General features: G+C 32.7%; 1 protein-coding gene and 2 pseudogenes across 1 annotated transcript in view; 1 reads left to right on the top strand and 2 right to left on the bottom strand.

The window, feature by feature from the left end:
* The window catches only part of LOC111623167 (solute carrier family 15 member 1-like), a 14,583-nt gene extending 10,465 nt beyond the window's left edge, over nt 1-4,118 (top strand). Inside the window, exons 9-12 of the mRNA XM_023365638.1 lie at nt 1,256-1,334; nt 1,430-1,558; nt 2,344-2,451; nt 3,597-4,118. Coding sequence (XP_023221406.1) covers nt 1,256-1,334; nt 1,430-1,558; nt 2,344-2,451; nt 3,597-3,761 — 481 coding nt within the window. The 3' untranslated portion in view covers nt 3,762-4,118. The remainder of the gene's footprint in view (nt 1-1,255; nt 1,335-1,429; nt 1,559-2,343; nt 2,452-3,596) is intronic.
* Nucleotides 4,119-24,544: 20,426 nt separating this feature from the next.
* LOC111623225 lies at nt 24,545-26,255 on the bottom strand (annotated as a pseudogene).
* A 63-nt stretch (nt 26,256-26,318) lies between these two features.
* LOC111623224 lies at nt 26,319-41,191 on the bottom strand (annotated as a pseudogene).
* Between the last annotated feature and the right edge of the window lie 19,683 nt (nt 41,192-60,874).

Raw genomic sequence — 60,874 nt, 5'->3', positions numbered from 1 at the left:
CAAGACCGTCTCTGATTCCATCCACGAGCCACTGGTAGGGAGCAATTTTAACTAGGTGGATTGTTTTAATATTTAAAAAGTAAAGACTATTTTATGTTATTTTTATGTACGTTTCTTCACAAAACTATATTCATACAATCGAATATTTTGTACCAGGTATGTATAATTGTATACCCATCACACATTTTATTTGAACAAATAAGTTTTTATAATTTTATTTTTAATTTTAGCCCTTATATTATGGCTAGCGATTTAGAATATAATTATGATATTCAAAATTTATTTCAAAAAAGTTTTGGCTCAAGACCATAGAATGAAAAAATTATTAAAAGAGAATGACCAATGCCTAAATTAAATATAAATATGTCAACAAAAAAATTTATTTGACATTTTCACGATAAAATTTATGAAGATGTAAAATGGCTTTGTGGTGCATAAAAATACAAAAATTGTTTTGTTGGCCTTGCCTACTATTTTCGAATGAAATTAGTGTGTGGAATAAGAATGACTTTGACGATTTAAATAATTTGAGTATAACTGGCAAAAGACACGAAAATCGTAAATCTCGCATCGATTCTTTCTTAAAATTGAAGCAATTTGAAAATCAAAGCGGAATAGAATTTAACATTAGTAAACAATATAAAATAAGTATTAAAAATTATAATGAAGTTACGGCTAATAGATATAATATATCTAAATTAGTAGATGTTATCGAAAAAAGAATTGGTATTTAGAGCGCGTAGGCAATGTATTGAATCTAATATAACAGAAGTAATTAATTATATTGAACTTGCTTATTTATTAAGTGCGTTAGATAATCCATTAATTAAAAATACATTTAGAGAAGTCTACGGTTTTTATTGGCTTATCGAATAAACGAATACGAATGGACCTTAGACAATCACTGACTGATTGCCCCTGGAAGTCGGCTTCTTACAGAAACACAGCTTCCCTATCATCAAATGTCACGGCACGCCACTGATAATTATATACGAACTTTCGGTCTGGATTCCGAGCTCCTGTCTCTAGCTTTCCATGTCTGGTTTGCCTATCATTTATTTAACTCTGATTTTGAGATTAAAGAAGAACAGATAGGCAGACAGACAGGCGACAGTGGGAATTTATACGTGTACAGTTGTTTTCAAATTGCATCCCAATAAATACATAAAGCAAAAACAGCATATTTTTAACGCACTGCATAAAAAATATTTTCCTGACGCTTTGAAATGCTTCAGTTATGACAATTTTTTCGCAGTCTTAGAAACATCAAGTTCATAACCGAAAATGGAATAAATTACGAAGTTGAAATTACTATTCATTCCAATAGTAACTTGGTAATGTTATTTTTCTATAACGTATTAAAATGTTTACTTCCGCATTTAAAGGATAAGTAAATAATATCAATATAAGAAATTATTTTATGTTTCAGAGCCTTTCATTTACGAAAGTGAATAGTCAAATTTCATTTTCTATTTTGTTACAAGTACCCCAGTATTTTCTTATGTCCATTGGGGAAATTATGTTTTCCGTTACAGGAGCATCGTATTTCTATTGTCAGGTAAAGTGAATAATTCGACTGCTAATACGTGAGTTAAAGAAAATACAGGATGTCACAAATTAAACTTGACGTTCCCCAGCTGGCTACAGAAAAAGACTTTGAAGATTTAAATAATTTGAGTAAAGCTGGCAAAAGACACGAAAATCGTACATCTCGCATCGATTCTTTCTTAAAATTTAAGCAATTTGGAAATCAAAGCGGAATAGAATTTAACATTATTAATCAGAAAGTCATGAAAGTTTGTGATTGCCTTAATGAAATGATGGGAAATTTTGTAAAGCAAAAATAGTAAGTTCAAGAAATCACCACTAGACAGCGCTTTTTAAGCTGAAATAGTGGCATATTGGCCTGCAATATCCCCAGACTTGAATACATGCGATTTTTTGCTCTGAGGCTATCTCGAAGACTTGGTCTACCGTAGAATAACTTCTCTGTCAGACCTTAAAGACAGCATAGTACGTCATGTGCGTAACATTTGAAGGCATACACTGCATGCAACAGTTCAACATGCTGTTTTACGTTTTCAGATGGTAGCAGAAAAGAGTGACATCCTCTTTTGAACATTCACATTAGTCAGGTAACTTGTGGAGCTCATTGTTATGTTCTGTATAAAGCTATAATACGCAGCATAGTGGTAGTTTTTGGAACTTACTTTTTTGCTGTAGGAAAAGTTTCCATCATCTCACCACGGCATTCTCAAGATTTCAAGACTTTCTGATAAATAGATTTTGCTATAGTCAGCTGGGAAATGAGACACCCTGTACATCAAAGTAATCTTTCTGTAGGCACCAAAGTCTATGAAATCTGTAATTCAAGCGTTATGGATGCTGACACCTACGTGTGGAAATTTGTTGGTTATGATTATTACTGAGATCAAAATATTTGGAAAGCAAGTAAGATAAATATTTTTACTTTTTAAATTTAAAAAAAACTATAGATTTTTAAACGTTTTCTGTAAAATTAAGTAATCTTTAAATATTCAAAAAGACTTATTGTATAATTAAATGTTAAAATTTAGCATGAAGTAATAACGCTTTAAACAGTGTTACGTAGTTAACGAACACTTAACCTAAACGAATCGCAATCCTCTTCCGATCTTTTTTTTTTTTTTTTTTTTTTTTTTTTTTTTTTTTNCGTGACGTCACAGTTCGACCAATGGATCGCTTGATCCTAACCCATTTTATAGTTCTGAACGCATCATAAGTTGGCAGTTGTCAGCGGTGAGAACAGGGTACCCAATGCCCTAGGGGTTGCAATAAACAATTAACTTATATATACTAATAAAGCACTCTTTCCCTAAAACTGATTGAAATGCGGTTTAGTCTGGTTTGACACAACAGTCAACTTAGGGTTGGAAGGACTATATCTATCTCAATTGATTTATGTTCTATGTTAATGAACAATATTAATTCTATGAAAGGAAAAATACCCCCTTCCCAAAGATCTCTGAATTTTTGGATTCGGAAATTCGAAACTTGGTAAAATGCAAAAATTCAGGGGTTTTCTCTGCATGTATATATGGATTTCTGTTTATATAGATATGTTATATAGATTTGTGTGTGGGGACACGATTTTATTTACCCACTTTAAAGCTTCATAACTCATGGACTTTTTGGTCGAAAATTTCTGAAATTTTGCAGGGAGTTTTGGGTATTAGGGGAATTGATGCTATTAAATTTTGGTGGCTGAAGGTCGAGGAAATGGAAAGATTGAGGGTCACTTGTCATATCTAGATTAGGGTCGGACTTACGGAAGATGTTATTAGTTATTAGCTTTTACAATTTGTTTTTACAAAACTGATTTTTATCCTTAAAATAAGGTCTTTTGCCATTTTATAATAATTAATAATATAAAAAATTTTTAAATAAAATCTCATAACAGATGACGCCCCAACACAATTTTAACTTTTTTCCTGGGAAAGTTAGCTGGAATTTTTTATGTAAACATTTAATCTTATATAAGTTATTTATGTAAAATATATATATATTACAAGACTACAGAATAACTCCAATTAATTCTTATATTTTTGTTATTTCAGTCTTACGAATTCTTTTTGTACGCAGTTCTAATGGCAATAGCTATGTTGATTTTCTTCATAATGATGTATTGCTCTAAAGGTACAAAACACGTTCGAAGAAATTCCGAATTCCAAAGGGTGAAATCGGAAATAGTCAAATTATCATTGAAAACAACAGAATCCTGATTTACATGTGAATTTGAACCTGTACAGAATGTTTCATGTTGCAACATCTTCATTCCGTATTTTCATAATGCCGTGTAATCAGTTATTGGGCCGAAATTTGAAAAATTGTAGACCTATAAATTCCCACTTTCATCTCTCTGTCTGCCTTTCGGTAATCTCGGGAACGACGATAGATAAAATAGATGAAAGTCAATACCAGATATGGAAAGTTAATGGCAAGAGGCTCTGATTAATTAACTGCATATGAACTTTCGGTCTGAACCGGAAGTCACGTGATTTCAATTCAAAAATTTTCCTCGGAACAGAATTATATAGATAACCGGCACGACTCTGTTGTTATCAGGAAAAGTATCATGTACAAGGGCAAGCCACTACTAATTTGAGATGGAAAGCATATATTTTAAATTAAATGAATTAAAAATGGCCCACCAGTTGCCAAGCGGTTCCGTTCCCTGAACACTGGGAGTTCGGTCGTGGGTTTGCGCCGCGCTAGGATAGACTGGCTACTTGGAGTTTTCCGGGTTTTCTCCATATCTGTAACACCTGAATAGGGACCAGTTTTTCTTAAAAGACCTCCCGGAAGTCATTATTTCCCTTGCGTAACACTACCATCCAAAGCAGGCAACGGGAAACCACTCTGGTACTAACTTTTCCAAGCTTTCCGAAGAATCACTTGGCTCAACACTGATCACTAATTAACTCTGCGCCAGGTGCTCACTGACGTCAAAATCATCTGATATGGCATGAAGAAGAAAAAATTAAAAATATGATTAAAAATTGCAGCCCGGCGTTGTGACGATGTCATAATAATTTTTGTTCGTTTATAATGATAATTAATTACGAATAAAGTGCGAGTATGTACAGTATTCATAGTTACATTAGAATGAATTTCACAGATTGCTCATATGTGAGTTCATTAACCATAAATTGATTTAACTTAAATTTTAGGAAAATTTGAATAAATGAATTTTAGTAAAATTATATTTTCAAAAAATAAATTTGTTATAACTAATGTCTACTGATACAACTGTTTTCCTCTATTTTTTATAAACAAAGAATAATTTTTATAAATTATTTATTGAAACTTAAAGTGTAACTACTTGTATATATTCATCACAAGGAGAAATATAAGAATCATTAGCAACTGAATTCACTGTATTTAATGTTAATGATAAAAGCATGTTGTATATTTAACAATAAACTTTAAATAGTTTACTATATTTCTATGATATATATAATTTAATTTCGTGTTTAGGATAAATATTACCTGTGATTTCTTGGGTGATTTATACTTTCAATTTTGTGAATCTTTTTGTAGTTTAATTAAACATTTAATTTTAATACATCTTAATAAAATTTTAATTTATTTTAAATGCTCATGCAATTTTATTTTATTAATTAGTAAACAAATATATAAATTAATTTTTTTATATATTCATATATTAAATAACTAACTTATTACTTCCGAAATTCATAAACAGTAAAATGCAACCAAAAAATTAAATTATTAAATATGTTTTAATTGTACACTATTTATACAAAAACTTCATAATAATTTCATCAGAATAATTTTAATTTTTTACTAAAGCCTAGTGTCCTATATATATAGGACGGTCCATTTCTCAAAATGTCTGAACCGAATGTGACCGAACAAAGTACAATTAAATCCATGAATATTCTTGTCTCGTTTTAGACGTACCATTTTTTAAAATATTTATTAAGCTTAATTTTTCGTTTTCTCTCATATTACTTCATATTATCAACGTTTTTACGCAGAGTCAGGGTGGCGATACTTCGAGCCTTAGGCAAAACTCGTGACCCGGTCATTGCCAATGAGAAAATAAATTTATTTAGTGTATTCATATAAAAGCATAAGAGTTATTACACTACAACTATATTCACTTTGTTCGCTAACCATTTAAATTTAATTAAATATAAAGGAAAAACATTAAAAATATTATTATGAGCTCCTTCGGTATCCGGCCATAAACAAATATAATTGTATTGTTTAGCTAGGCCTGTTTTAGGTACAATTTTGAACACAACCTGAATAAATTTAAAACAGTACAGAAAAATGGACAGGGTGAAAAAGTTGTCAATTTGTGTGTCTGTTAAATTATGAAAAATACACAAATTATGTACGGTTCAAACCTTTAAATATACAGTAAAATTTCACTTCACTTATGTACACAATTTTTGGTCACAGGTGCGGTTATAGAAAACTACACATAGAGAATTGTAATTTGAGTGCAACACTTAACTATACTAATTCAACTAAAAGTTTACTACACGTTTAGGTAAACAAAATATAAAATAAAACGAAAAATTTTAATAATACGGTACGTCCTTTGCAATATACACTAGTTTACACTTTTATACACAGTAATGTACTGATAATACAGAGTAATATAATGAGTAGTACAGTAGAATATTGAAATACAGAGTACAGTCAATGCAACTTGCTTGTTGTAGAGTTCATGTAGCTTCTGTATAGTACAGCAATATACAGATTACTTAGAGGGAATATGTTTATGATACAGTAGTAAGGATTTATTGAAATATTGTATATTAACAGGAAAATTGAAAAGTTACTAAACAGACGTCAGTAAATATACAGAAATGCGCAAGTGTCAGAAAAAAGTTTCAATAATTAAATTGACTTTTACATCAAACTAGTCCATAATTGTTTTGTTGCAAAACATGTATCAGTGACTTAAATAGTTAAACTTTTAAAAATACAAACACATTTTGTATCCAATAATTTAAGTATCTGCAATTGTCATTTTTTTTACTAAATTCTAAGATATATTTAATTTGTGTAATATACATAAAAATTATTTTATTTGATGGTCATGTATGAGTGGGAACTTGGAAAACGGCTCCGAAACTAAAGTGTGAGAATTCTAGTGTAGCGATAAATTTTATTTAAAGTTTGTAGAATTTATAATTTAATGTAATATTTTAACGCTAAAAGTGACACATTTGTCACCTTTTGTGGAAAAGGGTAAAAGTAAAACTTCCCTTTAAACAGATGTTATCACACATCTCCGACAATCATCTGTTCATCTGAGTTAGGACAAATATCCTGTTAGACAATAGAATATCCCGTCAGGTGTTATAAATCCAGAAACCCGATAGGAGGGAATCTGAGATAAAAAGAAGTCAAATTTACGATATCAGGAAGACGGCTCTAGAGGAGAGAAGACCCTGTATCCGAGAGACGGCCATAGAAGTAGAAAAGGCATAACTCCGGCAAAATACATGTCCAACTCCCCTCCTCCAGGCGATTCCCGTCTCCATATCCAAAGGCCGAATCAACCAGATTAGAGGTATCGTTATTAAACTCTCTTATATTTAGAGGTGTAGTTAGTTCATTTAGTCGTTAGCTTATTTTCTTTATACTTCTTATATATATATTAAATTCTGTGTTTTGTAGCTGCTCCTGTCGAATCATTCAATTTATAAGGACTCCGATCGAACTTAACTGCAACTTCCCTCCTCACTCGAATAATAGCCCTCCTAAACGCCATCCAGTGACATCGTGAGCGGATCCTAACGACTCGACGATTAGAGGGATAACCCTCGCAAGTATTCTCACAAAAGCAACAAAGCTCAGTTCTGCTTAAACAGGTTTAAACAATACGTTTAGTTTAGAAACACGAGGTTTTCCGATTTTGTTGCTCACGTAAACGAAAATAAAAAGTTACTTCAAGACACTCCTATTTTGGCCACTTAACCAAATAGTGACAGGGCCATCAAGATGAAGTTTAATTCGTAATAAAAATGGTGTAAAATTCTGGAAATTTTAGAGGTCTCCACATAAGCCAGATGACCACAAAGCCAGGTTTTATCGTAATTGTCTTTTGGTTCATGCTATGTCAGTAATGATTTTCTTTTATTTCAATGAAATTTGACTAGCAGCCTGTAACATACTGTTAAAGATGCATATACGTATAAATATAGAAAAGTTAACAGGTTTTTTGACGTTTCATTTGTTGTAATTCTTTCAAATTAGAAAACACGGTATTCACAGTCTCGAACATCTGAAAAAGTTCATTTGTAAATTAAAATATATAACTCGAAGTAAATGTTGTAATAGAAAGACAATAGATTACCTGAAAAACTGTCGTTTTACTAATGACAAAATCCAGACATTCCAGTCCTTTTCGAGGACCATCAAGTAGTTTTAACATACAAATCAGCTAAATATATACGATTAAATAAATACGCAGATACTAATTAATTTATATTTATATTATTTTCAATATATTAGTTGACGAAAGTTTAGTTACCTTCAATCTGTCGTTTGTAGTCAGTCGGAAAAAACAAAATCTTTTTAATTCTATTAAAGGAGACATTGCCTGAAATGAAATAACTTTAAATCAGAATCATTAAACGATAAATTAACGCCTAAGAGAAAAAATAATGCATTCTAACCATAACAGAAATTTTCGAAAAAATCTGCATACCAATTTTTATAATAATAATGATAATTATCAAAACAATTATCACATGAACATCTTTATAAATGTATGAAATTATGTAAAGAGTGAAGCTGAATAAAAAAGTCGCCGCATAATACAAAATTGTGGAAACTTTACTAAACATATTATTGAATTCATCAAGCTGGATACAAACTTCTTTGTAATTGTCGCGAATGCTTTGAAGAAATTTACTGATATTTCCATTTCGTGGATGAAATTCGGAAATATCTCTTGCCAAATCTTCAAACTTCTGACTTATGATTATTAGCAAAATCAGCAACAAAGCTGCAAAAATGTCACAACCATGAACCAAGAAGTAATATACATTAATAAAAAAGTAACAGAAAGCAGCCGTCATCTGATTCGTAGATTTCGCTATAAACCAAAAGGAACGAAATGCGTGAATGATATTCATATAGATTATTAATCCAATATAAACTGTAACCGCACAGTTTATGTTAAATAACTGTACTTTTTGGATTCTCTTAATTTCTCTCGAATTGAAGAGGCCGAAATTAATGCCTCGTTTCTTCCTTTCGTTTAATACAATGAGAAGAAATATAAGAAACATGGCGTTTTGGTAAATAATGTGCAAACCCAGAGTGATTAATCGATTCTTTCCAAATATATCCAAGTGATTGATACATAAATGAACCGAAATTGATTCGGGTAAGAAAACCATCAGATACAAAATAATGGTACCCAAGAAAATAATCAAAAGTATTATTGTTTGATGGAATTTATGCCAAAAAGATTGTCGATTCTGTCGATGATTACATCTGATTACGTTATTTATACCGATTAATTTGAGGAAATTAATCGTTGGAGACAGAACTTTGCAAGCGCATCTATCGATATCCGAGAGTATTTCCACCGTCGTGTCCATGTCTATCTTTGCCAAAGCCTTTCCTCTGAATGTTACTGATGATAATATCACCTGCAGAATTTCTCTTGAATAAAAATACATTAACATGAATAAGAGCTACGTTTAACCAGGCTAAGTAAAAATAAATAATAATACAATATTTTCCATTTACTATATGCAATAGCAAACACTTACTCTTTTGTTGGAAGTTTCTTAATTTAACTTAATGCTTTCTTATCTTACATAATATAATTGTAAATTAAGTATAGTTATTAATCTTTCTTAAAATGACATATTGAGCATTTGTTTCCTAAAGTATATCCATTAGTGTTTCGTGTAGCGTCCTTTAAATTAGTAACTGTACTTAATATCGTCTTTTCATTTATAATAAAATAAAACTATTGTAAATTTTATTTTATTTTCTATAGCAAAAATATATGGGCTGCAATTTTTAACCATATTTTTAATTTATTTAATTTAAAATATATGCTCTCCACCTTAGATAAGGAGTGACTTGCTCCTGTACGTCATACTTTTTCTTTAACAATAGAGTCGCGCCGGGCATCTATTAACTCTTTTCTATGGAAAAGTTTTGAACTGAAATCACGTTATAGTTCGTATATAGTTAATTGGGGTTCCAGCTCCAAAGATTTCCACACCTGGTTATTTTTCATGTATCTAACTGAGTTCTCGAGATTAAAGAAAGACAGACAACGGACAGACATATAACAGTGGAAATTTATAGGTCTACAATTTGTTTCAAATTAAAGTCCAAAAATTCGGTAATTAATTTTGAACTGTTCTCTCTATTTTTAATTATTTATAATTAACGTTTCCTTTTTAGTTATACACCAGGAGTAAACGACTCAATATATCGTATTTAAATTTAAATTAATAAAATAATTAACATTTTAATGAATTAATTAAAATTTTATTTATTTTTAGAAATCAATTATATTTAACAGAATTACAAGCTTATGCTTTGGCCTTAATCAATTCTTTAACAGAAGAAATGTTATAGCACGGTTTTGGCCTTCTAAGATTTTGCAACTGCCTCAAAGTCGAAAAGAAGGAAATTCCGTTTTCTGTCAACTGAAATAAATTTAAAAAATCAAACAAAAATTTAAAAAATATTAACATTAACATTATATTATCAATATATACAAAAGCTTACTTGGAGAAAAGTGACTTTGGAAAATGTAAAATCTAAACATTCCGGACCTTTTCTTGGCCCACTTAATAACTTTAATGAAGAAATCAACTGAAAATAAAGTTAATTATTAAAAAAGACGTTATTTTATACAAAAGCAGGACGTTTACTTACTTCTAATCTTTCCTTCATACTGATATTGAAGAAACAAAACCGTTTCAGTTCTATCAAAGGTGCTATTGCCTACAATTAAATTTAAAGAGTAAATATTGTAATTTATAATAATATAAATAAGCAGAATTAATATATACATACCTTTTCGGAAATTTCAGCCATTATCAAATTAATTATACATGCAGCCAAAACAGCGCATAGTAATATAAGTAATGAATTAATCATAGAGTACACATCATCGCAAAAATAAATAATTATGTATAAAATTAAAGATATAATGGAAATCTCACCGCAGTAAATGATATTAAATATATGTTTGGTAAAATTATTTACTTCTTCTAAACAAACACAACAATCTTTATATTTTTTTCGTACATAGTTAAGAAAGTTGCTAACGTTTTTCGTAAGGGGACGAAATTGGGAAATTTCTAATGCCAAATCTTCAAATCTCTCAAAGACAGTCGTCATGACGATAATAATAAAAAACATAAATATTCTAGTTTCATCTAACAGCAAGTAGTTAATATTTATGAAAAAATAACATACAGCAGCAGTTAATTCATTGGTGGATTTGGCAATTAAACGATAAGAAAATAATCCAATCTGAATATTAAGAAACACAAAAACTGCAATGCAGGCTGAAGAAGAAACGTTTATTAATGTTAATTGCAATTTTTTAATTTTTCTTATTTCTTTATTGTTAAAATAACCGATGAAAACTCCATTGTTTTTCCTTGAATTGTATACGGCAGACAAATATGCCAAACTTAAACAATGCTGATAAACGATTAACAAGACTAGAGTCGTGAGTTTGTCTTTTCCGTATATTTCTAAGTGATTATAACATATATAAATGGCTTGAGATTCGGGAAGAATCAGCATCATATACAGGAGAATGGTAAATAACAGAAATACAGTTAACACGAAATTTTGATGTAGTTTACACGAAAATGGTACTGTAAAAGAATGGTGATCGCATTTGATAAAATTTCTTATTCCTATAAGTTTAAAAAAATTTATTGTTGGTAGTAAAATAGTACAACAGCAATTGTCAATTAGAAGCTCCGTTTGCATAGTTAGTCCTCTTTTTTGCTAAAGTTTAAATATTTTAAAAATAGCTGATTGGGCTGCAATTTGAAAAAGTTGTAAACCTATAAATTCCTACTGTCTTTCCTTAATCTCGAGAATAGAATTAGATGGATGAAAGACAAGACAGGATGTGGAAACCTTAGTGGCAGACAGTCCTGATTATCTGTATACGAACTTCCGATTTGTACCGGAACTTACATTATTTCAATTCAAAATTCTTCCCTGAAAGGTGTTAAATAGATGACCGGCACGAATCTATTTAACACCTTAAACGAAAAGTATAATGCGCAGGGGCAAGTCACTACTAACACTACTAATTTTAGATGGAGGGAATATATTTTAAATTAAATAAATTAAAAATATTATTAGAAATTGCAGCCCAACATAACTAATTGCTCGTTCTCATTAATAATTTTCGAAAATGCACTTACTACACATTAACATAATTCGAGATGTAATTCTGCTTATAAAGCTTAGAATAAACAATGAAAATTACTTCAGATACAGTACATTATGTATATTATACGTGATTGCTAAATCTTTATGAAGTTAATGAGCATAGAGATGAATAATGGGCACGTGTCTTTCTGAGGTAGCTAATTAAATTTAAAAGTTTAATAATATTTACTTTCAGTGTCCTTCGTCTTTTTAGTGCTTTTATTATCATCATTATATTAATTCCTTAATGTACTTTGCACGTAAATATTTTTATTAATATTAAACTGTTACATGTAGCCATTATAATAATGGATATAAAGAGACATTTTATACTTAATGAATTTATATTTTTCGCTTTAAATTTTAGTGTCTTCTTCCTGTTAGAGAAAATTAATAAAATTTCAAATTTATAATTGCAGTATTATTTTTTAAAATTCGAATTAATTTGAGTTTTAATATATTTAAAATTTTCCACATACAATTATTCTCTAAGCATCTAATTGTTCGAATAATTCTCGACCATTTCCAAAAAGCCACTAACTGTTAATGATAATACGTTTCAATGGTATTACGAATATATGCAATTTATTAAACATTAATAAAGGAATAGGTGTATATTATAATACTTAACATAAGCTAATACTTCATAATAACATTAATATTATTGGGCTGCAATTTTAAATAATTGTAGACCCTATAAACGCCCACTTTTATCTGTCCGTCTGGCAGCCTATCTTTCCCTGATCTCGAGAACGGAGCTAGATAGATAAAAGTCGAGAACAGATATTAAAGGCGTAGGGATAGCAAACCACAATTAACTATATAAGAACGTCTGGTTTTAAATGGAAATCACGTGATTTCAATTTAAAATTTCCTCCAAAACAGAGTTAAATAGACGACCAGTAGACACTGTTGTTATCAGGAAAAGTATGAGTGGAAAATCGAGAGCATATACTTTATTTTAAATCGAATAATTTTAAAATATAATTAAGAATTGCTGCCCGACGTTGTCACAATTATTTTTGCTCTTTTCAATACACATTCACTATTAATGCTCAAACGCTTCAATGATCCAATACTATTTTCCATCATTTTCAATATTAGAAAATTCCTTATTTATTTAAAAATCGATACACGAAACACTATTGGAAGTACATTAGACAAAAATTGATCAATATAACATTTTATCGAAGATTAACAATTATATTTTATTTATAATTGCATTATGTAAGGTAAGAAGGCATTAAGTAAAATTAAGAACACTTCCAATAAACGAGTACATGTTTATATTAGTATCAATGTACAATATTCTACTACATAATTCATTTGTACTTAATCATGTCAAACGTAGCCAATATTCATATGCCTGTTCAATAGTGTTTACATTAGCATACCATAAATAAATTATACTTTTACTTAGCATTTTTACTTAGCCATTGCAGACCTAATTTATATATATAATCGAGAAGAGTTGGTAATAATAATAATAATAATAATCAGCGCAGAGCCCAAACGGTTAGGAGTTGAAAGTTGACATTTGGTACACAGTTAGAATACGTCACGAGAACGCACACTAAGAAGGAATTTTTCGAAATTCCTCCCCACGGGGGAGAGGGACAGGATTAAGGCTTAACACTTCCATAAAATGGAAGTGTCAACAATGGACATGTTACGTAACAATAGAATTGTTAAGAGAAAGCGACGTGCAAAACGCAGATGCAGTTTCTTCGTTTTTGCGGGAAATCGAACTATTTTTAGATCCATCTAAAAATTCTTTAATTAGTCTGGAAACAGGGGGGACCCTATTCTTGCATTCTGTGAAAACGGGTAAGGTTGTCTATAACGTAAAAATCTTAATCTTCGCTATCGTTACTTTTGTCCGAGCGATGCCGAGCCTACCTGCTAGTTATTTATATTCGTGTACTTTATTAACGAAATAATACTAAGTAGCTATTATCATCAGAGCATTCAGAGCAAAGATTTTATATAAAGATAGACATGGACACAACGGTGGAAATACAATCCGATGTTGAAAAATGCGCTTGCAAGGTTCTGTCTCCAACGATTAATTTCCTCAAATTAATCGGTATAAATAACGTAATCAGATGTAATCATCGGCAGAATCTATATTCGTTCTGGTACAAATTCTATCAAACAATAATACTTTTGATTATTTTCTTGGGTACAATTATTTTGTATCTGATGGTTTTCTTACCCGAATCAATTTCGATTTATTTATGCATGAATCATTTGGATATATTCGGAAAGAATCGGTTGATCACTCTGGGTTTGCACATTATTTTCCAAACTTCGACACTTCTTGTGTTCATTTTTCTTTTACTGAACGAAAAAAAGAAACGTGGAATTAATTTCGGCCTTTTCAATTTTAGAGAAATTAAGAGAATCCAAAAAGTACAATTATTTCTAATAAATTTTACAGCTACAATATTCATTGGGGCAATAATCCAAGTAAACATCACTCATGCATTTCGTTCCTTTTGGTTAATAGCGAAATCTACGAATCAGATGACGGCTGCTTTCTGTTACTTTTTCATTAATGTAAATTTCTTTTTCCTAAATGCTTGTATAATTTTTGTTATTTTGTTTCTAATTTTGCTAATAATCATACGTCAGAAATTTGAAGACTTGGCAAAAAATATTTCCCAATTTCATCCGCGAAATAGAAATATCAGTAAATTTCTTCAAAGTATTCGCGGAAATTACAAAGAAATTTGTATTCACCTCGACGAATTTAATAATATATTTAGCAAAATTGTTGCAACTTTCTATTATGGAGCGATCTTTTCATTCAGTTTTACTCTTTACATAATTTCATACATTTTGAATCCTTCTGACATTTCATATCCTGTAATATGGGTTCTGTTGATTATCATTATTATAGCATTCATTTGTATTCGAAACATTTCTGAAATTTCTGTTGTGGTTAGTATGCATTATTTTTTGTATGATGCAATAAATTATCCCTTCTAATGTATATTTATTTAAAATTGTTTAATTTCAGGCAATGTCTCCTTTATTAGAATTGAAAAGATTTTGTATTTTCCGGCTGAATACAGCCGATAGATTACAGGTAAGTTAAACTTTTTTCACCGAATTTTTCAGAATAATATACTGATTAAATAATTAATTTTCATACGTCTATTTAATTTTATTTATTTAGGTGATTTGTTCGTTAAAACTACTCGATGGTCCTTTAAAAGGATTGGAATGTCTGGATTTTGTCTTCGGTAAAACGACAGTTTTTCAGGTAGTCTAATATCTATGTTTTACATTTATTTAAGATTATATATTTTAATTTATAAATTAACATTTTTCAGATGTTTGAAGTTGTAAATACCGTATTTTCTAATCTGAAAGAACTACAACAAGTGAAACGTCAGAAAACTTGTTAATTTCTCTCTAACATTATTACTAACATGACATGAAACAGAAGCAAAGTACAGTATAATTTCGCTTTGTGGCTATTTCGTTTATGTGGAAACACCTGAAATCCCCATATAAAATTACAAACTGCTTCATATATCAAATTCTACGAAGATGGCCAATTCACTTCAGCTTCTTTTGTGGTTATATGGCCAAATAGGAGTGTTTTAAGGTGACATTTTATCCTGTTTACGTGACCAATAAAATAGGAAAACTCATCGTTTCTAAACCTAATTTATTGTTTACACCAGCGGCATGCCATGACATTTGATGATAGGGAAGCTGTGTTTCTGTAAGAAGCCGACTTCCAGGGGCAATCAGTCAGTGATGGTCTAGGCCCTAGAGTCTAGGGCCTAGACCATCACTGACTCTAACTGACTGACCCTAGACTCTAGGGTCCATTCGTATTCGTTTGTTCGATAAGCCAGTAAAAACCGCAGACTTCTCTAAATGTATTTTTAATTAATAGATTATCTAACGCACTTAATAAAAAAACCAAGTTCAATATAATTACCTCTGTTATATTAGATTCAATAAATTCCTTATGTTTCCTAAATGCCAATTCTTGCTTTAATTACATTTACTAATTTAGATATAATATATCTATTAGCCGTAACTTTATAAAATAAATATTGAAAATTACAACGTTGTTTACTAATGTTAAATTCTATTCTATTTTGATTTCCAAATTGCTTCAATTTTACGAAAGAATCGATGCGAGATTTACGATTTTCGTGTCTTTAATCGTCAAATCCATTCTTATTACATAAACTAATTTTATTTGAAAATAGTAGGCAAGACCAGCAAAACAATTTTTAAATTTTTATGCATCCACAAAACCATTTTATGTCTTCATAAATTTTATCATGAAAATGTCGAACAAATTTTTTGTTGACATATTTATATTTAATTTAGGCATTGGTCTTTCTCTTTTAATAATGTTTTCTTTTTCATTATAAGGTCTCAAGCCAAAACTTTTTGAAATAAATTTTCAATATCACAATTACATTCTAAATTGCTAGCCATAATATAAGGGCTAAAATTAAAAATAAAATTATAAAAACTTACTTGTTAAAATAAAATATGTGATGGATATACAATTATACATACCTGGTACAAAATATTCAATTGTATGAATATACTTTTAAAGAAAATTATAATTAAATATAGTTTTGTGAATTAACGTACATAAAAATAACATAAAATACTCTTTACTTTTTAAATATTAAAGTAATCCACTTAGTTATAAAATTCCTCCCTACCAGTGGCTCATGGTTGGAATCAGAGACGATCTTGGTAGGTGTGCAATGCGTGCATGCGTGCCAAATCCCGAGAATGCCGATACCGGTTAATGTCAAATGCCTCTTTTGTCGCATCACTAGTGTATCTCAAAATACACGACAGGATTGTTGTAATTTTTAAACGTTTCTCACCATAGCTGTAAAAATCTAAATTTGTTAAACTTAATAATCATTTGTTTCTTAACTAATTCGTTTTAGGACCAGGTGTTGTCCACGGAAATTTGCAAAATTTACAACTTTTCGGTCACTCTCATTTAACTGGAAAAACGTCTGTCTTTATTACGTCTAATATTACGAAGAAATCTGTCCCCACTGTACTCGGCTAGAGATTCGTTCGGTTAAGGTTTTGTTTAAGTAAAATTCCGGCTCTTTCGTCAGGGTTTTTTTTGTGTCCCCAATTTTCTAATCGCTTAATTATTTAACTACTTCTTAAGTAGAAATAAGTCGAAACCAGTTACTTTGTACTCGAATATTTTAGTCTTGGGAAAAACGTGAAAAGACAAATTTTTATGACAACCGATACATAAATCGCAAATTTAAGGAAAATAAATTCTAGAGCTTTTTCTGTACCTCTTGCATCTCTCTCATTGATTAAACTTAGTTGTAAATGATGCTACCAAAGTAACGGTTAATTTTTTAACATTGTACAAGAATTGTACACGTTTTCTTCTACATCCCCTTAAAGATGGAACATACGAAATCGTAATATTACTGTTTAACATTGAAATCCCGTAAGTAATAAAAATATCAAATATTTTAATGGGTGTTTTTTAAACTCCTGTTAACTATACAGAACTATCATAAAACATATCAGTAAATTTTTATCGGTTGGGTTAAGTTATAAATCTACTCGCGATTCGCGTAATCGGGCAAGGGCGGCCAAATATCTAGCGGGCGGGCGGCTAACAGCCCGGAACCGGTCCTGGATAGAATTGGAAGCGTTATACGTGTAGCAGCCATCCGAGGTCGTAGGCTTCCACCGGCTAAACCGGGTGAGGTTGGTGCTCTGTAAAGTGCAGGCGCGAATCTGGCTTTTTGAATGCTGACAATACAGCGTTTCCACTCCGCTACTCCGCCACTAATATTCGAATATACAATAGCAATCTTATCTTTATTTTCACGTGTAGTATAGAAATTTGTAATAAGTTACATAATGCGGTTATAATAAAATATTGTGCGATTATTTTCATATAATTAAAATTAATATGTATTTATTTTTTAGAAAATACAAGGGAAGCGGCGCATCCACCGCTTCTCATGTCGGCACGCCACTGAAATTTAATGAATGAGAGAGATGCACGAGGTACAGAAAAAGCTCTAGAATTTATTTTCCTTAAATTTACGATTTATGTATTCATTGTCATAAAAATTTGTCATAAAAAAGAGGACAAAGAGGCATGCGCATTAAGTGACCCAATATATAGGCGCTCCTGGTACAGAAGTTATTTTTTTTTAATTTTTTTATTTCTCAAAAAGACACTATGGCCACGTTGGCGTTTTACAAGTATCTTAAATTAAAATCAACAAAAATTAAACTTCAGAATGGGCGAAAAATCACGCTTTTCACTTACTCATATTAACATTCATCCATACAGAAAAAATACCAACTTTTTTACATTTCTCAATGTCGCGAGTCTCCTAAAACCAAAAATTTTGTAAGATCATTTTTGAATCGATTGTCGCACTTTCCCTCTGTTATATAACAGTTAGTAAAGTAAAACTCCACGATATCAGAATAAATCGGAAGAATTGCGTCAGGAAAGAGTTAATACCCTATATAAAGTATTAATAATTTCGTTAAACGTCAAATAACAAAATATGGCTTTATTTTTTTAAGAAATGACGATTCAAACGCAACAAATATAAAATAAAGTTTATTATCATTTTGTTTTAAAAATTTATAATTAGATTANCTGTACCTTGTGCATCTCTCTCATTCATTAAACTTAGTTGTAAATGATGCTACCAAAGTAACGGTTAATTTTTTAACATTGTACAAGAATTGTACACGTTTTCTTCTACATCCCCTTAAAGATGGAACATACGAAATCGTAATATTACTGTTTAACATTGAAATCCCGTAAGTAATAAAAATATCAAATATTTTAATGGGTGTTTTTTAAACTCCTGTTAACTATACAGAACTATCATAAAACATATCAGTAAATTTTTATCGGTTGGGTTAAGTTATAAATCTACTCGCGATTCGCGTAATCGGGCAAGGGCGGCCAAATATCTAGCGGGCGGGCGGCTAACAGCCCGGAACCGGTCCTGGATAGAATTGGAAGCGTTATACGTGTAGCAGCCATCCGAGGTCGTAGGCTTCCACCGGCTAAACCGGGTGAGGTTGGTGCTCTGTAAAGTGCAGGCGCGAATCTGGCTTTTTGAATGCTGACAATACAGCGTTTCCACTCCGCTACTCCGCCACTAATATTCGAATATACAATAGCAATCTTATCTTTATTTTCACGTGTAGTATAGAAATTTGTAATAAGTTACATAATGCGGTTATAATAAAATATTGTGCGATTATTTTCATATAATTAAAATTAATATGTATTTATTTTTTAGAAAATACAAGGGAAGCGGCGCATCCACCGCTTCTCATGTCGGCACGCCACTGAAATTTAATGAATGAGAGAGATGCACGAGGTACAGAAAAAGCTCTAGAATTTATTTTCCTTAAATTTACGATTTATGTATTCATTGTCATAAAAATTTGTCATAAAAAAGAGGACAAAGAGGCATGCGCATTAAGTGACCCAATATATAGGCGCTCCTGGTACAGAAGTTATTTTTTTTTAATTTTTTTATTTCTCAAAAAGACACTATGGCCACGTTGGCGTTTTACAAGTATCTTAAATTAAAATCAACAAAAATTAAACTTCAGAATGGGCGAAAAATCACGCTTTTCACTTACTCATATTAACATTCATCCATACAGAAAAAATACCAACTTTTTTACATTTCTCAATGTCGCGAGTCTCCTAAAACCAAAAATTTTGTAAGATCATTTTTGAATCGATTGTCGCACTTTCCCTCTGTTATATAACAGTTAGTAAAGTAAAACTCCACGATATCAGAATAAATCGGAAGAATTGCGTCAGGAAAGAGTTAATACCCTATATAAAGTATTAATAATTTCGTTAAACGTCGAATAACAAAATATGGCTTTATTTTTTTAAGAAATGACGATTCAAACGCAACAAATATAAAATAAAGTTTATTATCATTTTGTTTTAAAAATTTATAATTAGATTATCAGTAAAGAAACATTATTTAATACAAATGTTAATAATAATAATAATACAATATTCGAATTCAAGTGGATCAAAAAAACATATCATAGACTTTTATGTTCGTTTCTTCGTACGTAATAAAAATAATCGCATTCCATCCACATTCATCTTTCAAAATATAGAGTAACTCTGACATTTTCTATAAAAAAAACCGAGCAATTATTTATTCTGACATCGTCACAATGCCAAGCTGCAATTTTTAATCATATAATTTGTTTAATTTAAAATATATGCTCTCCATCTCAAATTAGTAGTGGCTTGTCCCTGTACGTCATACTTTTCCTTTAACAATTGTCCTGCCGGTCATCTATGTAATACCTTTTGGGGGAAAACTTTTGAATTGAAATAACGTGACTTCCGGTTTATATCGGAAGTTTGTACATAGTTAATCGGACCCTCTTGCCCCTAAGGTTTCCATATTTTGAATGTAGATTACGCCAAGATATCTTGGCGTAATCTACATTCGTCAGCTCTAATCCTCAGCAGATAAAAGGAGCCAGAAACCCAAATGGACAAGGATGAACTAACAAGATGATGTAAGGTTTACCATTCCAATTTTAAAGAAGAATTTTTTTAATATTTATTGGTTTTTCGTGTTTTTTAAGGAACTTTTTTAAATGTAGGCCAGTTGTGTAGCCTAAAAAGGAAGGTCCAGCTGTCTGTAATTTGTTCTAGAACACTATGTAAAAATGGTAATCGTCTGTAATATATATTTTTAGAGCGACTTTGTCTTTAATTTGTGAAAAAAATAGGAATATATTCAATCACTTAAAAATTTTTAATATAAATAACTGCTAAAAATAAAAATTTTTTAGCTAAAAACAAGTAAAACTATACTCTTTTTATTTCCGACTTCTTGGATTCTATGAGCCAAAACACGACAAATGGCAAGGAACAATCATTATTTTATTAATACTATTCAAGTGCATTTCGCCATTAAGGCCTCCTAGGAAATGCATTTGGATAGTATTAATAAAATAATGATTGTTCCTTGCCATTTGTTTGTCGTGTTTTGGCTCATAGAATCCTCGAAGTCGGAAATAAAAAGAGTATAATTTTACTTGTTTTTAGCTAACAATTTTTTATTTTTTATATTTAGTGTGTTAATATTCATACCGATCCCATTGATTTTAATAATTGAATAAATAACTGCGCAAATTTTAATATCAATAGTATGTGTGCAGAATTGACAAAAAACAAAATCACACTATTATTCCAAACAATTTTAGATAACTTTTTAAAATACTGTTTATTTTTAAACGATATTTCATACAGATTCATTGCTGGAATCAAACTGCAAATCTTCCGACTTTGATTCCAGCAATGGTTCAGTTGTTTCATCTTCATCTTTAAGTAAATACCTACGCACAGGAATTCGAACTGTATCCAGTCTAAATTTATCAGAACTTTTGTCACACTTCGCGTTCCTTAAAGTTTCATCCACATGCCTTCCTATTACGCTCTCCTTGAATAAAACTTTGTAAAGTTCGTCCATATACGACGTGCTGTCTTTAGTACGTGCTCTTATCGACTGCTTTAGCTTCATCATATTCCGGTAAGAGTCTGTCAAATTCGACTCATCCACAAGATTCTCTTCAAAACAATAGGTGAAAGACGATGGTGACTCGTCTGTGTACTCCTTCTTCTCGTAATCACAAGTTGAAATACACTTATACTTCTTCTTGTTTCTGAACAAAGATAAACGTTCAGATTGTCTCAAATTCGGTATCGATGGTTTTTTTAAAGAGGATAGTAAATTGACCATTTTCGATTTGACTACTCCCTTTTTCTTCCTATTATCTGAATAAACATTTGAGTTGGTAGGATAGTCCGAAGTGGGAGTATCTTTCGTATCCACTTTATCGTCAAGTTTTCCTTTGCTATCGTATTCATGTTCTGTCTTGTCATTTGTTAAGTAAATTACTCGAGCGTCATCTTTATTGCGAATGGGAAATTTGTCTTCGTTCATCAAGAGAGGTTTGTATGTGTCGAAAATATTTTCAAGTTGTGACCTCTTCAATTTTTCTCGATTGATGAGTGCCGAAGTTAACATTGCACACCCACATCTCCAGACGCCGTTGGCAGAATCCGATAAATTTTGTTATTAGGTAGACGAGGGAGCACATTGTTAAAATTACCCCTTCGATTGCAACGACGTATAACAATACAGGAAGATAGATCTTTCCCCAGTCCTGTAATTGGAACTGGTCTTTGGGCTTATTCGATTCTGAATTCTTAGTACTATTTCATTACACGAAAAATGCCATTAACTTGTTTTTCATCTGTTGCTTTCTTTCTACTTCTTATTAACGAGTCCTGTGGCGAGTATAATTTCCGTGGATGATTTAAAAATTTCATGTGTGGGTTATCTATTTCATAATCATCCCATCGAACATCTTTACTTAAATGATATTTTCTGACGCTTTCGTCATCCATGATTTTCACGTTACGTTCATTCTTTATTTGCTCAGGAAAGATTTTCTTCCTTCTCAAATAAAATTTGGATAAGATTGCGTTTTTCCGATCAGGTTCTCTTTCAAGACTTAGTTCGGGAGTGGAAACTTGACTCCTTTTACTGGAGTTTTCATTTTCTGAAAGCTTCTCGGATCGAATCGGCATTTTGCCACCGTCTGATTCGTCCGCTGGGTGAGACTTGTCGTTTCCGGTCCAAAATATGCCTCTGGCATCAATTCCAATTTGAGAAAATAGGAATAAAGTCATAAAAACAAAGAAATTCTTCATGTTAATCATCACCAATAAATAATTCGCAGCGAAAATTGTACCAACAAATATACTCTCAACAATTACGTAAATTGTATTATTAACATTACAAATCGAGCGAATATTTTAATTGTATCAAATACAGATTTGATTTTTCAATATAAATGAAATTCTATTTAAATAATAGTGAAAATTGATATAAAGACTAAACCAGACTTCGTCTTTTACAATTGATACAGCAAAGAAGAAAAATTCAGCAATATCGTTTCTTCCTACTTCAGAAAATGGCTAAATTGATGTAAAAGGAACGTTTATAATAATAAACTTTATTGACTTAGCTTTCGCCTTTACCAGGGAAAAGGAATGGAACATTAGAAACATAACTAAGGTCTAAATAGGGTCTAAAGCATTTAAATTTATTAATATTACAGTAATACCTCGACTTACGCTACCCCGACTTACGCGATTTTCAAATCTCGTCGATTCGTCTTTTGTTTGAGCGCCACGCAACTCTTGATTACTCACTCCCCCCACACTATTGTTCAGCTTACATGTTCGGACGTGTCGCGCTACAATTTATTTTGTGTTATTTATTTCTGTGTTTGTTATATCTACGGAGACTCGAGAGACTCTATGTGGCGATTTCTTGTAACCGTGAACGAATCAAAAGACGAGATAAGATTAACGAGAACATTTATTAGCTTACATATATCCGACTTGGATTTTACACAAATTGCGAAATTATATACCGACTTACGCGGTTATCGCTCGGTCCCACCTATCGCGTAAGTTCGGGGTATCACTGTACATTACATCCGGCTATTTTGGGGGTATATTTTTCTTTATTGTAGGGGTTTAAATATTATGAAGCTGCTTTTGATATTTATGATTCTGTTTATGGTTCTACTTTTTTTATGGCCACTAGTTTTCATGGTTTTCATGTTTTGATTGGCAGAACTTTTTTAGGCGTTTGTCTTTATCTTTCCTGTCGTTTTCATTTATCTGGTTGGCATCATTTTGGGTTTGAAGCTGCTGCTTGCATTTTGTTGATGTGGTTTGGTTGTTTTTGTTTGTTTCTATTTATTGATGAGGTAAGTGTCATATTAGTATAATAGTATAACTGATTTCCAATTAGTAGGTTTATATATGATTATTTTTATTTTAGGTCTTATATTTTGTTTTTTGTTGGGGGTTAGTTTGGGGTGTTAGAGCAGTGTTATCTAGGAGGGGGGAAATAGATAAGGAGAAGGGGCCGCTTATGAATGTGGTTTTGAGTCTTTTCATATGGCACGGGTTCCTTTTTCTTTGTAGCTTTTTTTTTATTTGTGTAATTTTTTTAATTTTTGATGTGGAGATTGTGCTAATGTTGCCTTTAATTCTTGTTTTGATTATGATTTATTCTTGTTTTTTGTTTGTCTGTTTTGTCTGTATTAATTTTGTTGTTGGGGTATATTTTGAAGGGAAGGAAGGTTCTCTTGACTGAGTGAGGTAGATGGGTATTTAAATTTATAATATTTGGTTTGCAATCAAAAGGTGTTTTTCTCCATCTTTAGTGAGAAACAAAGTTTATGTTTAGTTTCGGCCTAAATGAGTGCATGTATCCCATACTATTAACAGAAGCTTTTGTAGTGGCCTACTGTTGATGAGAAGGAGGGGAACCCTGTTATAAGGAGGGATGTTGGGCTGCTAACTCGACTTGTAGCATTGTTGTTAACCTCTTGATGTCTTTGAAGTAGATTTATGTTAGATTTTCGATCTTAAGATGCTTTGGCCTTAGATACTTAAAGATTTTCACCTAATCTTATTCAAAGATTTGCTCTATTTTAAGCTATTTAAGTATAGGGTGATTATTATAGAAATTATAAGGAGGGATGTGGAGATTATTGTGAGGGTATTGAATTTTTGAGTACTTGAAACGGTAAGGGAGAGAGAGAGCTTTGATGGTTTGGTGAGTTCCTTGTGGTCTTGTTAGTTCGCTTCATCTGGACTCAGAGATTTTGATTGTTGTTAGGGGATGAAGAAGGCTTAGAGTAGGATGAGGGGTAATAATTGGGAGAAATCATGTTTCCTGAAAAGTTTTTGTGAATTTTTGGGTTAAGTGTTCTTAGGGGTTTTGTAATTCGTAGGGTGATTGAAAGTAGACTTCCCAAGGCAATTAGAAGTAATTTTTATGATTGTTGGTATTGGTAGGGAAGCTGGTATATCTAAGGAGGGTTCAATTTATTATTGTTCCAATGAAGATTGATGTTGTGGTTAGTGTGATGATGTGGGTTGTTATTTTTTTGGTTTCTGAGATTGTTGTTGTTTTTGGTCCTAGATTGTTAAATCAAAGTGTTATTAAAGTTAATCGAAAAGAATATATTGTTGTAAGTCCAAAGAAAATTAATGTTATAATTAAAATTGTTTGGTTAATTTGTGATGAGATTAGCGTTTCTAGAATTAAGTCTTTTGAGTAGAAGGCTGAGGAGAAAGGGAGACCTATTAATGTAATGGATAAGATTATTATGCAGGTGCTAATGGTAGGGGAGGATGAAATTAGAAGGAATATCTTTTGTATGTCTTGGTTGTTTTTTATATTGTAAATGGCAAATCCTGCGCAAAGAAATATTAGGGCCTTGAAGAGGGCGTGGGTAATTATGTGAAAATAAGCTAATTTTCACAGGTTTAAGGATAAGGCTAATATTATAATGGCTACTTGGCATAAGGTTGATAGAGCGATGATTTTTTTTATGTCTATTTCTATTGTAGCGGATAAACCGGCCATAAATGTGGCAGATAGACCGGCTATGAATATTGTTAAGGTTGATGAGATGAGAAGAATTAAGATTTTATAGTTTATTATGTTATTAAATCGAATTAAAAGAAATACTCCTGCAGCGACTAAGGTTGAAGAGTGTACTAATGCTGATACGGGAGTTGAGGCTGCCATGGCAGCCGGGAGTCAAGCGGAGAAGGGAATTTGTGCTCTTTTGGTTATTGCTGCGATTATGATTAAGGTTAGGAGGATGGAATTGTTTAGTAAAATGTTTATATATAGGATGTCTCAAGAGCCAAAGGAGAGGGAAAGAAAGATTGCTATTAAGATTATGACATCTCCAATTCGGTTTGATAGGATGGTAATTGTTCCTGCGTTTATTGAGCGAGAGTTTTGATAGTAAATTATTAAACAATAGGATACTAGTCCTAGGCCGTCTCAACCTAATAGAATTCTTATAAGAATTGGTCTTACGATTAGCATGATTATGGACAGAATAAATAAAAGTTCTGGATAGTTAAAGCGTAGGGGATATCTTTCTTCGGCTATATACTCCTCTGAAAATGATAATACTATTCTTGAAATGACTAGAACTGTGGTAATTACTACTGAAATGTAATCTATAATTAAAATTATTTCTAGATTAGTGGAGGTTAGTGAAATGAAACAAAAAGAAAAGAGGATTGCAAAGCTTTTGTAGAGCATAAATCCTTTTATGATTAGAGGAAAAGTGCTAATGCTTAGGATCATTTTTCTTTAGAGTTTGAAAGTGATTAATATCTTAGATTATTTTTTAGCTCCACAGACTAAGGTTTTATATAAACTACTAAGATAGATTCAAAATATTATTAAGTCCATTTTAATGATTATGTTTAGGGGAAGTCAGTGAAGGAAAATGGAAAGGAAATGTCGAGTAGAGGGATTGGGTTGTGGGAAGTTTTCTCAGGGGTGGCCGTGGCTGGGAGTGGAGAATAGAAGAATGCAGTATGTTGCAGATAGGAAGATTAGGCTGATTTGAATTAAGGATAGAGTTGTTCAGGCTAAGATTCTAATTATTAGGGAAATTTCGCTGAAAAGATTTATAGAGGGGGTGCTGCTATGTTGTTGGCTCTTATTATAAATCAACATAGGATTATGCTAGGAAAGAGGGAGAGTATTCCTCGTGTTAATAATATACTTCGTGTGTGTGTTCGATCATAAAATAAAGTATCCAAGCAGAAGAGGGCAGAAGAACATACACCGTGGGAGATTATTATGCTAAGGGACCACAGAATCCCTCAGCATGAAAAGGTTATAGCTCCTCTTAACATTAGACTTATATGACATACAGAAGAATAAGCTAGTAGGGATTTTATGTCTGTTTGTAGGATGCAAATTAAGCTTGTAAGAATTCCTCCTAGGAGGGAGATGCTTATGAGGATGGGGGATAGGTGTTTTATTGATATGTATAGGAAGGAAGATTTACGGAGAATTCCGTAGCTTCCTAGTTTTACAACTACTGCTGCGAGGATTATGGAGCCAGCTACGGGGGCTTCTACGTGGGTTTTTTGGAAGTCATAAATGTGTTAGGAATATGGAAAGTTTTACTAAGAAGGCTAATAAAAATAAAAGAGCTCAGAAAATGTTAGTCTTTGGGGATTTCGGAGAAATTCTGTTATATTATGATAAAAAAAATTTTCCATTCAAAAATATATTTAATTTAAAAAAAAAAGTATAACACTAGCTCAAAGATAAAATAATTGCGTGTGGCGCCAGCTGTTATGAAATGTTACTAAAAATTAAATCTAATATTATTAATTAATATAAAGAGGAAAAATTACTTAGAGATGAGTTTCTAAAATATCATAGTTATTAAAAACGAGTAAAATTTTCGTTAAGTGCGACTTCACTTGAGATATGATGTATGACTTCTCTACATCTTCAATCCCTTGAGTCCGTATTTCAAAATTAAATAGAAGCAATTTCCCTAATATACCGGTTATCACTCCAAATTTAGCTCATTAATCTTTACCCCTCTTAAGATCTTAATTTAAGATTAAATCGAATTTATAGATCTACAATTTGAAAAAATTATAGATCTATAAATTCCCACTATCGTCTGTCCGCCCGTCCGTATATTCGTCAGACTGTCCTTCCTTAATCTCGAGGAAGTAGTAGGATTTACGAAAGGCAAAAGCAAATATAGAAAAAATAAGGACTAAAGGCAGAAGGTCCAGAATAACTATAGCAAACGAATGACGTTTGCTGCAAACGAATGACGTTTGCTGCAAACGGGAAATGATGTTATTTCAATTCAAAAGTTTTCTCCCAGAAACGTGTTAGATAATTGACGGACATAACTACTGTCAAAGAAAAATTATAATATTCAGGAGCAAGCCACTACTAGTTTGAAGTGGAGAGCATATATTTTAAATAAAATAAACTGAAAATATGACTAAAATTGCAGCCCGGAATTGTGACAATGTCACAATAAATAATTGCTCGTTCCATTCAATAATTTCATTTATTATGCTTTAAATGAAATTACATTCTGCCTTCTTTAAATGAAATTATATTCTGCTAACTCTCAAGACTTTTATTACACCAATACAAAAACTACAAAATATTTGAAAATAATTTACAGTTCGATTATAAATTAAATCGTATTTTCAAACGTATTTTTTTATCTAACATTAAATCGCTTAATTATATTTAATTGAATCAAATGTAACAATAAACTATGAAGCACAAATATTAACCTTTTACAAATGTTCTATTACAACGTATAATTGTAATATTATTTTATTTTTCTCTCTTCGAGAAGAAACACTGGTGCAGTGTGAACATCAAATAGAATAATAAGTATTGTTCTCCTGCAGTGTTTAATTAACAAGTTTTCCGACGTTTCATTTGTTGTAATTGTTTCAAATTAGAAAACATGGTGTATGCAGTCTCGAACATCTGAAAATATGTTGTAAAATTAAATACGTAATATTAACCGCAATATTGTAACAAATATACAATACCTGAAAAAATGACATTCTACTAAATACGATATCCAGACATTCTAATCCTTTGCGAGGTCCATCCAGTAGTTTTAATGCACAAATCAGCTAAAAAGATATAAATTAAATAAAACTAATTGATGATTAATTATTACATTACTTTTAATATAGACTGTCCTGCAAATTAAAGGGAATTAATAAATAAATATGCAAAAATGTGTTCCATTTTAACTTGAATTGCTTTAAGTTGAAGTTAAAAAACTTAATCACAGAAATTTGGAACAAAAATAATATGAAAACGTGAGAGACATAAATAAATAATAAAATAAACACTTAGTGGATAAAAATAGTCCAGATAAATTAACAAAATAAGTTAAGCAAAATAAAGAAATCACACGCAGAAATGGATTTTTCTCTTTCGACATGCGAATAACTTTATGGTTATAGGATATTCACTCTTATAACAATAGAGGTATTCGCATGCTGAAAGAGAAAGATCTTTAGTGTTTTTCTAAATCTAATTTGATGTCCTGTGGTGGTGTAATAAGTCTAGCGGTAAAATAAAACCAATCTTAGCGCTCACAAGCCATTCAGAAAGATTTTTTTCTATAGAAATTTAAGTGTTATAAAAACTAATGTTTATAATAACTTCCGACTATGATGCAATCCTCCAACAGTGTGTCATTCCGCGACTCAATGACCAAAGAATTGTCGGTACTAGTCTTAGTTCATGTGTGCAAGGTAATGCTCAATTCCTGTATTGTGCATAGAAGAGACGAAAGACATTGCATGTGCAATGTACGCAAGCTGAACCCTTTGTAAACCCCTCTGCGTTTTATGAATTAAAACTAACTATATATTCGGGAATCCAGAAATACTATAAATTTACTTTAACTTGCAAAGTAGTATATTCAGTGGAAAAACTTGAATTTACCTTTAATCTGTCGGTTGTAGTAAGCCGGAAAAAGCAAAATCTTTTTAATTCTTTTAAAGGAGACAACGCCTGAAATTAAACAATTACAAATCAGAATATTACAAGCGATAATTTAATAGGTAATAATAAAACATAATGAACACTAACCACAACAGAAATTTCAGAAAAGACCTGAATAGAAATAAATGCTATAATAACGATAATTATCAAAATTATTATCACATTAAAATCTTTGGAAAGGTATGCAATTATGTAAAGAATGAAGCTGAATGAAAATATCGTTGCATTATAGAAAGTTGCAATGGTTTTGCTAAATATATTATTGAATTCTTCAAGCTGAATACAAAGTTCTTTGTAATCTTCGCGAATACTTTGAAGAAACTTACTGATATTTCCATTTCGTGGAAGAAATTCGGCAATATCTCTTGCCAAATCTTCAAATTTCTGACTTACGATTATTAACAAAGTTAGCAACAAAATTATAGAGAGAGTACAACCATCTACAAAGAAGAAATTTAGGTTAATGAAAAAGTAACAGAAAGCAGCAGTCATCTGATTCGTAGATTTCGCTATTAACCAGAAGGAACGAAATGCGTGAATGATATTCATATAGATTATTACACCAATATAAACTGTAGCCGCAAAGTTTATGACAAATAACTGTACTTTTTGAATTCTCTTAATTTCTCTCAAAGTGAAGAGGCCAAAATTAATTCCTCGTTTATTCCTTTCGTTCAATGCAATGAAAATAAATCCAAGAAATGTGGCATTTTGGAAAATTATGTGCAAACCCAGAGCGATTAACCGATTCTTTCCGAATGTATCCAAGTGATTGATACATAAATAAACCGAAATTGATTCGGGTAGGAAAACTATCAGATACAAAATAATGTTTCCCAAGAATATAATCAATAGTATTATTATTTGATAGAATCTATTGCTGAACGATCTTCCATACTGTCGATGACTACAGCTGATTAGATTATTCACACCGATTAATTTTAGAAAATTAATTGTTGGAGACAGAATTTTGCAAGCGCATCTATCAATGTCGGGTTGTATTTCCATTGCTGTGTCCATAATTTACACAGAGACTTTTCTCTAGATTCTCGATGTAAATATCTTCTGAATATTATTACTTTAACAAAGGTGCATGAATATAAATATGGACTACATTTAAGTGGCTAAGTATATTTGAATTATATAGGACCAATGGAACATTTTCCATTTACAGTATGCTAATGTAAACACGTATTAATGCATTGGAAGTGTTTTAAAATTAACTTAATGTTTCCTTGCTTTACATATTGTGACCATAGAGTAGATATGCTTATAAATTTCCCATGCAACACTCGACCTGCTTGGTTTAAAAATCGATATACCAGGTATGAGTCACTAATGGAAATTGATCAATTTCCATTAGTGACTCATACCTTGACATTAGTCCATTAGTTACATTAGTGATATATCGATTTTTAAAATGAAGTAATTCAGCTTAAAATTCTATTCTCTTACACAACAATAGAGAAATATTATTAAACATTTGATTAATATTATACACTATCTAAAATCTGAGAAAATGTAATAAATTTATAAAATTTTATTCAGTTTTTTAATGTTTGACTAGTTAAATATGGCTTTAAATTAGTATATACAGTAAACCTCCTATAATACGGTAGATACGTTCCGTTTTATATGAATTAGTGTTTTACGATCACTTAAATACATGTGCCAATCACAGCCCGATACGTGTGGAGGTTAGAGGAGTATGGCTGTTTGAAAGGTTTTCTTTCATAAAATTAATCGATTCTAGACTAATTCGATTCAACATTTCCAAAATACGTATAATTTTTTGGGAATAATTCATATAAACTATGCTATAAATAAAAAGTTGTAGGATTACTTGCCGAGTCTGCACCGTTCGACGACGCCATTGCTTAAGCTTGTTTTCGTCGCGAAGCGGCGCACCGAACGGCGCGCGCGTGTTTTTTGATAAGTTATTTTTCTGCGAAAAATTCACTGAACTTTGGAGACATCATTAATATAAATATAATTTTTATGGCCGTTAAATAATAAATTGTTTTTAGTAGGTACGCTGCTCGTTTGAACTCAACGGTTTGTGCAATATCCACTATTGGCTAGACTCGACCAATCCTGTCGCGACACGAGTCGGCGATGACGTTTTACTGTATTATACGAGTCTCTTTTAGCGTGTTTATACGAATACGATCGCAATTTTTTTGCCGTTATATACGAATCCGTATTATATAAACCCGTTTTATAGGGAGGGGTCTACTGTATTTAAGTTTCAGTAACACCACGATAATTTGAATAACCTTAACTCGAAGCTCTGTAAAATTCTATTTACATTCCTTAAATTGTTACGGCATCTGTGGCATTTCCATTGGTTGGTTTTTACTAATCATGTCTATCACGAGTTACCTCATCTACCACACGTGTACCGCTTTCATGCTTTGCAATAACGTCCCTTTTCACCTCAATATTACATGCCTTCTCTTAAATTTTGATGCTTCTACACACTTCTTGGATATTCTTGAATTCCAAGAAGTGGAATTCAAGAATCCCTATTAACCCCTCCCTATTAACTAGTAGAGAGGGATAATATATAAAATCAAGCATACCAAAAATTAGGGGAAGAAGGCAGTGAAAATACACGAGTGTAACGCAAGCGATACTTTCACAGTGAGAGCGAAAGTCGACCTGAACGCACAACGGACAATTTTTAGTAGCGAAAACATTAATTTCACTGCATGCAATTCGAATGTACATGCATCGTTCGAACTTGGGGACGAATTTCTCTGAAATTTAGCGTTTGGTTAATTTTTTATTCGATTACGGCAACACCACACATGGGCAGTCTGCCGAGGAGGAATACCTCTCGCGAGGTCTTTTATGGGAAGCCAGTCCCTATTGAGGTATTACTGATGTAAAGAAAACTCGGAAAACCTCTAGTGGCCAGGCATAAACCCACGATCAACTACCAGTGTTCAGTGGTTTTATCCATTTGGCCATAGGTGGGCAACTATAGTTCGAACTCGGAAACGTTCGAAGCACGAAGTACCGCTGTATTTAAAGTTTTATTAAAGTTATTGTGAAATTAATTCGATACGTAATAATTGAAAATTCTGAATTGTAGTTTAAAGAAAGTGATTAAATAATTTTAAAATACAGGACAATACACTCCGGCACAAATGTATTTTAAAGAGTGAGTGCGGCAATAGTTATATGTATGCATCTGTGTTTGATGTCTCATCTTGTTGGGCTGCAATTTAAAAAAATTGTAGACCTATAAATTCCCATTGTTGTCCATCTGTCTGTCCTTCTTTAATGTCAAGAATGAAGATAGGTAGATCAGAGCTGAGACCAAGTGTGAAAAGCATAGGGACAGTAGGACCCGATTAAAAGTATACAAACTTCCAATGCAAACCGAATGTCACGTTATTTCAATTCAAAACTTCCCCTGAAAGCAGTTAATACATGACCGGCACAACTCTATTTACTAAAGTAAAAGTATGATGTACAGGGGCAAGCCACAGTACTTTGAGATGGAGAGCATATATTTTAAATAGAATAAATTAAAATATGATTAAAAATTGCAGTTATTTAAATAATTGGTCGTTGTTCTTTTCGTACTGAATGTATAAGAGTTCGAATTCTGCCTTGGGCATACATGTCTCAGTCAGATTTAATGGAAATTATTATTTGAAGATTAACAAAAACAGTGATATTACACTTATTAAAAATTAACTTACTGATAATATAACTCTTTTCGCTCTGGGATATTAATTAAGACGAAGTTTTTTCTGTATCTATCGTAGTTTCCACCAGATTCACAATAGAGGCAGCTTGATGGTGCCTCCATTGTGAGTCTGGTCTCCATTCTAAATTGATTGGTTCCTTCTAGAGAAGCAGCGAGCTGATGCCTGCTGTTTTAGAAGGAACCAATCAGATCTTGAAGGATCTGTTCGTTGGATCACAGTACTTAATAAATTCTTGAAGATTTTTAACGATTATTTTTAACGAAGAAAAATAAAAAATGCAACTTTTTATTAATTTTAAACTTTACACTATTTAATTATTTCAGTAAAAATATCAAATTTTATTGACTACCATACTTGATTATTTTCTAAATATTTTAATGTATCCAATAATTTACAAAATTTTTGAAAAGATATAAAAATAATAACACGAAATTAGCATATTGCAACTTTTTGTTAAAATAAAAGGTGACATTTCTAAAGATTCTAAAGGACATATTATTAGCATACATTTTCAAAAAAATTGTTAAACATTTTGTTAAAAACGGAATGTTTAAAGAAGTTGTTTACTAAATAATTATAAATTTAATAAACTAAATTAATAATGAAGTAATTTTCAATAAAAGCATTAAGAAATTTATATTTGCTTATGTTAATTATAAATACAAAAATTTATTCTATTGTATTAGAGAATTATAAAAACAAAGTTTTTTTTGGCAATGTTCATTGTAAAAAAACATGAAATTATTCGAAATAAATTGACACGATATTATAATAACAGGAGATGAACTTTTAAGACTGATTTTTAATCTGATTCCCTTATAAAATAAGAAAAAAAACTAGAAAAGAAAATAGATTGAATGATTAAGAACTGAAATCTGATCATCGTCTAATATTGAGAAGAAGTGTAGTTTATTACAGTAAAAATGCCGAAATTTTCTATTTCGGCATTCTTAGTATAATAAACTACTAAATTAAAGCTGNATCAAATATATATATAATAAAATATATTAATTAAAAAAATTAAAAAACTATTGGAAATCGTTTTTGATATCAGAAAGTAGCTTTAAATAACTTTACCTAAGTCAAATCCGTGCACTACAACTTTAGAACGATTAATTAAATTTGATAAGAAAATCGCATTAAAAAAATAATTAAGCGTTAATCGCGCGTTATTAAAGATTGATTAATATCTCAATAAAATTTTTTTGCACGGGTAAAAATTTTTGAAAAAATTTGGAGACAAAAAACATTCCAAACATCCAAAAATATTGGGGGCCGTAAGGACCGCGTTTTCTGTAACGCTATGTAACCTGCCCGAGTTAACTCGGGTCCGGTCGTAAAGTTTAACTATGATAGTTTAGTAGCAAAACTTTGTTGAGATAACACAAGCAACGAAAAGTTACGAAAAGCAACGATTCCGTTTGAATATACAGTATACGATTAAGATAAACACTACAGCTACAATCGGAACACATCATGTCATTGCAAACTCATATCAATAACCTTCTATTGGTACAGTATGTTAGTGAGACCAATTCATCTAATACAAATATTTGATCCTGACACGATCGGCCGGGTCGAAAACCTGCTTTTCCTCACACAAAATATTATATTTAATAATCCCATCTTATACTCTTTTATTTAGTAAAGACGTGAATAATTTACCAATTATAGGAACCAAAGATATGGGTCGATAATTTTTGAATCATACACATCGCCTTATTTATATATTGGAATAATTAAAGATTCAATCCATTTTTCCAGAAAAGTGAAATCTCTTTTAATAACGTTAAAAACTTCCAATGTTGTAAGAAGAAAGTTCTCTGAAAAAAAAACACTTTATATATTCTATTCTAACAAAATCGATTCCAGGTGAAGTACCAGATTTAAAACGGTTAATAGTTTATTTTAGGTGCTCCAGTGTAAAATTTGTAAAACGTTCTGTTTGTATTAGTGAAGTTTCTTCCCCAAACTCCGTCTCGAGTTGGTTTGCCGAAGTGATCACAACGCGATATTGTCCTGATCTAAGGTTCGGTGAAAGCACACGTCCACACTCAAGATAGACAATATATACAGTTTATTTACAATATATATACTGTAAGGTCTCGTTTTATGCGGTGGATACGTTCTACAGAAAAGCGCATAAAAAATTCGCATAAAAAAAGACTTTACTTGCCTTGAAAAAGTAGGGATACATTCCGTAATTTTCTAAAATCGCATAAAACCAAAACAACGAGTTAAAATTAACTTAAAACCGCATAAAAAAGTTTGCAGAAATTAAAAGAAATAGGCTGCTTATTACTGCAACTTGAAATCAGCAAAATTTAAACTCGCTACTTATTATAAAAATGAACAAAACACCGCTAATATAAAATTTAATTTCAAAACAATTACAGTTTATACCTTTCAATGCGAAACTCAGAATGATGTAATAGCGACTTGTCGATGGTATCATGTACAAGGGGAATCCCCGAATTGCAAAAGCTCACTCTAAAAACAAATCACTGACATCTGGATGTGAAGAGTTAATTAAAACCCCTTTAGTTCCTCTCCCGAGTTAACTCGGGCAGGTTACATAGTGTTACATAAAACACGATCCTTAAGGCCATTTTTAAATTTTTTTTTTGAATTTTTGGAATGTTTTTTAAGTCTCCAAATTTTTTAAAAATATTTAAAAATATACGGCCAGCTAGTGTTCACCCTACTTTAAACCCTTGTCCTCCCGCGACGTCTATGAGAATGCCCCGGGAAATCCAACTCCAGCTGTGTTCAAGGTCATCCAGATGTGTAAACAATGACTCATCGGTGTTAAATTTCACAGAAGGGCGAGACAAAGGAAGTTAAACTTTGAAGCTTTTTCTTCAAAATTAACACATTTCTTTTGTTTTTTTCAGTTTTAAGTATTTTTTATGTTTAATTACATTTATATCAAAAATTGCTAGGAACTAAAGCGATTAAGGTAGATCTAGCTGTCCTTTACATCCATAAACGTTATATGTCAGTGGAACAAATGGAGTGAGCTTTGAGTGTTCCACGATTTTTGGAGACTGTCTATACGCGGGCTTCCTAAACAAGCCTATATGCATGTTTGTCCAAGAAATTTTTGGATGAAATACAAACCACACAACTTTAAAATCGCATAAAAAAAATTCGCATAAAAAGAGACCGTACAGTATATATATATATATATATAGAGAGAGAGAGAGAGAGAGAGTATACAAGTTGGAACCACAGAGTACAGTTGTCTCTTGATAATCTGACAGGTATGGGACTAAAGGGGTGTCAGATTTCCAAAAGTGTCCGGATTACCGAAAGTGATTACATATTTGGCATTGTTTTGCTAGCAGTAGCTTACAATATTCCCTATTCCAACTGTTCAAACAGAACTGCTCACGGAAAACACACGAAATGTGTCATCATGTAAGAATTGGGTGGGGAGATTCACGTCGCGACATGCTTCTGTGCAAGCAGACACATAACGGGAATGGGTACCTTGACGGGAGGTGCGTCGGACTACTGAGCATGTCGGATTACAAAACGTCGGACTATCAAGGAACAGCTGTATATAAAGCGTGATGGCTCACGTTTCAGTTTGGCTTTCGGGAACTATTACGCTCTGGAGAGGCCTCGGTCAGCCTGTGGAGTGGCTCTACCACACGGTCTTAGCACTTACCCTGTCCCTGAGATAGTTACCAGAAGAGTATGCTCTTTCTAATCTCAGTGGGCTTCCCAAGTGCCTGATACTTCCTTGTTACCAGCCTCGAGCCCTTCTCCCTCCTCTCTTGTTCGCTCCGCAATTTAAGGACTTTTTGGACAGAAACTTCCTACCAATTACAAATTTTCCTTGTGCGACCCAGGCCACTTTGATCGGATGGGGATGAAGCTTACATGCGCGTCCACCGATTATCCGACCCAGTTTTTACTGCCAGAAGTTTAACATCTGGAAAGTGATCTACCACTGAACCACCCTTGTATCCAATTAGCGGAGTCACGCTCCTTTGTTCACTCTCCGTTTACAAGCCAACTTACAACTATTGGAAACACTTAATACCTATCCATCAACAACTGTTCACCATTAATATATAAAGAAAGTTCTTAGGAAAATTTAGTGGCATAAAAATTGAACCATCTTTCCAAAGGAATTCTTGAATTATAACCTGATGGAATTTTACGAATTAATTATTTGCCAAAATATTTTAGACTTGTAAAATGTTATCGATCTTTTATTTAAGTTTCAAAAGTAAGACTGTTTTTTCTTTTGACATAGTAGAGTAAAAGGTGGTATTATGGAACACTGCGGATATTATGGAACCACCCCATTTCGAACTGATAATAAACGTGAACTGTAAAGGATTGTGGCTGAACTGAACTAGACAGACATCCATAATAAGGGGAAAACCCGCTTTACTTCAGTTAAACGATTGTCCCGTATTTAATTAATAAGCAAATTTGTTTTTTTTTTTTTCAAAATTCGCAAGTTTTGAATGCTAAGTGAATTTAATTATTTTTAAAATATAAATCGTGTAGTTGTAGGTTCACTGGTGTATGTATTCCGTTCCAGAGACTTAGGGGTACAGTACATATTAATCTGTGTGATGTTCACGTTTTTTAAATTTTGGTCTTGACAGACATAAGTTAATTCAAGATGGTGATGCGTGAAATACGGATCCCATTGGTGCTTTCACAGTAATATGGAACTCAACTCTTCCGAACTCTCTCTTTGCAAGCAGACATTCTTCCGGAGCAATTTGTGAAAAAGACACTAGGTAGAACGCCAATTCTTCCTGAGAATATAAAAAAAAAAGTTGCTGGAATATATATTGTTGATGGAGATCATATTTTTCCATTATAAAAGCACTTTTGCGATAAAATATATTGAAATAAATAATTTTGTACTTATTTAACATTTTTTATACTTTCCTATTTGTTTTTCGCCACATTAAAGCATTTTTTGAAAATATACAGTAAGGTTCCATATTGCCACCCAATTTTCTCTAAGCCTACTTTCTGACTTTTTGTACAAAAGCTTTCAAAAACCATACTTATAGTTACACTAGCGAAAAATCCAATTAGGAACATTTAGTTTACTAGTTACCAATACTTTTCGCACAAAAAAATGTGGGTTTAGTTATGATACCTTGTTTACAATTCACTAAAATGAAAATGGGGTGCCATAATACCACCTTCTCCTCTACTTTGTATTCTTTTAAGCCCTAAGCCCAAGATATCTCGGGCAAGTTACATAGCGTTACGAAAAACTCGGTCGTTAAGGCCTTTTGACAATTTTTTTTTGAATTTTTGGAATGTTTTTCAGGTCTCCAAATTTTTTCAAAAGTTTTTACCTGCGCGAAAAAATTTTATCGCGATTTTAATCAACCTTTAATCACGCGCGATTAACGCTTAATTGTTTTTTAATGGGAATTTTTATCAAATTTAATTAATCGTTCTAAAGTTGTAGTGCGCGGATTTTACTTAGGTAAAGTTATTTAAAGCTACTTTCTGATATCAAAAACGACCTCCAATAGTTTTTTAATTTTTTTAATTAATATATTTTATTATATATAAGTTTAATTAAGTCGGGAGGTCGAAATCGCAATAAAATTTTAACTTTTTAAAAATATTTAAAAATATACGGCAAACTAGTATTCACCCTACTATAAATCCATCGCCTCCCGAGACTTCTATGAGAATGTCCCGGGAAATCCGATTCCAGCTGTTCTCAAGGTCATCCAGGTGTGTAAACAATGACTCATTAGTGTCAAATTTGAAAGAAAGGCGAAACAAAGGAAGTTAAACTTTGAAGCTTTTTCTTCAAAATTAACGCATTTATTTTTTTTTCAGTTTTAAGTATTTTTTATGTTTAATTACATTAATATCAAAAATTGCTCGAAACTTAAGGAGTTAATTAAATAGCTTTTAGACAAAGCATTCATACTTGAATCTTATGCTGATATCTGATAGAAGACTCGCTATCATACCAAACATTTATTTGTCTTTTGCAAGGTACAGGGCAGATTTAACATCATAAACTAAATTTAGAGGCATTGCCGTCTTTGTTATACATTCTACTAGATCAGGGGTGGCCAACCTGCGGCTCTTTGAAGGATTATTTGTGGCTCTCGATAGATGTACCTGAGTTCCCTTTTCATTTTTGTGTTATTATATTTTTAAAAATTATTATCGTTCCGTATGTGTTTCAAAATGTCTTTTAAATTACTAACAACAAATATTAATGAATAAGTGCAACGTTGTAACAAATTTCATTTCCGTTTAAGTTAAGAATGATATGACTCATCGAAAACTGCGCGAACGAACATAAACAGTGGCGTAATCGTCCGTTATCGACCGACTCCAGATCGATTTTGAATTTGTAAACTGTCATTGCAACGGACAGTTGACATTGTGCTCTGGAGGAAACAATTTGTATCACTCTTCCTACGAATATAATTTGTATTCTGGAATTTTTTGCATACCTTTTTAATACGTATTTAATTGCGGCTCGCGAAAAATTTCAATTTTTGAAAAATGGCTCGGACTATCAAGGAGCTTGGCCACCCTTGTACTAGATCATAGAATGTGAAATTTCTTCCATATTCTTATGATAAAACATTAATGTAACAGCAAATGAATATTTAGATTCATCTCTCCATATTGCACGTTTACTGAAAATTTGACTATTAGGAACTCTGGATGAAACCAACGAGGTCGTTAAAAGAAGAACAGGTGAGTGATCTGAGCCTATCTCTGATAAGATACAGAAATCATTTACAACGCGAGAGTATATTTCTTGTGACACTACTACAAAATCGATTACACTGGCTCCATTGATTGCATGGAAAGTAAAATCACCTATTTTTATCTTCTTGCAATATACCGTTTAGACAAACAACACTACTATCCCCACAAAAATGATAAAGAATTTTCTTCTGTTATTAACTGTAGAATCCTTTGAGATCGTCAGAGTAATTTGGCGGTCACCGGTAAAACATGACAAGTAATCAGGATATCCCATTTTAGCGTTAAACTTCCACTGGGTCTTCCAGGTCCTTCACAACTATAAACTGTTTGATGATAAATTTTATAATCATCAAAAAGAAAAAACTGATTCAATTTCCGAAGATGTATGCCATGTTTCCACCACACAGAATATATCCATATTATATGTCAAGTTCCAGAAGTTAGAGAAACAGTATTTATTATGTAAACCTGCGATATTGTAAAATAGAAGTTTCATGTTACCATCTTTATTCAAATATCGAACTTTATATTGGTAACTTTTGTCGTTTATATTATCATGTTGTTTGTCATTTTAAACAATATTCCTAAAAAAGCATTGTTATCCGTATGTTGGAAGATTTCGCCGTTGTAATTACATGCAAATATCTTGTTATCTACAAATAATCTGTTATATCGTAATTTAACAATCTTGGCTCCTTTTTAACCGCATTTCAACTTGTTTCTGATAAGTCTGGTATTCCTCGAATAACCGTCATTAATAAATATATTTGAACCTTTTACATTACTAATATTTTTATAAATTTTTAATTTATATTCAAAATTAAACAACTCCCAAATAATCAGTCGTTTTGTATTCGGTTTAAATTTTCCAACTCTAAAAGTACGTTTAATATTTAATATTGACATCTGTAATCTTTAAATTATCGTTTAAAAAGTTTATGAACCTTAACTAAACTATCGTCCATTTTATGATTATCTTCTAAACCTGAGATTATAATGTTGTTTTTTCTTGGACTTTTCATGGAGATTATTGCATGTTACATCTATTTCTGTATTTGATTTGGCATTTTTAACATAGCCCTTTTCTCCATCGGCTTCAAGAACAAAGAGTCTAGTTTTAACATCTACCAATGCTGTATCTATATTCCCAATCCACGCTTGCCTTCTATCTAAACGCTCTAAAAGTACTTGTAGTTTACTATTTGAAGAAGCTTGCAATTTTAACAGAAGTCGAATTCCTTCTTCAACATCAATCTCCTTTTCGGCAGTCATATAAAACAACTGTTCCGTTGACTCACCTAAGACAACGTTTTCCTTTTTCTTATGAACAGGCAAGGATCTGCATTACTCCTTTGGAAACCCAATTTCAAAAGATAGTCTCCAAATCTCTTGTTCCAACATCGAGAAGCTTGTTTAGGTCCATAAAGACTTCGTTTTAACTTACAGACTCTATTTGAACTATCACTAAACCCCTCTGGCTGTTCCATGTAAATGTCCTCCTCTATTGTACCATATAGGAAAGCTGTTGAGACATCAAATTGTGTTAGAGACATATTTTCGTTTGCTGCAACACTTAAAAGTGCTCTAATTGTTTTTAACTTAGCAACAGGGCTGAATGTTTGATCAAAATCCTTTCCTTTTCTTTCAGAGAATCCCTTCGCTACCAGTCTTGCCTTAAACTTGTCTATCGAACCATCTGGATTGGTCTTTGTTTTAAATACCCATTTGCATGGAATTGCTTTTCTTCCACCTGGTAACTCTTCAAGGGTCCATGTCTCATTTTCTTTTAAGGATTTTATTTCACAATTCATAGCACTTAACAATTTCTCTCGGTTTTCACAAGTAATTGCCTCTGTATAAGTACTCGGATCTTCAAAGGCATTTGATATCGCTGACATAACATAGTCATCAAATCTTCTGGAACGCATAAGCTCTGAACGATCCCGTAGAGTCATTTGTTGTGTTGCCTCTTTGCTCTGAAACTTCATCCTGAAAACTCAAATCTTCTTTTTCAGCATTCAGATAACTATCATCTTCTTGTAAGCTATCAGGCTTCATGCTTATTTCTGGATAAGGTATATTCAAGTTATCATTTTTAACTATCAAGGATTCTTCTTGAAAAGTGACATCTCTCGAACGAATGAGCTTGTTATTTTCTTTGTCCCAAATGCGATAACCATCATCATTATCATATCCCATCAAGACACCTTTCTGTGCTTTCTTCTCTCACTTTTTTCTTAGTTGCTTGAATATATGAGCATAGCAAGTACTTCCAATGATTCTCAAGTGTTTAATATTTGGTTTTTTATTAAACCACAGTTCAAATGGCGAATTACCTTCAAAACTTGATGGACTTGTTCTATTTAGGATATAAGTTGCAGTATTTACTAACTCAGCCCATAGCTTTTCGGTGAAAGTTTTATTAGTATACATTAAGGACCTTGCTGCCTCGACTATTGTTCTATTTTCACGTTCACAGCAGCCATTCTGTTCTGGAGTATATGGCACAGTCAATCGTTGTCTTATTCCATTTTTCTGCAGAATTTTTCTAACAATAGCATTATCAAATTCTCTGCCATTATCACTCAGAATTTCTTTGACTGTATGTCCAGTAACTTTAACTTCAGCTATCATCTGTTTAACTTTTCAGACACTTCAAACTTTTCTTAATAAAATAGATAAATCGAATTCTTGGAAAGTCATCTTTAAATAAAACAAAGTATTTATAACCAGACATAAATGGTTCAAACAATCCACATATATCCGTATGTCTCAGATCACCCAGTTTCGTAGCACGTGGACGTGTGTTCCAAACTTTAATCTATGAGATTTGCCATAAACACATTCTTCACATATTTCGTTATATAAGTCAAATTTTAACATCAAATTCTCGCTCTATACGTGTTTTCACATGTCTCTTGTCTTAGTGACCAAGCCTTTCGTGATAGATCTCTAAAAAATTTCACTTAGTTACTGCATTTACCTCACATGGTTTGCTACATGTTACGCTTCTTAAATTATGCTTAAAAAAACTTCCACGTCGGAAACGTCTATCCGTTTTTATTACACGTCTACCGGTTATTATTACGCGTCCATCAACTTTTAATTTATATTTTTCAGCCTTTCATATGAATAAATTGAAGTAATGACAATCGAGTAAGAATTAAATGGGAAGATTCACATCGCGACATGCTTCTGTGCAAGCAGACACGTAACGGGGACGGGTACCTTGACGGAAGGTGCGTCGGACTACTGAGCATGACGGATTAAAAAACGTCGGACTATCGAGAAACAACTGTACTTATTTTTCGTGCAATACAACGTCGTAATTAACAACGGTTTCCTATTTTCAACACAAGCGTTTAGCGACCGGGCGCGTTCCAACTTACTCTGATAGAGGCTCCCTTTGTCGGCCACTTTTGAAGGTAATAGACTCGTGTACAGTAAGTAATCGGTCTACTGTAGTAGTTTGTTTGATATCGGAAGAGACGTCGATCGTAGCTTATGTGAGGCTCTGGACAGGTCCGAACCCTCACTAAAATTCGCGTTAAAATAATTGTTTTAAAAAAAATAATATATTAGTTAGAAATAGATTTTTATTTTATAAAAACGCGACGCTAGACGATAGAAGACTTTTAAACAATAGAAGAAAGTAAGTCCGTTGACCATTTCCAGTAGGAGATCGAATTAAACTTCGATTTTGACCTCTCCCGCGCCCCCGAAAGGTTTCGAATTGTCATCAGGTAACGAGGAGAGACCAATCGGAAAGGGGAATCTGAGAGAAAACAGATATAACTCCGGAAATTCGAGAACGCGAAGGCTTCTTCTCCCGAAAGTTCCAAGTGACAGACCTGTTGTTGTGTGTGTGTCTCGCACCCATCTTCGTCTCCATCTCCCGAACTCGAATCGACATCTTTCCATCAACGGAATTCGACCGCATCGTCCTAAAGTCGTCGAGACATCGATGAAATTGTTCATTCGCGAACAAGGGATACTCCTTCAAAATGGGACTGTCTTGTAAAGGAGAGGAAGACCCAGAGGCCGCAGCCGCCGCAAAACTTCCAAGATCGCGGAAATCTTGTAAGCTTCTTTCGTGTTTAATAAACGGTTGTGTTGTTTGTAAACGAAGCATCTATCTCTGACTCAACTGCTTCCACATGTCGTTGATTGTTACCGCTCGGCAATCCAAACGGCAAGGAAGACGACGACGATATATATCGCATATTATCGTCAATCGAAAGTTTTTAAATTTCCTCCCCCTCAGCCCTCACACTTATTAAATACAATATTCATTTTATTAACATCTGTTTTATTTGTTTTTCAAAACCGCAATGCAGAATAATAATCAACACTTGGCATAACTCGTTCATTTATTTCAGCTTTTGTTGAGACGCGTTTATACAGTGGCGTACCGTAGTGGGGGCGGCAGGGGCGGCCCGCCCCGGGCGGCACTTTTTAAAAGGCGGAAAAATTTAACAATAAATAATAATATTATCTTGTAAAAATTTGAAACATTATAATCTATACTTGCATCGCACCTACGATAGTGCTATCGTCCGGACTGTCGGCTCGCCGTCCCGGTGAACTAGTAATTTTTAATCCGAGGAAATCCTGCGAAACCTGTAGCCCCCTTTTTTTNAATTTATGATATTCATGTATGATCATTTTTATTCATATAAAATTCTATTTTACTATCTCATCCCGGAATTTCCCGGGATCCCGGGAAAAGAAATTATTTTCGCCGTAATCCCGCTGGAGGCAAATTTCCAGGAAAATGAGAAACCCTAGTGGCGTACCGTAGTAAGGGCGGCAGGGGCGGCCCGCCCCAGGCGGCACTTTTTAAAGGGCGGCAAAATTTCACAATAAATAATAATATTATCTTGTAAAAATTTGAAACATTATAATCTATACTTGCATCGCGCCTACGATAGTGCTATCGTCCAGACTGTCGTCTCGCCGTCCAGGTGAACTAGTAATTTTTAATCCGAGGAAATCCCGCGAAATTTGTAGGGCTTTTTTTTGCCTTTACGATTCATTGGTGTTCATATACACCACTAATATTCAAAAGAACTATTTCAATTTAAACAGTTCGCTGCACTAGCACAAAATTTCATTGCTTGTTCTGTGACAAAACTGAATTTTAGTCTTTTAAATTGAAATATTGAAATACCTAAATAAGGGGAAAAAAAATTTTTTTTTTTATATACCTAAATAAAGGGGAGCGGAATTTTTTTTCCGCCCCGGGTGGCTCACACCCACGGTACGCCATTGTGTGTATGTCCTGATTGTTGAACAGAGACTTCACAGTCTATATCCTTTTTACAAAAGCCCTCTTTAAGAGTTTATAGATCAAAATGTAAGTCTCTCTGCACTCGATCTCTTTGATTAGTAAAGCCATTCTTTTAGAAAACCCGAAGGCTATTCTAACGGATAGCTGCCGAATAAGTGGTACTGTACAAGAGTCTTAACAACTCCGTATTTCCGGCTAGCTTCTCACAATAGTAAAGCTTAAACTAATTCTAATAACTTTTTTTAAAGGCGAAATTCAAGAGAATCTATTTATCACATAGTTTATACGCTTTGTTGCAAAAATATAAACACTTTATTATCATATAAAAGCAATTATCTGATCATTTTACAAGAATTTTCGGATGCAATTTACATAAAAAAATTACAGACCTATAAATTCCCACTGTTGTCTTTGTAACCGTCTGTCTGTCTTCTTTAAATCTCAAACACGGAGTACGAAAAATGAAACATAAGGAAAGGTGAGGAAATCCTATTGCCAGGAGATCCCGATTAACAGTATATGAAATTCTGACAGAAACCGAAAGACACGTTATTTTACTTCGGACGTATTCCTCTGAAAAGTGTTAGATAAATGACCGGCACGACTCTACTGTTAAAAAGAAATGTGATGTACAGAAACAAGACACTATTAATTTCAGGTAGGGAGAATATATTTTAAATTAAATTAAATAAATAAAAAATATAATTAAAAATTACAGCCCGAAATTGTGATTATGTGACAATAAATAATTTTATTCAATCAAGTTTTATATCATGTCTTTCGGACGTTAACTTACACAACTTCACGGGGTCATCACAACCTGTCTAACAAGGATCATTTCTCAAATACAGTAGAGCGTCGTTTATCCGAATCAATTGAGGTCTGGGGTTGTTCGGATAACTTATTTTTCGGATAACCAATTATGTACGAAAAAATATATTAATTTATCCCGTGTTGATGTTTTTCTCCGTTGCGTGTCGCTTCGCGTTGAATTTTCGTCGATGTTAAGCCTAACGAAGACTATTGTATCGTTAAAAGTTATTTTTTCATTTTGTAGGAACAATAAAAATTTATTGAATAATATAAAAACAATAAAAAATTATACTTCATAAGTCAATTTAGTATCAAAAACGTAAAATATTTGAGTAGCCAAAGACATAGCCAAAGATTACAGCGCCACATCACTTTATTTTTCTTAACTCTTTCCGCCCTGTGGGCACTAAGAGAACCTCTTTTTGCAGGCCCATTATGGGTTCGGCCAGGCCCACAATGAGGCCGCCGGGTGGTGAGAGACAAGGCCCGGCATATCCAAACGGACCACCTTCCGAAAAATACCTGGGGATTTTTCGACCAGTTCGAATTCGAACCCGGGTCCCCCAGAGCGGTAGGCTGCCACCTTGACCTCTCGGCCATCCGGCCGCAGCGCCACAGCACTGGCGAAAATTTAAATTTGTCGACTGGAATTCCTTCGGATAACCGACCTTCGGATAAACAACGCTCTACTGTTTTAATATTCGGCTGCGAATGGTACAGTTCCTTAGAGTTAATATTAAGGAAAAAATGATATCTTAAATATTTTAAGATATTATATGGCTGATTTAATTGCTTACTACTTGATGGATGAACTTGTATTATTGCGTATCTTTCAAGTACCGCGATAAACGTAACAATGGAAGGCTGATATAACCAAACACATTTTATGCTTTTCGCTTTAGTGTTCGTTATATTGTAGTATTTGATTTATATAACTACAAAGGCAGTTATATAACGTTAAAGGTAGTTATATAGTTACGTAGGAGTATATCACATCGAGTGACCAATCTAAGACATTTTTAAAATTTTTTATTTTTACTGTACTGTACATAATTTTAAAATATGTTAGATTGGTTACTTGGTGTGATAAACTCTTATGTAAAGTAATTTTTCTAAATATATATCAAAAGTAAACAGAAATTTTGAGTAAGAGATTGAAAATTCAGCAGAAAAATTTTGAGATTAAAAGAGTTTAAGAAAAAAAATTTACACATTATTTACAATAACTTCTATAATATTCTGTATAATTTGAAATATTTTGATAAAAATAATGAACAATAGTCATCTTTTAAAGCTGCAATATAAACATTGAATATCAGACAAAAGACAGATTTGCCGTTCAATAACGAACAGTTGCAAATATTCTTTGTAATAAATTAATTCTGACTGTAGTGTATTTACACCGATTGCGTTTCGACACGTGGTTTAGTAGCGTCACGACATACAGTAAATACAGCTACACTTGTCGAGCTTCATGGCCTCATGAAGCAGCGACATCTCGTGGTAAAAATCTGAACTACGGGTACGGCATCGTTCCGTAAATATTTGCTATTTATGCTACGTAGATGGCCCCAGTTTAAATCTGCGCTATTGTTGAAGTACGATTTTTTGTAAACTAAAGGATTTGTATTACCCGTGTACATTACATTAGCATTCAAAATTACACACTAATACTTACATTAAAAATTCTAATAACGTCTGTAAGAACACCGAAAGAGAAACATACAAGAATATAACGACACGTGAGAAGTATCGATGAAGTGTGCTTCCTTCAAAAATTATCAGGTTTGGACCGAACACCAAACCTATAAACTTTAATTAAAAGATAATTTCGCTTCTCGGTTTTGTTGGCTAAGATCAAATGTGTAGTATCTGGACCCATATTGGTAAGTATTTTTTCGCTTTAAGCCTATTTTGCTTTCCTATTGTCTTCTAACTTTCGTCAAGAGATCTGCCTGCACGATTGAAACACATCGTGTATTCGCGGATCGATTGACAAAGCTCTTTACTATCGAGGGGCGAGCAGACTCCTGCGACTCCCCCATCTAATACTTCATCTCCCCTTTTTTTTTTGCCTCTTTTTGGGATCTTCCCCAAGAGGTTTTCCAAACTTCCACTTTGTCTTCCTCTGCCTTCCGCTCCCTTTCGATCTTAGCTAGCCGGGACTGCGATTTTTGGCGCTTTCTATCGTTTGCTATCTATTGGACGCCTTGTGGATTTTTTCACCAATAGTCGGAATAAACGCGTTTTTTTACCTAGTGCTGTGCCCCCTTTTCCTCAAGAGAATTATCTACGTGCTTGTGTGCCATCGTGTGTGTCTCTATTCAGTTGGATGCNTCTACCACACATTTTATTTTACCAAGTAAGTTTTTATTATTTTATTTTTAATTATATCGTGGCTAGCGATTCAGAATGTAATTGGGTTGTAATTGTGATATTAAAAACACATTTAGAGAAGTCTACGGTTTTTATTGGCTTATCGAACAAACGAATAGGAATGGGCCCTAGACCAGGGATGGGCAATCTTTTTCTATATAAGGGCCGCATTTTGAAACTTTTGAAATGACGCTGGCCGCATAACAGTGAAAAGAGACGAAAATGCCGGTATATCAAATTATTTATTCATATATAATTATAAATTAGCATAGGTATACTTAATTTAGCTTTCTGATGTAAACGTAATATATCAATTATTTGGTTCAATATTAGTTACCGCTAGCTTTAAATTAGTTTCGATGTGTCTGTTAGCCGGTTTCTTGTTTTAATTTTTACTAAATTCTTGCGGGAAAAACTATTCACATACATAAGTTGTAGAAAATAACGTTTGGATTTTTGCTGCATACTTCCTTAAGCTGGGAAATTGATATATTTATTCATATTTTATGCGACGAGGGCCGCAAAAAATATTAATGCGGGCCGCAGGTTGCCCATCACTGACGCGCAATTAACTGATTGCCCCCTGGAAGTTGGTTTTTTACAGAAACACAGCTTCCCTATCGTCAAATGTCACGGCACTCCACTGGTAAAAAACATAAGGATGAGTTATTTCAAAGTTAAAAGGAATGTCTCATTGTTTAGAGAATGAAATCATTTTTCAAATTACTTTATTTTTTAGTTTTAATCTATTCTGTTAAGATTTGATTTCATTCAAGTAAATTTTTTTTCAAAAGTGGTCAAAAATAATTTACTGCCATGTTGTGTAGATATTAATATTCATAAACAACGTTAATTTTGAATTAAAAAATTTTGAAAATAAAAATACAGTTGTCCCTCGATAATCCGATAGGTATGGGACCAAAGGTGTGTCGGATTACCAAGAGTGTTCGGATTACCGAAAATAATTACATATTTCGCATTGTTTTGCTAGCAGTAACTTACAATATTCTCTACTCCAACTGTTCGAACAGAACTGCTCACATAAAACACACAAAAGTTTCCGGATTACCGAAAATAATTACATATTTCGCATTGTTTTGCTAGCAGTAACTTACAATATTCTCTACTCCAACTGTTCGAACAGAACTTCTCACATAAAACACACGAAATGCGTGTCATCGAGTAAGAATTGGATGGGGAGATTCACATCGCGACATGCTTCTGTGCAAGCAGACACGTAACGGGGACGGGTACCTTGACGGGAGGTGCATCGGACTACTGAGCATGTCGGATTAAAAAACGTCGGACTATCGAGGGACAACTGTAATTACAATAAATTGATAACAGTTTTCAGCTCAATAAAATTAAATAACATATTTAAAAGTAAAGTTAGTACTGTATTACTTTTTATAGTTATACAAAAGAATTTTGCAGAAATATATTTATTATTTTTATAATAAATTGACATATAAAGATATATGCTTTACTTTTAACTAAAAAGTACAATGCAATAATACAAATTAAAAAATCATTAGGTAGAATTTTCAAATTTGGTCTAGTTAAATACAGCAGAACCCCAATTATCTGAGTCATGATCAGAGCTGGATTTGCATTTTTGGGGGCCCTAGAATGAGCAAGGCTTTGAGGCCAATAAAAATAATAATTATCTGAAATAAATTTTATTTGACTTATTCACATAAGGATTTTTATAAATTCTTGCTATACCTTTCTTTTTTTGTTAATAACTGAAAATCTCAGCAACCTCATGAAAGCTTCAAAATTTGGAGCTTTTCAAAAATTAATACAGTGGGTTATCAGTTAATGAACATAATCTGTTCCAAGACTTTGTTCGCTATCCAAATTGTTCGTTAACCGATTATCGATTTATCATAGGTTTTTATGGGAATTTGATTAATTTGTTCTGGAGATCCCAAAAAATAAAATATATATACTTTCTATGTTTATTTATGTGTAATAATAAAAATACATATATACACAGTCTTACATTTTTATTAGTCATGTTTTTTCCATTTGTTGGGATTAAAGAATCTGTCTAACATCGATTGCTTTTTCTCTCTTCAGGATTTTTCAGAATTAATTAATAGCATTATAATTGTAGAGATCCCCAAGCCTATTAACTTCAACCTGGTTTGGATGCTATTCTAAGACTGTTAATCTGATATCCTTCCACTTTTTCAAAAGATCTTTAATAGCAGATATTGGCATCAATACTCTACCGAGTTTCTCGGTGTTCTTTATTCAAGAGTTCTTGGCATTCCTCTGTTGTCAGATCAGTTTTAGGTTCCATTATGAGCTCTTCAATGTTCTTTATTTCTCAGATGTGATTTTTGTTACTTCTTAAGCTGCTTGAGTCTTCTTGATAATACAGTATCTTTCTTAGATAAGGTTGAACTACAGCCTACTGTAAACCTGTTCAACTCATACTGCTAGTGGTATTGGCAATATGAATATTCTGATTTTATTGATATTAAGTTCGATTCTTTTATGTTGCCTTTAGAGGAGGGGGCTTTTGCTTATTGGATGTGGATAATTGTACAGTCTTACCTTGGGGTGTTTTTACCCTGATTTTGATTACATCTTATCAGGTCATTCATTCTTGGGCTTGTGCTAGTTTTGGTGTTAAGATGGATGCAGTTTCAGGCCAAGTTAATCAGATTTGTTTTTTGATTAACCGGCCTGGATTATACTATGGTCAGTGTTCTGAGATTTGTGGGACTAATCATAGTTTTATGCCTATTGGTATTGAAAGTCTCTGTTGATGATTTTTTTTTTGGGCTGGGTGAGAGGTTTTTATTAACTAGATGGCTGAAGAAAAGTGCTGGTCTTTTAAACCATTTTATAGTTTTATTACTTCTAGTTGGTGCCTCAAATGAGCTCCAACATCAGACATCTTCTGCCCACTCTCTCTCTACCTTTGCTATTATACTCTCACCTTTTGAAAATAAAAACCAATGCAAAACTTAATGAGTGTTCACCCGATAGTCTTGCGAATACTATAAAACAATTGTTTGCCAGAAAAATAAAAGGCTGAATTACAAGGGAGAGTTTCAAGTTTGGAGGAATACTATTTGATCAGTATATACTGGGTTGAGCATCGATGTCGACGTCTCCTGTGTTCTGAAAAGTTTCGAATTGTTGCCTTGAAGACAAGGGAAGACCAACTGGTTTCATTATTTTACATTGTTTCTTTTTGTGTTTGTTTTGTGAGGTGTTCGTTGTCTGAACATAAAAATCTTTCGCAAAAGTGTTTGTTATCCAATTAGTTCATTAACCGATCACCCAGTTTTCTCCAGAATGTAAACAAACAAGAAAGAAGTTCAAAAAACATTAAAAAAATTTTAAATTAACATTCAAAATTGGACATCTTAAAATGGATTTTCAAATTTGCTGCATTGTCTTTTAGATCTTTTAGAAATGGCTCTTATTTTTTCTTATTAAAAGTTTAAAAAGTTGAAAACAGATTGATAGTTTTGAGGCTCCTAGAATCACAAAGCCATAGGATGCAGCCTAGTCAGCCTACAGGTAAATCTGTCACTGGTCGTGATTAACCAAGATTCTGCATTATCACTACTTCTTTTAATACTGTAATTCTTAAAAGAAAGTTTAAAACAATAACATGTACTATATTGCAAAATGATAGTTTGTGTTACTTTTATTATTTTAATTTCAGTAAGAGAGAGATCATTCATATTAAAATGTAACTACAATACTACATATTATTTTTATCATTTATGTTATTTCAGTTATAAATGGATTATAAACAGGAAAACCTCTTTGATCTTGTATAGAAGTTAGGTTGATTGACATATATACATAAGATGTAAATTTTTAGTTCTAGTAAATGCTCTTTTATCAGTTGTTGCAAATTATTAAAACTATTATTATTAAATTATTAAAACTATATTATTAACTATTATTACAACTAAATTAAACTATTTTATTAATACCTGATATTATCAGTTGTCTAATTTATATTTTTTTAAGTTTCCTGATACTGACAGTTTCAATTGTTACAGTGATAGTATTGAAGCTACAAATTTTCTGATGTGGAATTAGTTTCCACAGCAAACTCATTATTAGTGTTTTGTTTTTCATTAAACAGTATCATCAATTTATTTACATCAATCTATTTAATATACTTCTAGCAAGTTCTAAAATTAGTTTGAAATGATAAGTTAAAAAATATATATATATATATATATATCACTTTATTATTAAGTGATATATATATATATCACTTTATTATTATTATATATCACTTTATTATTTATAAAGTGATATATATATATATATATCACTTTATTATTAACACAATAAAAAATTCTAAGTTAATGCATGAAATTACTAATAATGCTAAAGTAATGTTTAGATATTTTGTACCAGTAAATGACTATATGACTTCCTATCGGTGGTTTTTGAATGGTGGTCATTTACTGTGTTTTTCCACTTTCATAAGATCAAGATTAATTTTCACATAGATACTTTTAGATTATTTAGAACTAGCTGTACCCGACCACGCGTTGCTGTGGCTCAAAATGTATCTATTATAAATTATAACACGCCCGCGGGAGGGAAATTCGAAAAATTTCTTCTTAGCGTACATTCTCTTGACGTACCCTATTAAAACGCAATCAAAAAACGCAAAAAACTGCATCTAAAATAGTATAATAGAAGCGGAGTTCTTCACAGTAAGCCTTAATTTCGTCCCTCTCCCCTCTATATTATATAGATGTCGAAATTTCCCTCCCCGCTGGGGGAAATTTTGATATTTATAGTAATACAGTATTATAAAGAGGTAATGTTTGGATGTAGGAGGTAATCTCCGAAACTACTCATCCGATTTCAAAAATTCTTTCACCAATATTTAGAATGGAACTTCAGGGTTCACATAGGCTGTATATTATTTCGTTAAACATTCATATAAATTAAAAGATATCATCTAGGGTTAAGGCTTTTATGTCCAACAGATGGCGCTACGCGTACGACGACCTAAGTTTGCTTTTCTGTGAGGATGAACTAAAGCAGATCATCTATCTATCTATATAAATAAAAATGTAATGTTCGTTTGTTCCTACCGATTCCTTTGAAATTTTGACACAACGCTGCATTCGAATACGCACGTGTTTTTATATAATACTAGCTTTTGCCCGCGGCTTCGCTCGCGTTAAGAAGTATTATTAAGAGAGAGCACGAAACAAACATGCACCGTCACCAACAATAGGGACGACAGTACATTCTTCAACTTCTCCATTAACGTTCAGATTTTCTTTAGCCATTTTAAAAAGTCTAACCGACAAAATTTTAAAAAAGTCTAACAGACAAAACCTATACTTAAACCAAACGAAAACAAAACAAATGCCAAATACAAAGCAGAGTCTATAACCAAAACTACTAAACCGAAACAAAGCAAATGCAATCCAAAATATGCCAAGAAAAGAACAGCCAAAATCGTCAAATATAATCCGCTAGAAATATTTAGGTATAGTATGTACTATTAGATACGGCGGCCACTCATCATCGGGTATATGTAACTCAGTGAAAACACAACGATAGCGCGTTTTAAAATACTACTAACGCCATCTATTGTCAACATTTAGAACTAAAAATTATTTTGTTCGTCTTAATTTATTCGTTCCATTAGGTACTGATAGGTTCAAACTAATACATTTACATCCTCCATCATCCCTTATTTTATCCCCATGGGGGTTGAATTTATCAAAATCCTATTTAAGCGGACGTCTTCATCATAGTAGCTCCAATCTTTAATTTCAGTTCAATCAGTCGAAAATCTAAGAAGATTTATACAAACTTTCATCCCCTATTTTATCCCCTTAGGGGTGGAATTTATCAAAATCCTTTCTTAGGGGATGCCTACGTCATAGTAGCTTTATGCATGCAAAGTCTCAGCCCGATCGGTTTAAAATTGACAAAGTTTCATACAAACTTTCATCCCCTATTTTATCCCCTTGGGGGTAGAATTGATCAAAATCCTTTCTTAGCGGATGACTACGTCATAACACTATCTGCATGCCAAATTTCAGCCCGATCCGTCCAGTGGTTTGGGCTGTGCGTTGATAGATCACTAAGTCAGTCAGTCACCTTTGAGTTTTATATATTTAGATACATTTTGAGCCACAACAACGCGTGGCGGGGTCTGCTAGTAATATACAAGTTCGGACACGTGCACTGCGTATCTCGCCGACCACGTGACTGCGCCGCGCGGTTACCTATCTCGTATACGTACTGTACGTGTCTTGCCCCTCGCCACCCGCTGACACCATAAATATAACGCTTACCTAGATGACATCTTTTAATTTATATGAATGTTTATCGAAATAATATACAGCCTATGTCCACCCCGAAGGTCCATTCTAAATATTGATGAAAGAATTTTTGAAATCGGATGAGTAGTTTCGGAGATTACCTCCTATATCCAAAATTATAAACTTTACCTCTTTATAATATTAGTGTAGATACGGTAAAACCTGTCTATGGCGACCAACCACGGTTCCTTCAAAAAGTGATCTTTTAGACAGGTGGTCGTCTAATACAGGTGGTTCTGTAATAACGTATTTCTGTACGTATTTTGTGCACTTTTTAGCCATTTCTACTTAAAAGCAAAACTCGAGGTGAGCAAAAATAAGCAAATTTTTTCGACGATAGGGCTATATTGGTATTGTATTTTATTCTTATCAGATAACACGGTTTACAGGAGTCGTCGTGATATTATAAGACAGATTTAATTCCAATATTTTAAAGATTAATACAATAATCGCATTTTCTCGGTTATAATGCACACTTTATTTTTTCTGACTTAATTAATTCGACTCGGTTCTTTTCGTTCGCTCCTCAGTTACGTGTATTACGTCATCAATATACANGACCACTTCCTGTGACAGTAAGCGCATAAGATGAGATTTTTCATGTATATATTTGCAAAATATGTAGCAAAATCAATGGTATCTGGGTCTTCCTTACGTTTCCTCATGATCTCATCTGCCAAGAGATAAAAAGCATCTTGATATCTTTCTTGGAGTAACCCTCGTAATTTTAAGTAAGTTTCTGCTTGCTTTTTTGTGATACGAATTTTATTGAGATTTTTCCTCCAAGCTCGATCTACATGCCAGGTGCAAGAGTCTTAACTGAGGCTGATTCATTACTTGAATCCAAGCATTGAAAAATGCTTCAGCAATATCAGACATAAAAACCTTAAGAGATAATATTCCAGCTTTTTCTTTAATGCTTTCAAAAAATAACTCATAAACAAGTTAGTCAGTCCTGTTTGAAATAAGAAAAGCACATGGGAATCCTTGTCTTATATCATCAATTATGAATAATGTTGTTAGTTCAAAGCCATAACTGTTGTGAGATCAGCCAAGGGTATAGGTAGATTCCCTATATCACTTACTGGCCACGATCGTGAGATCGGTTCTCTAAACTTTCATAGGAGAGCGATAACCGCTAGTTCATCCGAACCGCGAAGATCAGATGCTCGTCAGGACTGACACCAGTTTGTCAATTTATCGATGCGCGGACAAACACGCGTGTGAGATCTGATTCGACACAAAATAAAGGGACATTTAATTATAAACGAAATAATAAATTTAATAAAACAAGAAAATAAATCATGCAAAGATCTCAATGAACGAGAGATAGAATTACCACAAATAACATACAAATCGAGAGATAGCTTGGCTACACTTATCTTCTACACTATTCGCGATCGAGAGAGAGAGCTCACAAAATCGTTATAAAACATACAACCTGTTTCAGTGGTCGTTCGTCTTCTTCTCTGTAGGCAAGGGACACTTTGAAGATAAAGTTCCTATACTTCTTCGTATGGGAGATCGATATGTGCACAAAATCGAAGTATATTTTCTAAGTTACAGACTCGGGACTTAGTCTATGTGACTCGTTCAAGGGCGTTGGTCATCAGGAGGAAAACTGTGTGGAGTTTGGACGCTTCGGATCGGTCGAAGAACTCCTCGAATTCGGCCTAATTTCCCTTATATCTCCTGAATTTCGACCAATCATCGGCCAGTAACTCTTTCATGAGAACGGACGAAAGGGGAACGAATGAGGGGTAACCATTTCCCATCTGAGTGGGATTTTAACCAGATAAGGGAAAGTCAGAGGATGTTCTCTTCTGTGAAAGGAAGTAACATCTGTTATCTGGGTTTTTCCCACNCTAAGGGCGTTGGTCATCAGGAGGAAAACTGTGTGGAGTTTGGACGCTTCGGATCGGTCGAAGAACTCCTCGAATTCGGCCTAATTTCCCTTATATCTCCTGAATTACGACCAATCATCTGCCAGTAATTCTTTCATGAGAACGGACGAAAGGGGAACGAATGAGGGGTAACCATTTCCCATCTGAGTGGGATTTTAACCAGATAAGGGAAAGTCAGAGGATGTTCTCTTCTGTGAAAGGAAGTAACATCTGTTATCTGGGTTTTTCCCACGTTAAAACAGTATTTTTTCACCAAAAATAAAGTAATATTTGGTGACAATATTTAACATAATAAAAATTATTAAATTGGACCCAGGGCCTTTCGGGTCTCACACTGTTCATTCCATGTGTCCCATCTATGCATATACAATCAGCACTAAATTGTTGCAACATGTGCTGCTGAATATCATTCATTATTATTAATTAAAACAAAGTCTTTTTTTACTAATTTTGTTTCATTTGAATAGATGCCTTGGGGTTTATAAAATAAAACAGAACAGTCATTATTAATTTTCATTTCATTTACCCAAATATCTACAGATATTCTATTATCTTGGTGCTTTACACCATCTTTTTGCAAATTGTATGCTTGTTCAATGTTGTAGAGATCCTTTTTTCTTAACAGATGTAGCCTGTGAAGTGTAGAATCAGAGAGAGAATCTCTGATTTCATCAAGAATAACATCCAATTGTATTTTTTCAGCTATTTTATCTTGCTAATGAGAAAAGTTGTGATGCTGTTAAAGTTAAATGTCCCATGTCTATGTCATGACCCACGTGGTTTTTGTGAATTTTACAGTACATTCGCCATTTTCTTTTTCAATGACCTTCATTCCTGCTGGGCAGTAAGCATTTATTTTGCTGCTAACCTGGGTCTTAAAATGTCTAATTCCATTACCTTTGGATGTATATATTCCAGAGTGGTGACAAGAAAAATACAGTTTGACTTGCCCTGCATACCTTAAATCAGGACCTCAGGTAGTTTTAACAAATTTAGCATATGACTTTTGTACAGTCTCTTCTTTCCATGTCTACTGAAGAAAACGTCAGTATTTCTTCTTGTATTGTTAATTCATGAACGCTGTTAAAATGTTCCAGCAGAAGTTTTTTGGAATAACTAGCATCACACAGACCACAGTTCACAATGTTCGAATTATCAGGTGTTTCAATTATTTCACCATGGTCATTCCAAAGATGATAACGTAAACGGCGATTTTGATTGAATTTCCTGGAACATAAATAACAAGGAAAATTAAATACTNGTAGCCTGTGAAGTGTAGAATCAGAGAGAGAATCTCTGATTTCATCAAGAATAACATCCAATTGTATTTTTTCAGCTATTTTATCTTGCTAATGAGAAAAGTTGTGATGCTGTTAAAGTTAAATGTCCCATGTCTATGTCATGACCCACGTGTGTTTTTGTGAATTTTACAGTACATTCGCCATTTTCTTTTTGAATGACCTTCATTCCTGCTGGGCAGTAAACATTTATTTGGGTCTTAAGATGTCTAATTCCATTACCTTTGGATGTATATATTCCAGAATGGTGACAAGAAAAATACAGTTTGACTTGTCCTGCATACCTTGAATCAGGACCTCTGGTAGTTTTAACAAATTTAGCATATGACTTTTTTACAGTCTCTTTTTTTCATGCTATAAACAAGTCTACTGAAGAAAATGTCAGTAATTCTTCTTGTATTGTTAATTCATAAACGCTGTTAAAATGTTCCAGCAAAAGTTTCTTGGAATAACTGACATCACACAGACCACAGTTCAAAATGTTCGAATTATAAGGTGTTTCAATTATTTCACCATGGTCATTCCAAAGATGATAACGTAAACGGCGATTTTGATTGAATTTCCTGGAACATAAATAACAAGGAAAATTAAATACTTTCTGCAACTTCTTTGGATTCATTAACTCGTTCACGTGATTCGTTATGTTGTAGTATTTGATTTATATAACTACAAAGGTAGCTATATAACGTTAAAGGTAGTTATATAGTTACGTAGGAATATATCACATCTAATTGTTGAAGTACGATTTTCTGTAAACAAAAGTATTAGTATTACCCGTGTACATTACATTAGCATTCAAAAATACACACTAATACTTACATTAATTTAAAAATTCTAATGACGTCTGTAAGAACACCGAAAGAGAAAGATACAAGAATATAACGACACGTGAGAAGTATCGATGAAGTGTGCTTCCTTTAAAAATTATCAGGTTTAGACTGAACTCACCAAACCGATAATTTTTAAATGAGACAGATACTATAAAATATAACAACTAAATCAGAAAATTAAAAGTGATTCTATTAGAAGCAGCTACCAACTGAAATAAAATAAAAATTATTCAACTGTTAAAAAAAATAATTGCAAAAAAATTAATTAATATTTCAGAATACGTTTCAGAGAATTAGTACTTATTTTTCGTGCAATACAACTTCGTAATTGACAACGGTTTCCTATTTTCAACACAAGCGTCTAGCGACCGGGCGCGTACCAACTTACTCTGATAGAGGCTCCCTTTGTCGGCCATATTTGAAGGTAAGAAACTCGTGTACAGTAAGTAAACGGTCTACTGTAGTAGTTTGTTTGATATCGAATGAATCGTAAAGGCAAAAAAAGGGGGGGGCTACAGGTTTCGCAGGATTTCCTCGAATTAAAAATTACTAGTTCACCGGGACAGCGAGCCGACAGTCCGGACGATAGCACTGTCGTAGGCGCGATGCAAGTATAGATTAGGATTTTTCAAATTTTTACAAGATAATATTATTATTTATTGTGAAATTTTACATCCCCTTAAAAAGTGCCGGCCGGGGTGGGCCGCCCCCAATACGGTACGCCACTGTATAAACGCGTCTCAACAAAAGCTGAAATAAATGAATGAGTTATGCCAAGTGTTGATTGATTATTACGCTGCATTGCGGTTTTGAAAAACAAATAAAACAGATGTTAATAAAATGAATTTTGTATTTAATAAGCTACGATCGACGTCTCCTCTTCCGATATCAAATAAACTATAGTAGACCGATTACTTACTGTACACGAGTTTATTACCTTCAAATATGACCGACAAAGGGAGCCTCTATCAGAGTAATGTCGCTAGACGCTTGTGTTGAAAATAGGAAACCGTTGTCAATTACGAAGTTGTATTGCACGAAAAATAAGTACTAATTGTCTGAAACGTGTGCTGAAATATTAATTAATTTTTTGCAGTGAATCATTTTTGTTTTATTTCAGTTTGTAGCTGCTTCTAATAGCTTCACTTTTAATTTTCTGATTTAGTTGTTATATTTTATAGTATCTGTCTCATTTAAAAATTATCGGTTTGGTGAGTTCAGCCCAAACCTGATAATTTTTAAAGGAAGCACACTTCATCGACACTTCTCACGTGTCGTTATATTCTTGTTTCTTTCTCTTTCGGTGTTCTTACAGACGTCATTAGAATTTTTAAATTAATGTAAGTATTAGTGTGTATTTTTGAATGCTAATGTAATGTACACGGGTAATACTAATACTTTTGTTTACAGAAAATCGTACTTCAACAATAGCGCAGATTTAAACTGGGGCCATCTACGTAGCATAAATAGCGGATATTTACACTGGCGTATAATTACAGAACGATTCCGTAGCCGTAGTTCTGGTTTTTACCACGAGATGCCGCTAGTGTCGTGAGGTTCATATAGCGTATACATCCTGCTGTACGGTGTGCTTGGAATTTTTTGTCGATATTTTAGCTTTAAAACCACACTTTATCATCGATAATTGGTTGTGAAGTATTCCCGCTACGTTGCTAAGAAATCGTTATGGAAAATATTGCGTTGGATATATTAGAAAATACTTATTGTTATTGCGATAAGCACTTCTCCTCAAAAGGAAATCTTACTAACAAGCATGTAGATTTAGAAGATAAGCAAATCCTGGTGGAGGAAAAGTCTATATTCTGTCGGAAGACTTCATGTTCTGAAGGATTTTCTACTTTCCTTCAATTACGTGAACATCTGGAGAAAGTACTGTACCTGTATAGTACATAAATTTGCCTGTGAAATTGAGAAGCTGGAATTCAAAACTATGAAGGGTAAGTAAATTCTGTTCTGAAATTTAAAAATGCTGTATTTAATTAATATATCTTAAAATAATTGTTTTCATGAATATTAACAGCTCATTCAGTAGTACTGTAATTAAAAATATTATGTACTGTATTTGACAGATTTCTACGA

This window comes from Centruroides sculpturatus, unplaced genomic scaffold (assembly GCF_000671375.1).
Source record: "Centruroides sculpturatus isolate CEXI.00-Female unplaced genomic scaffold, Cexi_2.0 scaffold8, whole genome shotgun sequence".
Taxonomy (NCBI): Eukaryota; Metazoa; Arthropoda; class Arachnida; order Scorpiones; family Buthidae; genus Centruroides; species Centruroides sculpturatus.
The sequence above is the reverse complement of the archived record's forward strand: the minus strand, read 5'-3'. Positions and strand labels throughout refer to the sequence as shown.